This window comes from Macaca fascicularis, chromosome 9 (assembly GCF_037993035.2).
Source record: "Macaca fascicularis isolate 582-1 chromosome 9, T2T-MFA8v1.1".
NCBI lineage: Eukaryota > Metazoa > Chordata > Mammalia > Primates > Cercopithecidae > Macaca > Macaca fascicularis.
In genome coordinates this window covers 139,618,654-139,690,742 of record NC_088383.1, presented here as the reverse complement: position 1 = coordinate 139,690,742, position 72,089 = coordinate 139,618,654, and positions in this window count along the sequence as shown.

Below are 72,089 nucleotides of genomic sequence, written 5' to 3'. Positions count from 1 at the left end.
CCCACCACTGTCTCCAGCCGGATCGCACAGCTGCCCCCTCCTGCTTCCCCAAGTGCCTGGCAGCTGCCCAGGCTGCCCTGAGGTGCTGTGCCGTGCTGGGCTGGGTGGTACCCAATTGTTCCAGGAGTGGAACGGTGGGGAGTGCGGGCTCTGAGTCGGTCAGCTCCAGCTTAGACTCATGCCTCCCTCTTGCTGGTTGAGGATAGTGACATTTAATTGACCATGTGCCCTTGGGAAAGTTACATCACCTTTCCATGCCTCAATATCCCCACCCCTTGAAGACTCTATCCCATTCCTTGGCTCAGGCTCATTCGTTGTGGCTAAAGAAACCCCAAAAGAGGCCCCCGCGGTGGCACAAGGTGCTTCTGTGATTCTCAGGTCCTCTGGGCACGCGAGGCACTGTGTGCCCTGAGCAGGGTCCCTGTCTGGTGTCCTGCTTTGCCACGTCCGCTTTAGTAGCCTGTCCTATGGGTTGGCTGGGAGTCAGTGCACTTGTGCAGACTCGTCCACGGTGAGAGGGGATCCCCCTTCTGCCAGGCTGGGCGGTCCCAGGTCAGGAAAAGGGAGCAGGAGCAGTGACCCCCACTTGCCATTTTGGGTACCCCCACCCTGCAGAAGCCCACCCTGCTCTTCTCCAGTGGTCCCACCTTCCCAGCCACACTACCATTTCCCCCTCCCCTCCTTACACAAACGGCTTGCCATAGAGGAAGCCCTGTGCAGGACGATAGAATCAATGTTTGCCACAAGTCAGCACCATCCAGTGAAGGAAGCAGACCTTGTATCTGCTCGGACCACATTCTCTTCACTCTCACCCTTGTCCTTCTGTCCATGCAGGTTCAGTAGAGAGGAATCCATCACGTTTGATTGCAGTGGGCTTCCTGTATAACTGTCTCCCTAATCAGTCGGTGAAGGTGGGACTGGCAGGTTGGCCTGCCTGGATGCTTCGTAAGTAAGTGACCAATAACATATATTAAAAGAAGGAAGGGAACCAGAGCCAGACAAAAGTTAAAGCAGAAAAGCAGGTTTCATTCAGGAACTACTGCAGTGGGGGCAGTGAGACCTGGGTGTGGATTGGGCTGCATTCTAAACACAGCAAGAACAAGTGGGGTTTATAGCCTAGGAGCTCGGGCAGAAGGGGTGGTGCCCGGAAAATCTCCAAGAGGGGGCCTCAGGGGTGGGAGAATTCTTGCCAACCCGGCCAAACAGGATTCTTGCCAAGGGCAGGCCAGGATGAGCAGACACTGAGATTGGGGGAAGGACCCTTGCCAAGGGCAGGCCAGGGTGAGCAGACACTGAGAGTGGGGGAAGGACCCTTGCCAAAGGCGGGCCAGGGTGAGCAGACACTGAGAGTGGGGGAAGGACCCTTGCCAAAGGCGGGCCAGGGTGAGCAGACACTGAGAGTGGGGGAAGGACCCTTGCCAAGGGCAGGCCAGGGTGAGCAGACACTGAGAGGTGGAGATAAGGATTTGATCAGGTATGAAGGGTGGAAGCTTCTCTCTAAACCGACTTAGCGGGGTTCTTGCTGGAACTAGACAAATCAGGTCCAGCAAGGATGAGGACCAAGGTCACAGCCTAGTCAAAAGAGGAGCCTGACTAAAGTCTGATCAAGGAAAAAGAAAAAGGTAGGGGAAGAAAGAGAGAAGAAGAAAAAAGGAAGAAGAAGAGGGAAGAAAAGCACTGTGGATAGGATTAGTGAATTGACAGGTTCGCTGGTTGATGGATTCATTCAAAGATGGATTAATTAATGAGCGGTTTAGTTAATTGACATACAGCAATCAGTACAGTGCATGCCACTTGGAAGGAACACATGGTTTGGTGGATGGATAAAAAAAGAGTGAGCGAATTAATGAACAATAAACTAACAAGAACATGTCATGTCTGCCTTACAAGTAGCAGATTCAAAAATAAAATAATTAAAAGGCAACAAAAATTAAATACCTTGTAGTTAATTTATAAATTAGTCAGTAAAATCTGACTTTTTAAAGAAGTACCATCACTTTGACACCAATTGTATTTACACAGGGTCATAAGTGCTTAAGGATGGTCCTTGCAATGATATTTTCCCTGACTCTGATTCAGAAAGATTTTGAGCCTCTCTCAAATGCAAACAACACGAATCATCCAGAAAAGCATCAGGTGCAGATGTGCTGCATCCCAGTGGTGTCGGAGGCCAGGTCCTTGTTCCATGTCAGTTTCCATGAGGAAATTGACTCATTTTTTAAAAATCTACATGTTTATTTTTGGAAGACAGAAGGGAAGGGAAGCCAGCGCCTCTCTTCCTTGCTCTGATAATGCACTTAGCATTATCAGCCTGCAAGCAGCAAAGAGCCCTCCCCTTTCTTTACAGAAGAGGGCTAGAAATGGCCATTCCATGCACGGAAGGAAGCCCAGTGTCGTTAGTCGGAGGGAGGCAGGTGAGGTACCACTCCCCGTGAGAAGGGTAGGTGTGTGAGAAAGTGGCATTCTCATACTCAACTGCAGGTGCAACCACTCTGGAAAACAGCTTAGAATTTCTTATAAAAATCAAGCAAACAGCTACCACTCAACCCAGCAATTCCGCCCTAAGGTATTTACACAGAGAGATGAAAACATAGGTGCACACACAGGCTTGTGCAGGAATATTAATGGCAGATTTCTTTACAATAGCCTCAATCTGCAAACCAAGAAAACATCCATCGAGGAGCGGAAAACACCAGCTAGGGTGTATTTTACAACAACTCATCTATGGAATGAAGAAAACAACCACAACATGCGCATAGCAACACAGGCTGCTCTTGCAAACACTCCGCTGCCCGCGCATAGCAACACAAACCCTCTCCCAGACACTCTGCTGCAAGCACACAGCAACACAAACACTCTCACAAACACCCCACTGCATGCACACAGCAACACAGGCTGCTCTCACAACCACTCCGCTTCATGCGCATAGCAACACAAACCGTCTCACAAACACCCCACTGCATGCACATAGCAACACAAACACTCCGTTGCAAGCACACAGCAACACAGGCTGCCCTCACAAACACTCTGCTGGGTGAAAGAAACAGGAAAACACAAACACTCAGATGCACAGAATGCATCTATGCCGCTGATTCTACAGCAGGCAAGTCCAGGCAGCAGGGACAGGAAGAGAGCAGCGGTCACTCAGGACAGGGGGTGAAGGTGAGATTCCAGGGCACTGACTACAAAGCAGCAAGTAATGCTCTGGAGTAAACACTTGTCAAAACTCATCAAATTGTCGCTGATCATGAGTGTGTTTCATTGTATGGAAGTCCTGCAGCACTAAGGTGATTTTGAAAGCAGACTGTTGAGAGCTCAGCGGTGGCTTTGGGAACTCCCTCCACGCCCTACCACCCTACATCCAGCGACTTCACATCTGTTCAGGGAAGCCCCTCCCTGCAGAGTGCCGCTGCCCCACGGCAGGAACCATGCATCCCAGCCTGTGGCTGTCCAGCCCCAGAAGCCTGTTGCAACTGGTCCAGCGTCTGGCTGCCTGGCCAGCTAGGGCTGGAGCTCAGAGCCTGCCCGGCGCTGGCTTCACAGAGAACACTGCCCGTTCTCCCCCTTCCCTTCCGAGCAAGGCATGCTCCCAACAGAAATTTGTGCTCACCCCATGAGCTCTTTTCTTTTTCTGTTTTGGTGTGTTTGTGTGTCTGTGTGTTCATCTGGATAGATAAGCCGAATGTGAATCGGCTTTGCGTGTAAATAGAAGTGCAAACCCTTGCCCAGCAGAGGAGGAGGTAGTTTGCCTGGTTCCCTGCCCAGACCCTCACAGCCCCTCTATGGACTGACCTCCATCCTCATCAACCCCCAAACACACTTCAAAGGGCTTCTCTAACTGGGTTACAGAGGGCCTCCTCTGAGAGCTGCCCTGGACACGAGCACTGTTTCCCCTGCAGTGGCGCCCACACTCCACTTTCCCAGAAGACCAGCGCAGCCACGTTTCAGCCAAAAGCAAACCAAAGGGAGAGCAGGCTCTTATGCTGGTGTGTTTTCAAGGTCATGAAAATCCCACTGTTTGACCAGGATTTCTTTGTGATTTCAACTCTGACTCCAGGGCTTTGAAACATGGGTCTTCAGACTCTGGAGGTCCTCGGGAGACACATGTTCCCTCCGCTCCTCTGTCCCCTCCCTCCCAGGCACCACTTGCTGAGCTGAGGCTTGAGGTCCTGCCCAGGAGGAGCACAGCCTCCCTTATACTCTGAAGGCTCCTTGGCCCCATCCCTGCCTGTGGCAAACTCACCTCGCCACCAGCAACCACTCTTGGCTGTGTGGCCCCATGCTGGCTGTGCAGCCTCTCACGGTCAGCAAAAGAATGGTCCCACTGAGCCTCAGTGAATCCATGCAAATGTGATTTTAAATCATGGGCTGGCACACCTTTTCACCTTTTCTACATATTGGGCACAACGTACACTGCTCCAGGGACAGGTGGACTAAAATCTCAGAAATCACCACTAAAGACCTTATCCATGTAGCCACAAAACATTTGTACCCCCAAAACTACGGAAACTTTTTTTTTTTAATTAAAAATGGCTCTGACTTTGAAGTCACTATTTTGATCCAAGAGTTTCCCCACCACTGGTGTGTGAGGCAGGTTGTTCTTAGAAAATCACTTTCAGGACCACCGTCCTCCCTAACGGAGCCATGTGTGCATGATGGGGATGTGGGGGGTCTCGTGGCATTAGGCAGAAGTCATGGTCCCCTCTGTACTTGAAACCCCCCAAACACTGTCCATCCTCGTATTTTCAAACGTGATGTATTTACTTCTGTCTGTACCCCAGGCATGTTTGAGAGAACTGTATTTGTGAGAAGAAAAGCTAATTGGTGTTGTCTTGGGAAGAACTGCCCTGCCGCCCTGGCATGCCTGGGAAGGTGGCAGGTGCTGCAGGCAGCGGCTCCAGGCCCAGAGAGTCCAGGTGCGTGGCTCCTGCTTTAGCACAGACCTGGCAGGAGGAGTCCACAGGTATTTGGGATTACTCTAATTTAGGCAACTGGTGTATTTGCTGCTTGGAGAATAAACCATTAGCTGATTCTAACTGCTTAACATGGCCGGGCGCGGTGGCTCACGTCTGTAATCCCAGCACTTTGGGAGGCCGAGGCGGGTGGATCATGAGGTCAGGAGTTCGAGACCATCCTGGCTAACACGGTGAAACCCCGTCTCTACTAAAATTACAAAAAATTAGCCGGGCGTGGTGGCGTGCGCCTGTAGTAGCTACTTGGGAAGCTGAGGCAGGAGAATGGCGTGAACCCGGGAGGCGGAGCGGAGCTTGCAGTGAGCCGAGATTGTGCCACTGCACTCCAGCCTGGGCGACAGAGCGAGACTCCGTCTCAAAAAAAAAAAAAAAAAAAAAAAAAAATTGCTTAACATTTGGAAAGTTAAACCTTTTCTAGGGGTTTGATGTGAAAGTTAGGCACTTTTCTCTGGAGACCACAGAAGTGTCCTGGCCTGTGCCTGCTGCTGTCAGGTGGCCCAGGATCGCAGGCTTCGGTAAGCATCAAGGAATCTGCACAGTCTCCACTGATGTCCAGCAAAACACCGCCCCAGTGGGAGGTCACAGTCCAAATCTGATTTAGTGGCGAAATACAGCAAATATCAGTGGGAACCAAGAGTGAGATCCCAGGCCCAGAACGATCTGAGATGGGGCCGGCCTGTGCCCTGACAGGTGGGCCAGGGTCGGACAGCGGGGTCCATCCTTTGACCTCATCTACGGCTCCTTCACCTTCAGAAGAAATGGCCTCTGAACGTGAAACTGTTTGAAAACACTCGGGTGTCTCCACAGCAGTCCCTGTAAAGCACCTACGATTCTTCATTCTGAAGTAGGCACATTTTTCAGTTCAGCTGTATTTTCAGCTCAACCACAGAATGCTCTAAGGGCCAGATAGGAAAATCTTCCTCAGGGGAATTATTTAGGTTTCCACAATAATTCCGAGCCACTTTTGATCAGCCTTTAGCCGGGGCAACTTTCCCAGGCTCTCATGGGGGAGCCACAGATGGGCCTCGGGAAACTGACAAGAACAGCAGCCACCACTACCCTGCATGTTGTGCGTCTCTTTAGACACATCAGCTGATTCTCACCACCATTGCCAGGCCCAATGCATGCAGACAGGAGCAGAATCTCTCCCTGGCCTCAAGGAGCTTGCAGTCTTCGATCAGCCAGGAAGGGCCTCATCTGAGGGGAGGAAGTGGGAATGGGCACGACAAGGAGGCACTGCCTGGGCAGCAGCATCAGTGAAACTCCCCACACAGCACAGGAAGTACAGCACTTATGAAGAGAAACCACCCTCATTGGATTCAAACTCATCCCCCGACACTGGGCCAAAAGGAGCTTTGGGAAAATCACCCCTGCTGGCATTATTCTGAAGGCCAGACAGAATTCTGGAAAATTCTTCCAAAACCAGCAGTGGTCACAAGTTTCCCACAGAACCCCCACCACAACTCCCCCCATAAGACAGCACAACCCAGGAGAGTGCCTCAGGTGCCGACCACCAGCACCCCAGCTTGGACAGCCTTGCTCTTCGGTCAGTTGGACTCAATCCTGTTCCAATCCCAGGAGCTGCAGAGGTGTAGACAGGGATGCCCAGGGCTCCTGTCCAGTCACTGCAGGAACAGAGAGCTCAGGGTGCAGCTCCCACATCCTGCCATCAAGCAATCCCCTTCTAAGAACTGCCCCTGGGACCAGAGAGACGGGAGAGAAGACAGTATGCTTGGTCTAAGTATTCCTAACTGTCTGGCAATTGAAAACTCTCCCAGCACTGACACTTTCCATATGGGGTCTTAAAGTGACTGCAGCCTTTTGGGGGAGCCACCGAGAGGCTTCATGTCTGTTATTTGCCAGATATATGATCTTGGTCAACTTATTTAACCTCACTGTGCCTCAGTTCCCTAGTTTGTAAAGTGAGCCAATCATACACTAGCAGAAACCTCTTGGATGGTGCCGCCCTTTCCATTGGGCGGGACATTCACTGAGAAGGGACGTCCCCATGGGAACTACATTTCCCAGCTGCCCTTGCAGTTCAGTGCACTCATGTGACTGAGCTCTAGCCAATGAAACCTGAGAGAAAGCCATGTGTTCCAGTTGTGGCCTGACCCAAGCAAAGCTTATCTGGAGCTCTCCTCCATGCAATTTCGCCTTTTCAGACTGTCTGGAAAGGAAAGGATTCTCATGGCAATCTTAGAAACCATGTGTGTTGAAGAAGGCATATGTCCATCAGCCTGGGTCCCTGAGTGATTGAATGGTGAGCATGCCCAGCCACCAGCTCATCTGCCCACTGCTCTTAGCCAGAAATCAACTTCTACTACCCTTGAGCCATTTCCTATTTTGGAGTCTATTTGTTTCTCTAGTTAGTATTACATGACAGATAATACTCCATAGCGTTTCTGGGAAGAATAAATTTATGCAAAGAAGATATAACAGAGCCTACAACACAACAACTGGCTGCTGCTGTTATTATTCCCTGGTCTCACCCCAGCCCAGTCCTACAGTCCCTGCTTCCCCGTCTCCACCCCAGCCCAGCCCTACAGTCCCTGCTTCCCCGTCTCCACCCCAGCCCAGCCCTACAGTCCCTGCTTCCCCATCTCCACCCCAGCCCAGCCCTACAGTCCCTGCTTCCCCGTCTCCACCCCAGCCCAGCCCTACAGTCCCTGCTTCCCCGTCTCCACCCCAGCCCAGCCCTACAGTCCCTGCTTCCCCGTCTCCACCCCAGCCCAGCCCTACAGTCCCTGCTTCCCCGGCCTCCACCCCAGCCCAGCCCTACCGTCCCTGCTTCCCCATCTCCACCCCAGCCCTACAGTCCCTGCTTTCCCGGTCTCCACCCCAGCCCAGCCCTACAGCCCCTGCTTCCCCGTCTCCACCCCAGCCCAGCCCTGCAGCCCCTGCTTCCATGTTTGTGGTCACTGTTTACAAGCACATCTGAAGCTCAGTCCACTGGAGAGAATTAGACGAGCCCCTCTCCGGACAGAGAGGGTCGGAATACACGGGAGCGTTTGCAGCAAAGTAGAAAAGCTTTCCCAGAGGACGTCCTTGGAGTGATCTTTAGAAATGAGAGAAGAGACAGCGTATCTTACTCCATTTTCTGTCCCAATAAGTGAATATATGAGACTAGGTTATTTATAAAGAAAAGATCTGTATTTCTTATAGTTCGGGAGGCTGGAAAGTCCAGTGTCCAGGGACCACCCCTGGTGAAGCCCTTCTTGCTGGTGAGAACTCTCTGCAGAGTCCAGAGGCTGTGCAGGGTATCGAATGGTGAGGGTCTCCTGAGAGATGGCCAAACTGGCTTCTATAATAGACCCACCATCATGATAACTAACCCACTTCTTCCATAACCCATCAGTCCATGAATGGATTAATTCATTCATAAAGGTACAGCTTTCCCAAAGGTTCCTCCTCTCAACACAGCTCCACTTGAGAAATGAACTGTTGGGGGATATAGTCAAATCATAGCATTCCACCCCAGCTCCCTCAAACTCATATCCTTCTCACACATAAAATACTTTCATTCCAAGCTAATAGCCCCAGAGTCTTAACTTGTTCCATCGGCAACTCAAAAGTCCAAAGTTCCAAGTCTTATCTAAATCAGATATGGGTTAGATTCAAGGCATGATTTGCCTTGAGGCAAATTCCTTTCAGCTGTGAGCCTGTGAAATCAAATATGTTATCGACTTCCAAAATACAGTTACAGACAGGCACAAGGAAGATGTTCCCATTCCAATTCCATATGACATCTTCAACTCTAGAAGGATCTTTCAGTCCTTTTACTGTCTCCTGGACATACTGGGGTGGAGGTTGGTCCCCCAAGACTTTGGGCAGCCATACCCCCATTGCTTTGCTGGACTCAGCCCACACTTCAGCTCTTCCAGGCTGACACTGTACACTAATAGCTCTACTGCTCTGGGGTCTAGGTGGTGACTCCACTCACACAGCCCCACTAGACACTGCCCTGGTGGAGACTCCCTGCAGCAGCTCCAGTTGTGCCCACATTTTCACTTGGCATTTTGCCCTGGCGGGGGCTCTGTGCTAACCCACTCCTGCAGCAAGCCTCTGCCTGGGCCCCGGGCTGTCCAAGGCATCAACTGAAATCTGGGTGGAGGAAGCCGTGTCTTCACAGCTCTTGCACTCTGCGTGTCTGCAGAATCAGCACCCCACGCACAACACCAAGCCTTGTGCTTTATACCTTCCAGATCGATGGACTGAGCCATACCTGGAGTCACTTAAGCCACAGCTATGGTGGTCTGGGAATGCTGCACCAGAATGTGGGGAACGGAGACCCTGGGTGGCTCTGGGCTGTGACACTGTGCAGGGCACCCCAGGTCCATCCCTGGAAACCACGCTCCCCTCCTAGAGAAGGACAAAGGGCGAAAAACCCCACAGGCATTTCAGACGGCTTCCAGGCTAACCTCCTGTGTCAGTCCCCACAGCAGGCTCTCAGCCATGCCTTCAGTCTCCTCTCCTGGGCATGCTTGTACACTCTTTCCATGGCCAGGCTGAGAGTGTTCCAAATCCTTTTGCTTTGCTTTGCTTCCTTTTTAATTACCAATTCTGTCTTTAAATCATCTCTTCCCTCTCTTATTTTATGGTGAGCAGTTAAAAGTCTTGAGACTTAACTGCTGTTTCGTGGTAGGTTCTGGGCCTACTCGTGACCGTTGCCTCTTTCTTCTTCCCATGGCTCCTCTGCACTGCGTTGCCATGCGGCAGCTTGAATGCCCTGCTGCTCAGCTGCTTCTTCTCTCTGCTCCCCTCCTTCATCGCTCCTCAGTTCCATGTTCCGTAACCTCCCAGGACTGGGATGCAATTCAGTCAGTCCTCGCTGTTTTGTAACAAGGATGGCATTTGCTCCAGTTTTCAATACCTTGCTCCTCATTTCTCTCTGAGCCCTCCTCAGAATGGCATTTATTGTTCACATTTTTATCAGCAATATGGTCATGATCACATAAGTAATCTCAAAGCAGTTCCAGACTTTCTCTAGTCTTCTCTTCCTCTGAGCCTTCACTAGAGGCCCCTTAGTGTCCTATTTGTAGAAAGACAGGCTTTTCCCGGCCCCCTCCTTCAAATTCTTCCAGCCTCTACCCATTAGTCAGTACTAAAGCCACTTCTGTGTGTTAGGTGTCTGTGGAGCAGCACCTTACTTCTTGATACCAGGTTTCTGTCTTAGTCTGTTTCTATTGCTATAAATGAATATCTGAGACTCAGTAATTTATAAAGAAAAAAATGTATTTGTTACATTGCTGGAGGCTGGAGAGTCCAAGATCCAGGGGCTGCATTTGGTGAGGGTCCTTCTTGCTAGCAGGAACTCTGCAGTGGCCTGGGGTGATGCAGAGCATCACAGGACAAGGGGGCTCATGAGAAATGCTCCAACTGAATTTAGTAACAGACCCATCTTCGTGAAAACTAATCCGCCACCTCCATAACCCACCAACCCATGAATGGATGAATTCCTTCATGAGGGCAGAGCACTCCTGACCCATGCATCTCTCAAATGCCCCACCTCTCAACACTGCTGCAATGGGGACACGAACTTCTGGGGGACACCTTCAAAACATGGCAGGGGGTTGGAAGTTTCTGACTTGGGAATACCCTTGCTCTGGTGGGGGAAGAGTAATCAGAACAAAAAGGGAAAATGGTTCCCTGGGGGCCCCACAAAGGTGCCTGGGGGTGCTGGGCTTCCAGATGTGATGGAAGATGCTTCCGTCATGTCCAAGCCCAACTCCAAGGCAGAAGTGCCTTAGGGGCCAGGGTGTTTTCCATGGCTAGGATGCCATGGTTAGGGTGGCCTGGGAACGCTGTAGCAGAATGTGGAGAGCTGAGTCCCCATGTGGGCGGTGGGGACATTTCCCCGACGTTTTAATTTCCTGAACTGCACGGGACTCATGGGAAGTGGTATGACCCTTCTCCAAATCACTGCACTTCCCATCAGCCCAGCAGGACAGGGAACGCGAGGCGGCTGGGTTGGTGTGGGCGGCGGGCGATCCACATGTCAGTGACATCTGTGTGTGGAAGGCTTGTGCTCTACTAACATGCTGCTGGGCGCCCCGCCTTGAGGTAAAGCCCCCAACTATGTCTGGTCTGTGAGATGGATGCCCCACGGGAGAAAAAAGAGAAGAGATGCAAGGCAGAGAAAAGAGAGCAGGAAGAGAAAAAAGGATGAGGGAGAGACTGCGACAGAGATGGAGACAGAGGGAGGAGCCGTCCTTAGCTGTGGCTGACTCACAGCTGATGGCTCACATGGCTTAGCGCCGTGGATGAGACCTTGGTACTGCCTCTCAGGGGCTCCGTCATAGCCATTTAGTTACTCAGCTTCTCTACGTCTCCAGTGTAAGATGGGGATAATAATAATCACAGGACACAATGAGATGATGGGTGCCAATTGCTCTGTCTGAAATATGGTAATTAATGATTCGAGAAACTATCCCTACATCAGTAGCTTAACCACTGACAAGGAGAAAAAAAAATAGAGTCTTTTGTTTTGACATAGTTTTCAGATTTCCTCAGCTACCAAGAAGCAAGCTACAGCCAACCATGACCTAAATAGCAAGCAACTGGAGGCCGATAAGAAAGTTGTGAAGGTGTCAAAATTAATAAGCCAGTTGATGCAGGTGGATGAGGGGGGACCAGGCTGGGAAGAGATGGCATGACTGGGGCGCATCGCAGACCCTGACACTCCAAAGTGCTCCACGTGGCTTTTCTTTGTATTTTCTCTTTCTTGAAAAAGTAGTGTGAATTTGTTTGTACTGCTGTAAACAAACACACACAAAAAAACTGCAACTGATATTGTACAATCTCTGTAGTGGATGACAAATACCTCCCTGGTAGGAGGCTGAAGGAAGCAGTGCTTCCCAGTCTCCAGGGACAGCATCTGAAGTCTGGCCGGGTCCACCGATGAGGCGTGGCTTAGCTCCATTTCATTCCCCTCTGGGGCCAAGCAGAGACCTCAGCTACCACAGGGGACTTAGGAACCCATGACCTTGATCCTGCCTCGAAGCTCATGGCCACAGACACTCTGTTCCACTCAGTCCTCTTCGGGGGGCTGCTTGTTTCCACCCCCTTCCCCCACCAAGTCCCACCAGCCCCTCTCCCTCTGGCCACTGAGCCGTCTCAGGAGTGCTGCAGCTCTTTAGGACCAGGCTCCTCTGCTTGGGTAAGCACACCTATCAGAATGGTTTGGTCAGGAAGGCAGAATTACTCCAGGTATTCCAAGCACAGAGGCTTACATGGCCATCGGGAAGGCCAGAGGAACAAATGGCTGGGAAGCCCCTACCAGAGAAGGTGAGCTCCTGCAGCTCACCCCACGGTGAGTCCCTACTGTCCTGGCCTGGAGTCCCCAGGCTCAGTTCCCCCACCACAGCAAAGCGGGCAATTTGTAGAGCTCTCGAGGAAACTCTCAAGTTCCTCTGGCTTGCCATTGCCCTTTGCCAACTGTGCACACATCTGCTTGATGAAATCATGGTTTCTTCCCTTCCACACTCAACTAACGTGCTTGGCTCCTGCTGGCAGGCTCTAACCAGCACCGTTCAGAGTAGAGGTTCTAGGAAAGTCAGAGGATGACATAGACAAGGACACACATGGGAACATGTGAAGGCGCAGGCCACACACTTCACGGAAGCGGAGGCTTCAACTTGACAGCAGAGTCTGATTAAACTTGATGAGGAAGGGGTGGTGAGCCACAGAGAAACGCTGGTCTCTAGGAGCCCCCTAGGCTACTGTGCCACAGCAGCTCATTTCTCCTCTTTTAGGTGAATTTGGTTATTATTTCCTCAAAACCTGATTAATATGAAAGGTGAGAGTGCAGACACCTGCAGGGGGAGGATACCCCAAACAAAAACTGGTGAGTGCTTAAAAAATAGGCAGTTTCTAAGGACAACAAAATGCAATTACAAAATATATAATGCAAAGGGCACTACTTTATAATAGATGGGCAGCACTTAAAACTCAATAAATATTTCATCAGAGCTTCATCCTACCGGAGAAATGGGTAAGGAATTATGCAGCACAATGGCGCGTGCCGCAGCAAGGGGCCTTTCTTCATCGGCATTGGCAGCAGGAAGAGAGGCCTCCCGGGCCGTTGGATGAATCCCTGGGACTCTGCCAGTGGCCTCCATGGAGATGGAGATAGAGCTGTGCCTGGAAATCGCTCTGCTGAGAAAGACAATTTGGAGCAGAAGTGGCCAGTCCAGTTTCTATTTCCTTTCAGCCCTGATTCTGCACAAATATTCTCTTTCTGGCCTCTCAAAAATGTATCCCCTTGGGGAAAGACCGCATTCCAGAAGCCCTGCATTCTCAGCCTTCTTTAGAATCTGTTGATGAGCAACGTCTATGTCAGAACAGACTCAGCGCTCACAGGTTAGACCATGGTCCCAAGAGGGCACCCTGAAAGTCTACATGTACGGAACCCTTCTCATAGCCACATATGCTTTCCTAGGAGTTCCATAAGCCCAGCTTCCGAAGCACCCTCATCCGCTGCAGGACATGTATCCAGCATCCAGCAATGGGACCGGCACTGCAGAAAACATCAGGCACACAGGTGAGCTGCTCTTCCTGCCCTCAAGGAGTTTGCAGTTTGCTGGGAATTTATAAAAGCACACAGGAAGGCACGTGAAGACCTTCTCAAACAAGACAGAACAAGGTGCAGAAAGCAGTAGATTTTGTGACTGAACAAGCCCACAGCTCTAACAGCCCCCTGGGCACAGCTGTCAGAGTGGCAGACCCGGAGGTGCACGACCCAGATTCCCCTGCAAAGAAGAGCTTGCTGCCTAGCTGCTGGTGTCAATAGATGACCTGCAGTTGCCGGTCATCTACCCCCAGGATCTGCCTCAGCTACCGGGAGCCACCTCAAAAACGGCCACGTTCTGTAAGGGTAGCCACACCAGTTAATGAGGAACGGGTATAAAGGCCAAGCCATTCTTGCCCTAAATGGGACAACTCCAGTAGGGTCTACGGAGGCATCACAGAACGTACTTACAACTCTTCCTGTCCAAACTCCATGCGGCAAGTGTTGATCCCAAAGAGCCTTCCCAGTGATGATTCTGCAAAGTCATTCCGTCCTGGAGTAGGCGTCTCAGGGATCCCAGCTGGTGACCATCCACTCAGCCTCCATCCACGTTTTCTGCCTCCCAGCTGTCTCTGCCTTGTGGTAAAGATCTGACCTTCACCGGAGCCATCCCCAGATGCTGCCTCCTCTCTCCCCAACCCCACCTTGTCCCCTAGAGCCCTGTTTGCTGTAACACCCAAGGCCCTGCCCTACTTCTCATTTGCTTTGGAAGTTGATGACCCCTCTTTTATATAAAATGTACCAAACCCTCTATGATTTCCCTGCTGTGGTCCTTGCTCCTTCCACCCGATGGTCAGTATCCCTGCAGTTGATTCCTCTGCTCATCTGCTTTGTGAGTGACAGCCTTCTGGACTCAGTCCTGTGTTGCAGGAGTGCCTTTAGGATTTCACTGATCACATCTAAGCAAGAGACTCCCCAGTGTCTCCAGGCCCTCACTGCTCTCCTGAAGTATCCAATGCTATGACTTGGTTGGTTCCTGCAGCCTTGATCCCTTCAGGCAGTAAAGAACTTGCTGTGATAAAGGAGTTTGATCCTCCAACAATAGCACCCACCACATGGCATGTGTGGCATCACACTAAGGCTGTCCATATTCAAACAAGCAAATCTTTGGAATTCTATGTTTCAAAACCTGAAAAACAAGAAAATATTTAACTTGAAAGAAATTAGGCCAGATGCAGTGGTTCACACTTGTAATCCTAGCACTTTGGGAGCCTGAGGCGGGTGGATTACAAGGTCAGGAGATCGAGACCATCCTGGCTAACATGGTGAAACCCTGTCTCTATTAAAAACACAAAAATTAGCCAGGCATGGTGGTGCATGCCTGTAATCCCAGCTACTTGGGAGGCTGAGGCAGGAGAATCCCTTGAACCTGGGAGGCGGAGCTTGCAGTGAGCCGAGATCATGCCACTGCACTCCAGCCTGGGCGACAGAGTGAGACTCTGTCTCAAAAAAAAAAAAAAAGAGAAAAAGAAATTACTCTCTGCTGATAACGTTTCAGCCACCATGATACCTTGGAGATGAAGAGGTTCTTGGATGGAGACTCCCACTCCAGCATCAGTTAAGCTTGCAAAAACTTGGTCTGACCCTGATCTCTGTGTTTACCCTTAGAGTCGAGCTCAAGATATGCTGACTTTAAAAGCATATATTTACAGTCTTGAAGGTACTCTAAAATGTTCACGGTCCCTACTTTGACCTCTGCTTCTCTCGTGCTATTTAAGATACATGGCACGAGAAGCAGCTGAGCTTCTTAACAATATGGTCAGATAGATATTTGATCTAGGGTGAGCATAAAGAATCAAATTATGCAGGTGATGAAAGCTCCCTGGGAATCATTTTGAGTAGCTGATAGGACCCTAGGCAAGTAGTCGTTCTGATGGCTCACCAATGCACTCATCAAAGCCCGGGCTTCTTTTCCATTGAGCCAGGTAATTAGATCAGCATAGACAACAATATCTGCATTGTATATTCAGAGCTGGTGATGATCTGGACAACAATATCTGCATTGTCTATTCAAAGCTGGTGATGATCTGGAGAAGCAGAATAATTGAATAGTTGATAATTGGCCATGATTACGTCTACTGATTTCTTCCAGGAAGTTTTATCTGACATGGTTGTTTTTAAATATGAAATGAAATGAAAGCTCCGTTTCCACCAGAAAAGGAAAGTTTAAGTTACAAACCAGATAAAAATATCCTCCCGTAGGAACAAAGTCATTCTGTAAAGCGAAGTCGGGATAATTGTGCTAAGCAGTCATCATCAGAAGCAGAAGCCATTAAGTGTTATTGAAACTTAGGGTATCCCCTCTAGCAACAAGAGTCCATAGTCTGATGAATGTCAAGTACTAATCCAGCACTAATGTGATTTAATTTTATGAATTGTTTGCATAAATATTAGAAAACATCTTGAGAGAAACATACTGTATTATACATCTGTGTACATGGTGGATGCATGCAAATGATCTAGCCCAGCTCCTGAATAATTCATTTCAGTCATTTTATTTACATAGGAAAATGATCCTTGATTTGCTTGGCAGATTTTAAGCCACAGTTTCTATTGGTAAACTGAGCCCCTAGTGTGCAGCCAAAAGGCCCAGGGCAGTGGGAGGTACTCTGTAGAGCAGACAGCGGCCTTTATCTCATTGAATCCTCTGATTCTTTAGAAAGCAAGTATATTTGATCTGGTCCATTTTAAAAAGACTTAGCTCTGTAATGGTACTTGCCAATCTGCTTTCAAAAGAAACATTCCCCCTTTCTATGCCTCTTTCATCCTATTTATGAATGCCCTCTTCTTGCTCTCTGTCTTTAAAAAAATGCTTTTCATTCTTTTATTTTTGTCTCTGTCTTGAGAAAACAAGAGAATGGGGAGATGAACTGAGGAAAAATCTTTGGAGGAGGCATGACAGATGCTGAGGAGATTTAGGGCTCCCCTCCCCTCCTCAGCAGCCACTTGGAGAACCTGGGGGTGAGAATATGCAAGGGAAGATGAGTCTGAAGGCTCTGATACTTGTCAGTGATGTGGTGACCACAGGGAATGAACTCCTTGAGGCTGCTTAGTAGAAAACCACTCTCCAAACTCTTAGCTCCAGCTCCCTTCCTTCAATAAACTCCTTAGACCAGGGTGTCTCTCATTTGATGAACTTTAGCTCTCGTTTCCCATCACAGCTGCCCAGGTCCTGGTGACTCCCTCTCCAGTACTCTTCTCTGAGTCTCTGGAGTACAGGATTCCAGAAGTAATTCCCCACACCTTCGATATTGTTGGATGAAGGAAGAAGACAGGGACTTCTGGGGCTACATATCCCTGAGGATAACCTCGGTATATATATCCCATTGAATACCACCACCATCTTTCCCGCCTTCTGCTCTTCATTCTACAGTCACAAGACTGTGTTCCTCAGGCAGAGGGAGGACACCTCTGTGGGGCAGGCATGTGGTTGCCCGAGGTGGGCAGATTCCCAAGGTGATGCGAGACCTCAGTCACATTTATTCTCTTCGGCCCTTTCTCCCTCCCCAGACCTCGGGTCTCCCTCCTTCTCCATTCTGCTCCTCTGCCTGCTCCTCCTTCTCCATTCCCTCCTCCTACTCCTAGGGAGCAGTGTCTGGACATGGGAGTTGGTGTCCTGCCAGAGGGGAACTGAGGAAGGGGCTGTACCAGAATCCTCTTCCTCTGGTTGGGTCTCACTCGCGGATGGGTAGTGAGACCTCTTTATGTGGTGAGCAGGGTGACTGTGTCCTCAGGACCTCCGCCCCCGTCTTGTCCATTTCCTCATCTCCAGCGTTTGCTCTCAAGCACCCTCTCCTTGCCCTCTTAGACCTGTTCTCAGTAACGCACAGGGAGTGGTAAGTGCCAATAAGTCCTTCATTCAGAAAAAAGAATCCATTCCAAGAGCACAAATCGTCAGCAGTGGGCACCGTCCCCTGCCCCAAATGCCTTGGCCACTTCCACATTCCCACAACGAAGGGCCAAGGCAGCGTATGTGGCAGCTCAGCCAGTGGGCTGCTGGAGCCGGAAGTGCTTTTACTGTACTTCCGGGGCATCCCAGAACAGCACCCAGAAAGACGGGGAGTGAACGCCCCAGCTCCCAGCGTTGATGTGCTCTGTGGGACCTACAGGGCCTCCATCGCCCACTGCAGGACTGGACCAGTTTCCCTCAGTGAGACTTTGCCGGATACTGCGCCCCCATTTCACTCTCCCTCCCCGGTTCCACCTCCCAGCTCCTCTTTATTTTGGAACACCTAGTAGCCTCCCACTCCCACTGAATCCTTGTTTCAGGTTCTTTTTCTAGAGAACCCAAACCAAAACATATGCATACAATGGAAATTCCCCTTCTCTTCCCATGCCTAGACCCACGGTCCTCCCCAGAGGCAGCTCCTCGATGTATTACTTGTTTTAGGAGCGCACTGATCTGGTAACACAGAGCATAGACATTGGCTCCAGTTTCCTCATCTGTAAAATGAGATGATAGGGTATACATAATAGGATGACTTCCTTATGAGGGGCGAAGTAGTTAATATTTGCAAAATGCTTAAGGTGGTGCATGTAGACAGACAGCACTAAGGAAAGTTCGTTAACTACCTTCACACATACTCGCATCTGTAAACTTCTGCCCTCCAATTTCAAGTTTGACTTATTGCTGGATCAAGGAGTCCATTTTCACTGAATCCCTGTGCCGTCTCAGCTACCTGAGGCTTGGATGAATGGGAGGTACAGGGAGCTACTAGAATCTTGTACCACAAACCTGGCAGGACCTTGATTGCTGGGCGATCAGGACACCGTTCTTTTTGGAGCTCAGCCAGTTCGTAAGGCTTCGTCTAAGCCTGGGGCAGGTGAGAGGCTCTAGTGGACACCAGGAGACCAAGGGCTGGCTCTCAAAGTCTCAATCCTTCCAGAGTGAGTTCTCAGGGAGCGTGCCCCACATCCCAAGAACAAAAAAGCAGCTGGAAGTTTGCTTTGCCATGGGAGCGCCACTCAGCCAGGCCTGTACAGAAGGGTCTAGACTGTGTCATTCATCATACCATGTCCAGCAAGGCTAAGGTTTGGCCATTCCCAAGAAAGATGTACTCAGTACCAGAGACCATTGCTTTGCAGTTACAAAGAGTGAGGGACTTTGGCCTGAAATTTTTCCTGGAATCTGATGTCAAAGTTCATCACTCTTACAGCAAGAACAGTGATAGCAGCCAGAAAACATATCAGTTTCTTGATAAAACAATTAGGGAAAACAGCTAGACAGCAGCTGATCAGTTCATCAATTAACCCATTCCAAGACCAAGAACCAAATAAGATTCAATAAATTATATTGATTATTTTGGCTTGATCTATATGACTATGAGAATTAAGTCTGGGATTTCAGACTCATTAAATCCTTCCTCTCAAGAGTTTTTAAGACTGTTTTAAGGAACGCTTTTTCTGCATTTGGCTCCTATTGTTGAAATTTTATGTTCTTTAAGATTTGTAGAATTTTAATAATGTATAGGAGGCTGTTAATTCCACTTCTTATGTCTTTAACTTTTTTTTTTTTTTTTTTTTGAGACAGAGTCTTGCTCTGTCACCCAGGCTGGAGTGCAGCAGCACTATCTCGGCTCACTGCAACCTCCACCTCCTGGGTTCAAGTGATTCTCCTGCCTCAGCCTCCTGAGTAGCTGGGATTACAGACACACACCACCATGCCCAGCTAATTTGTGTGTGTGTGTGTGTGTGTGTGTGTGTGTGTGTGTGTGTTTAGTAGAGACAGGGTTTCACTATGTTGGTCAGGCTGGTCTTGAACTCCTGACCTCGTGATCCACCCGCCTTGGCCTCCTGAAGTGCTGGGATTAGAGGCGTGAGCCACTGCACCGATCGTCTTTAACTTCTTTTTACCGAGATGACTGTGTGAAATCTCTTACTGGACTGTGTTTTTATTTCTGCCCCTTTAATGATTTCCAGAAAATCTTTAGATTTCACAAGCAAAAAGAGAAAGCCTTTATCGGGAGTCAATAGACCCTGAAAAATAAATCGCTCTCTGAAATGTGAGGTATCAACAAAGCATAATTTTACTTTCAACACATTGACCTGAAATCTTTCTGTGACCAAAATAATCCCAGGTGAGATTTAAGTATTTGTGGAAACTAATTAGCTCTCTCTTTCCATAGCAACTTCCCACAGATTGGGTGGCAGGTCTCAAAGAATACACCTGATCTTACCCTATAAGTAATGACAGAATTCAATTGCATAATGAAAGGAGAAATCCATTAGTATTTATAGACCCCCAGAATCATCTTTATTTTTCTCTTAATATGACTTTACATCTTTAATCAACACTTCCTTAAAGCATGAGAGGTAGAATTTCTTGAAGATACTGATGTGTGCAGTAGTTAATATCTTAATTTAGACCCACCCACTCAATCCAATGCATGTTTGAAAAAAAAGAATAGATACAAATAATTACCAGTTAATACAAAAGCATGAAAAGCAAGAATCTTGTACTTATTAGCTCTATTGAAGACCCACGGGGGAACCAATAATTGCTTAATTTGTAGGGTTTCCCTCAGGTGCCCATGGATCTGCTTTAGAACAATACCTATGAGCTCACCTTGCAGTCCCTTGCCCCTTCTGACCTGAACTAGGTGTCAGATGAGATGGCAGGGGTCCTGCCCTCCATAGTTCTGAAGGCCTGTGGCGCCTTATGCTGGCTGCAGGCCTCTGCATCTGTCATTCTCCACCTGCACATCCAGATAGTCTACCTCTCCTACCTGCACAGAAGAGAATCCTTTAAATAGTACCGTACCCAAAAAAAAGTTGGTTTCCACATCTTTAGATAAAAACTTTGTGTCTTCATTCACTTAGCAAATATGTAAGGAGCATGCCAGTGATGTATTGGGAGAATGGTTTCTAGGAGTAAAAAACGATGTATTTGTAGTGTTTGTCAATTTCTGGTGTAAATATTCTTAGCATGCCCATTTCACCTACAAACAGAACATCACTGGATACAGAGTTGGGGAAAGATGCATAGAATTGATTCTCATGAGCTGGCGCAAACCTGCTCCAGCACCCCACTGAAAATACCTGTTCTTTTGTGGACATGATGTAAGATAATGATGCTACCAAGATACATGACAGCATGTGCCCGCTTCTCAGGAGCTCATAATGCAGCCAGAAACACAGAGTGTGTGTGAAAACCTTTCTTCTGCAGTATGACATTATCCAAGTTTATTACAGAGGCATTCTCTCATGAATGTTATGGAAAGTATAACTAGAGATACGCAGGCGAGCATGGTCTTAGTCTGTTTCTGCTTCTTTAAAAAAACAAAAAATACCTGAGACTGGATCATTTCTAAGAAACAAAAATCTATTTTATCACAGTTCGAGAGGATAGAGAGTCAAAAATCAAGGCACCTGCAGGATCAGTGCCTGGTGAGAACCTGGTGTCTGTTTTCAAGATGGTGCCTTGAATGTGTGTCCTTGCAGGGTGGAAGGAATGAAAAGGCAAAAGGAATGAAGAGGTGAACTTGACCCCAAGCTTTTTATACAGCACTCATCCTCTCCATGAGGGAAGAGCTCTCATGGCCTAATCACCTCCCGAAAGCCCACCTCTTAATACCACTGTATTGAGGATTAAGTCTCAACACAGATTTTGGAGGGGACACAAACATTGAAACCACAGCAGGAGAGGAAGGAAGAAGCCATGAGTGTGTGCTGCCGTACTCAGGTTCCCAGAAGAAATACTGAAATTGTTCATCTCAAGAAATGTATAGGCCGGGCATGGTGGCTCATACCTGTAATCCCAGCACTTTGGGAGGCCAAGGCAGGCAGATCGTGAGGTCAGGAGTTCAAGACCAGCCTGATCAACATGGTGAAACCCTGTCTCTACTAAAAAAAAAACATACACACACACACAAATTAGCCGGGCATGGTGGCGCGTGCCTGTAATCCCAGCTGCTCGGGAGGCTGAGGCAGGAGAATCGCTGGAACCCAGGAGGCGGAGGTTGCAGTGAGCCGAGATAGTGCCACTGCACTCCAGCCTGCATGACAGAGCAAGACTCTGTCTCAAAAAAAAAAAAAAAAAAAAAAAAAAAAAAAAAAAAAAAGAAAGGAAAAGAAAAGAAAAAGAAAGAAGAGAAAAAAGAAATGTACAAGAAATTAGGAAAACGTTCATAATTTGCAGATAATCACTTGATATATAAAAATAAAATGCGTAAATTCTAAACTAGGACCAAAAAGTTTAGTATACCCAAATAAATGTAATAAAAGATGGGAGAAATATGGGAAATAGAACACATGAATGAGGATGGAAGAAATAAGACAAAACAATATCCATATTCAATGTAAAAGGCTTGAATTTCTTTGTCATAAGTCAGACATCAGATTGAATTTAGAAAATAGCTGTAAGAAACAAATTTAGCAAAAAAAAAGGAGAAAAAATGGTTATAGCAACATAGAAAAATATTTTTAAAAAATATAAACTCATGAAAATCAATGCAGTAATATTAATATAGACAAAACATAACTCCAGGTAAAATCATAGTCAGTGACAAGGGCTTTGCACCGTCACAGGAGAACTAGAACTAGGTGTTATAATCACGAACATATGCACAAAATATGTGCCCTGTGTTTCTGTAGATGAGACTTAGTTGATCATGAATTTGTAGTTGCTATTTCTATTATTTATCAGAAAACAAGGGCTATCAAAAAGGCCTGGAAGTGGTGATGGGTTCAACTTTGGACATGTGAAGTTTGGGGCCACTGGGATTCTCAGGGTCACGTGACAGAGCTGATCAGAGATGAGGCATTCACCTTCAGGAACATGTTTGGAATATTATCCTTTCCCTGCAAAGATCCAAAGACAATTTTTTACTAAAATATTCTGATCATCACAAGCAAGAGATTTGCACATAGAATGAAAGTACATTAGAGTGGTAATGATAGAGAGGCATTTTTCTGACAAAGGATGGGATGGATGGAATAATAGAGTCAGAAAAACAGAAAGAACAGGGAAAATGTCTTGAAAGTACTTAAAACCTTGCTTGACTCTTAATGAAAGTTGCTATATAGGCTATCGGTGATGGGTAAATATTCACCATGTATCTTTTGAGGCATAAAGCGTTTTGCTTCCCAAGCATTGCCTATATAAAGACTTAAATGGCTGTGCCCTCCTGTAGCTTGAGATATTGCTTCTGTCTATCACAGTGGAAACCTGTCCAACAGAATCTCTTATCTGTCAACCAGATGAAGCTGGAGCCTTTCCTGGCTGCTCTGATAATCAGCATTAGAGGGAAGGGGTGGCAGTCTCCACTGCAGAATGATTTGTGTCGATTGCCGGGTTTTAATGAGGAGTGGAAAGCATTGTGCATCTTCAACAGTGTGTATGCTAAATCACTGGCTTTCACAATCTCCCTAGAAAAGCCATTTGTTCTGTAATTATGTAACACCCATATATATGTCACAGAAAGGCAGTGAGTTTACTATTTTAAATTAAATTTTAGTAGTGCTAGGAATCTCCGCAAGCCAAGCCGGAAAACAGTCTACCCCATCATGTCTTCATTCTCTTCGGGTATCTCACAGCAAAGAAACTCTTTTTTGTTTGAGACAGAGTCTTGCCATGTCACCCAGGCTGGAGTGCAGTGGCACGATCTTGGCTCACGGAAACCTCTGCCTCCCTGGTTCTAGTGATTCTCATGCCTCAGCCTCTTCAGTAGCTGGAATTATAGGCATCCACCACCACGGCCCAGCTCATTTACTTTTTTGTTGTTTTGGGTTTTTTTGTTTTTTTTTTTTTCCATATTTTTAGTAGAGATGGAATTTCACAAGGTTGGCCAGGCTGGTCTCAAACTCCTGACTTCAAGTGATGCTCCCTTCTCAGCCTCCCAAAATGCTGGAATTACAGGCATGAGCCACTGTGCCCAGCCAAAACTCTCTTTTAATGTAAAAGTTTTGTTTTGCTTTTTTTTCCTAAAAAGTGAAAATTGTTTTAAAGCAGAGAAGAGCACCATTTAATATGGCGAGATTTCAGAAGTGGGCACCGCGTTTCGCACTTTTCAAGCTTCCCACAGTCACAAGCTGAATGGCTCCTCTCCCCACTCTCCAGCAAGAAGCAAGGAAGTGTTTCCTTTTTCCCTGTCATCCTGGAAGGCAGAAGTGTAGGGCAAAACCCTGGGCTTGAGCATCGTGCAAAATCAGGCACAGTGGCTGCCCTCGCTGTGAGCCATTCACTACATTATTAGTACTGTCAGGTACTTAGCCAAAACGTTCATTACTTCATCCATACCTAATGTGTTTCCTCAAAAAACATGCTCCCGGAAAAAGTGATTTGTTTTTATTGAGTGCTATCTGCAACGAATATCCTCCTCTTCCCCCTTAGCCTGCATATCTGACTCAAGACAGCTTCTGTCCCACAGAGGTGAGGGATGGGGTGGGAAATCTGGGGAACTCTGGATTTCTTGAGATCCAACTAGGAGAATTCTGGGTCTTCTAACAGAGAGCATTTAATAGAGGAAATTGTTGCATGAGCAATGGACTAATTGAAAGAGGAGGCTGGGGCAAAACAGAGAATAATAGCATGACAGGAAGCTCCTCACCAAACTTGGGAGGGCCTGTGTCAGCGGATACCGCAAGCCAGAGCCTTTGGGTGGGAACCGCCAGAGGAGTCACCCGGCAGGAACTGGGACCCTGGCAAGAGAGATTGTCCAGCAGAGCTGGAGCCACAAAGGAGACACCACCATTTCCAAAAGTGTCTCACAGAGCGAAGTGGCAAGGAAATGCCCGTGCTCTCCGCTTTGCTGCCCTCCCACCTTCCTGTAGTGCTTCCATTTCCCAAGCCAGCCTGGAAGCAAGAAGGCAGGGGAGCCTGCACGTGGCACTTTCTGCTCTGCAGAGTGAGGAGATCAAAGCCAATGTGAGGGGCTGCGTTCATGTTCTCAGCTGCCCTCCTCCCCCTGCTTCCATGCCTTTTGTCTCATGACCTTGAAATCACTCTTACTAAATGGGCAGTTTCTATTTCCACACCACGAATCTGGGCCCAGATATGTGACTTGCATTGGCCCAAAGAGTGAGACAGAATGACCATGTGTGAGTCTGGACCGAGGCCTCAAGCAGCCTTGAATGTTTCCACTTTTGCGTTTCTGCCATCACCAGAAGCAGCACATGTCAGGGCTGGCCCTCCAGACCCTAGGGGGATAATGAGAGACATATGGAGCGAAGCTTCTCCAGCCAAGCCTAGCCCAGAGCAGAGGCCACAGCTGACCCTTGGATTAATGAACAAGGCAGCCCATTCACAGATGATGTGCAAATCCAGCCAAGATCATTTAAGTTTATCTTAGATCTGCTAGTTCCCAGCCAACCTGCAGATGTATGGGTTATAATAATAAAGTGTGATTTTAATACGTGAGGTTTGGGGGTAGATTTTAATGCAGCAAGGGTAAACCGATAAAGATAAGATGCATATGAAAGCAAACCATCCGTTGACTACACTAACATATCACATAACTATAAAACCAGAGAAAACCTATAAGGGTTTCTGAGACCTAGCACAAGGATCTTCTTGGTTGCCTCAGAACATCCTGCTTTACATCCGCTAACACTAAATTTAGTGAGCCAGGTGGTCCTGCTTCCCATAGGAATGTGACTGCTGTGGCTGATACAGGACACAGGCATGTCCCCAAGCCCTGAGTGATGGGCCGGCCGTGACAGCAGGCTGCCTTGGTAGTGCCACCCCAAAAACAAGGGCTGCTCAGATGAGGTCACTTGAGCAGGGCCCAAACTCATGGACATGAACTCCTGGGAGAGCAAAGAGCACAAGTGGCACTCCAGAGAGAGGAAATGGCCTCAGCACAGGCACCTGGGCAGGAGGGCAGGAGCATCAGGCGTTTGAGTTGCCTTGAATCTACAAGTGTGGCAAGAACTCCAGGTGCCTGTGGGGATCCATGAGGATGAGACTGTAAGTCTGGGCTGGAGACATAGGAAAGGGCCATGGACAGCAGAGGGACCAGGACCCTGGCCAAGGTGAGCCACAGGGAGGGTTTGACCCCAAGATGCATGTAAAATTAGGCAAAAATTGTGTACCATTACAATTACTCTTGAAAATCTCTAAAATCCCAGTTTTTGTGTGTGTATTAGCTACATACCCCTGTGTAATAAATTATCCCTAAGACTTAGTGGTTTAAAACAATGAGTATTAATTATCTTGCAGGTGTCTTCTGAGGGGAGTCAGGAATTTGGGTGTGGTTTAGTGGGGGTGACTGTGGCTCAAGTTTCCTCTTGGGGTTGCATCAGGGTGTCTGCTGGGACCGTGGTCCCGTCTGAAGGCTCCGTGCAGGGAGGACCTGTTTTGATGCTTATTCCCACGGTGAGGCAGAATTCAGTTTTCCCCAGGAGTTTTAACTGGCGCCTCAGTGTCTGTCTGTCTTTTGGAAACATGCCTTCCTTGGTCCCTTCCCCTATGGTTCCCTCCAAAGGGCAGTTTACAACATGGCAGCTGGCTTCCCCCAGAGCAAAGGAGTGAGGTCAATGTCTTCATAAGATATTCTCAGAAGTGAATACCCACTGCTTCTGCCATATTATATTGGTCATAAATGATTCACTATATCCAGTGCACTACCAAGGGGAGGGGACTCCAAAGGGTACAAATACCAGAGGCAGGGGTCGTTGGGGTCATCTTAGAGGCTGTCTACCACATCCTGATTAGCCATATGAGGTGGTGGCAGGCTGCTTACTCTGGGACAGGCGCATGGGCACTGAGACTGACTGGAGAGTGTCAGGCGCCCATGCTCACTGGATGTTGTGAGTGGTTCTGTCTCTCACCTGAGTATATATTAATGTTATGCTGAAGATGTGTGGTTTAATATATTTAAATTAAATATGCATAAAACATGGCACTGGTCTAATTTTTGATATATGCGTGTGTGTATGTGTGTGTGTGTGTATGTGTGTGCGTGTACATATGAAATAAATAATTCCAGAGGACTGACAGTGAGTTAGAGGAGGAAGGTGAGGAATGAATGGGCACAAGAAACCAGTTCAGAAGAAATGGTCCAGATGGGGAACAGAAAACATCTTTGGACAGACATAGATGGAGGGAAGTATTTGAAAGGCATTTAAGATTTCAAAAGGTCAGCATTGGTGATGGACCAGTTTGATCCAGAGAGAAGAAGACATAGGGTTAAGATTTCTCCTACATTAAATAGGATTTCTCATGTATTCAACCTAGGTCATGCTAACACATCAAAGCCGGTGTCTGGGGTTAGGAGGGTGCAATTCACAGGAGAAGGGCAGATACCCTTTGTCTTAAGTCCAGGATTCCCCTGGGATTTCTGCACCACAGCCTCGGCCGTGCTTCCCGGTGTGCATGGTGCAGAGCTCAGGGGACAGAAGCAGCACCGCTGCACTGGGCAGAGGTGAGGGGCTGGAAGGTCAGGCCCCTGACCATCCTAGAAACACATTTCCCATTGCCTGGTAAAATTTAGGGTACAGGTTGCCACTTGATTTCTTTCAACGCAGGGATCCCTCTCTGAGAAGAGGAGGTTTTATGTATACGTGCTTTTTATGATGTTATGTTTTGAAGTGTGCTATTCCAAGGGCTTGGAGCAAGGAAAGAGGAATAGTGGGTGAGTGGAGGGAGCTGGCTGGGTGTCTGGACAACACGGTAGGGTCCCTTCAACCTTTCCTATGTGTCTGCATTTCCTGGCCCTCCATGCTGGGCACGGCCACCTGCTTTGTGCCTCAGCTACCCAGGGACGCCTCCTTCCCTACCTGCCTCCTCAGCCTTCCACTGGAAAGATGCGGAAAGATGCTCATTTGCCACTCAAGATTTAACAAGTCTGACGGTTGTTTTCCTTCTAATATCAAGAGGTTCACATTGCCAGGTACTCTGGTTCATACTAAGAGTTATTCCTCCCTGGAGAGGCATTCTCTGATCTTGTTAAAGATGGGATTGTGACAGTATCTATAATTAAGAATAGTTAGATGCAAATGTGGGAAGACGTGTTTGAAAACCTCTGGATGATAATCTCCATTTAATCATTAAGTTAAATTGAATGTGACTGAACACTCAATCTTGCCTCATGCAGCCGCCTTTGTGGCAGCCGTAGAGCTCTCTGTGCATTGGACACTCCGTTGGTGGTGGATTCTGTCAGAGTGGGTTTGTAGGGGTTGTTCCCAGAGCACCGATTTTAACAGCGGCTTTTCCTTTTACACCTGCATACAGTGTTCATTGACTCTCATTCCCGACGTATTTTGCATGCCTCCCAGTGGACATTAGGAGAAATACAGACAGGACTCCATAATCCACATGGGCCCAGGAGGCTTGGCAGAGGCCAGTTGTTGGAATCATCAGAATTGCATGAACCTTGCATTTCAGTCAAACGCATCGCCAGGGACAGTGTAGTTACTGCAAGATCTCGACACAGGAGTGGCTGGAGTTAGTAAGTGGCCATGGCATGAGCTGCTTCCTTCTATTTAATACTTTTAAACTTTGAAGTATCAGTATTTTTATGGATACCTAGACTGCTTCCAAAGTAATCTGGAAACACAACTCTGAGGTTATAAAATAAAAAAGCAGTCAACATAAATAAAAAGATGAGAGACCACTTCCAGTCCTTGAGTGGGGCAGCTGGGCGTGAAGGGAGGCACAGATTGAGCCTGATGGGAAATCCTAGGCCAAGTCCTACTGCTGTGACCAGAGGCAGCAATTAACCCTGAGCTTCCTAACAGCCAAGGGACAGGGAACACAAACCAGGTCACATGGCCCTCAGGCCTGATGAAGAGGAGAGATTGCCACCAAGAGAGTCACCTTCCTGGTACTGAACATGGAGGGGAATTTTCCTGAATGTTCACCACAGCAGCCTTATGACGAAGACATGTTCAATAATAAGGTTAGTTTTTATGTTTTATTATTTTTTATTTCTTTATTTTTTAGTTTTTTGAGACAGGGTCACCCAGGCTGAGGTGCAGGACCACAATCACAGCTCACCGTAGTCTCAACCTCCTGGGCTCAAGTGATCCTCCCACCTCAGCCTCCAGAGTAGCTGGGATTACAGGTGCACACCACCACGCCAGGCTAATTTTTGTATTTTTTGTGCTTTTTGTAGAGATAGAGTATAGCCATGTTCCCAAGGCTGCTCTCAAATTCTTGAGCTCAAGCTATCCACCCACCTTGGCTTTCCAAAGGGAAAGGATTGCAGGCGTGAGCCACTGCACTGGACTGAAGCTAGAAAGTTAGCAGCAGGATTTAGCTGAGGATTTCACATCAGGCTCAATCTGCACCTCCCCCTGCATTCAGCTGCCCCACCCAAGGATTAGACCCAAGGATCTTTTTTTTTAATCTTTGATTCCTAAAAACTACAGATGAAATTCTGAAAACAATGCATTAAGCTTCAAGAATATTTGTCTGGGCTGCTATTTAATAATATGTTGACATCAGTCAGGAGTAATTCACTTTGGTTCCCTTGGCCCTTTTCCCTGGACATCCTAACCCTCAAGATAATCTAAAATTTTCCCTCTTTCCTTCTTGTTCATTCTTCACCTAGGCCAATTTCCATGGCCTCTACACCAGCCAGTGAATCTCAAGGTCACCCAGGAGGAGTTGCTCTGGCAGATTGAAGATGACTGCATTCTCTTTTACACTCACTCCAATGTTAAGTTTTTGTTTCTGGTCCCTCCACTGGAATCTGGGTGGGATCTGGAATTGCTGTGACCAGCAGAATACAATGATAGAGATAAGCCTGTGCCTTGAGAAATGGCGGCTTTCATTTGCCATCTCTAGGATGTTTATTCTGGGGGAAGCCCCCTGGCCGTGTTAAATGTCTGACTACACTAAGCTGCCATGATCTCAGGAAGCTCAATCAGCCTCAGGAGAGGCCTTGTGGCTGTGCCAGTCAGCACGAGCAGTTCCAGCCATCCCAGCCCAGGAACCAGACACATCTTGGACATTCCAACTCCAACCACACCACTTGGGGAAGTATCAGAGCCAAAGATATGTGAGCTCAGTGGAGCAGACTCAGCTGGCTCCAGCCCATCAAACCACTCCAGCTGAGGATCCAGGCTGTGCTCTATCCAAATTCTGGAAATGCAGAAGCGTAAGCCTTTAAAACGTTGGTTACTTCATACCATCATATTTTGTTTGTTTGTTTTTGTCTGTCTTATGCACAGATAACTAACAGAGGGTTTGCACATTGGAATGTATATCCTCATCCATTCTTCCATCCAATTGTTACTTGGAGCTATCCAAGGACACCCCACCTCCAGGCCCCTGCATTATCCAGCTGGCACTAGGAGAATTTTTAAAAAAACAAATATGGAGAGAGATCAAGAGAGAGAGATGACAGAAAGAGAGAGAAAAAGAAGGCAGGTGACAGAGAGGAGAAGAAAAAAGAGAGAGCTGAGGAAAGAAGGGAAAGAGAGAAGGAGTAGAGAGAGATGGACTAGATGGATAACAGATAGAAAAATAGATATTTGGTGAATGAATGGATAAATGGGAGAAAAACTAAGCATTGGTGCCTTAGCAATGTGAAAAGAGGTGCCCTGTCTCAGATGGGCCAACCAGGCCAAGCACCTGGAATTCAGGAAAGGAGACTTGTCCAAATGTCATACTGGTTTATGTCTACAAGAAAAAAGGGCCCAGTTGGTCCAAATTAGTATTTTAAAAAAGAAAGCATTTGTTTTCCTTCCACTACCATGGACCAGCAGAATTCACCACACTCAGGAGAGGGTTTCTAATTCACTGGCAGAGGCGATTTATAGCAGACTTCATAAAGCAAAGCACCCTTGTTTGATGGTTGAAGAAGAATGAAATAAAATAAAATTGCTTGCTGTCTCTCCACAAGACCATCCCTGAGGCTAACTGGGCTTCCTCACAGCATGGTGGCTTAGTGTGGTCAGACATTTAACACAGGCAGCTGGTTTCCCCCAGGGGGAGTGTCCAAGAGACAGCGAGTGAAAGCTGCCATTTCTTAAGGCTCAGGCTTGTCCCTTTCATTGCATTCTACTAGTCACAGCCATTGCAGATCCCAACCAGATTCAAGGGAAGGGCCCAAGGACCTCCCTCTCATGGAGTTAGTGTCAAAGTGTTTCTGCTGCCAGCCCCACTCTCTAAAGAAGAGAATGTGAGGCTTGGCCTGGAAGGCTGATGCCAGAGCAGAGTCAGGGATCCTCCCTGGATCTTCTTCCATCACTGAGTGACAGCCAGAGCCATGGGAGAGATCTTTCATGATGGAAATAAAATTTTCCTTTTTATTGGTATATCTGCTGCAAATAATTTTATATTCATTCTTGTCACACCAAGTAAACTTCCAAAACGTGTTCCGGGCTGCCACAGCCTGTTATGCAGAGTGGCACAAGCTACATGACATGTTATCAAGCTGCAAGTCTTGGAACTTTGAATAAATTAAATAGTAACAGCCTTCATAAATTGTATAAGTTCCAGGGACTGTGCCTGAGATCTCGAGCCAAGTATTGACAGACATTCTACTTCGGAGAGAGCACAATCATCCTGGAATTCCTTTAGTCGTGTGTCAATTGACAATGAAGACTTTCCGTGAAAGCTGCGTTAAGTCGAGCATATGAAGAGAGGTGGTAAGGCCTGATTGTGAACAGAGAAGAATGTGCCTGAGGTCACCCTGGCATGAAAAGTTGCAGCCCAGTGACAACTTTGCAAGAAACTTGCACTGACACTCCCAAGTCACCTGAGCAGATGGCAGTGGGTGTTCATTCTCACCCTTTATGGCTGAAGTCAAAAGAGAGACGAAAATGAAATGATGGGTGCAGACATGAAGACTCGTCCTGCCCCCAGGTCAGAGGTCCCAAGTTTCTTGGAATGAGGCATTGTTAATATCATGTTTGCTTTCCATTTGCTCCCACATGACAGTGATCTTGCCATCTTGCAGAGGGAGCAAGGGAGTCACAGACCCCTGAAGGCATGAATCCCTATTCAGAGTCATGTTTCCACTGGTGGAAGTAGGTAGGAACCCAGGTCTCTGTAGCCTCCTGAGAAAGCTGAGCCGCTCACCTTCTCATGGAGCCTCCTCAGCCTGATAGCCAAGGTTCCTGATCTGACCACACTCATGTTTCCAGACTCAGGTTCTGTTGCTTCTTCTCACAGGCTACTTGCTTCTGCCAAGCTAATCTCTTGCCAATTCCCCAACCCCAAAGCCCACTGCTTGGGCTGAAGCTATGTCTGCAATCCTGAAAGATGCTGAGAGCCCTTGGCCTGTGTTTGGACTCCATGCTCCGACCCGTCTCAAGTCTGTTCAACCCATTCCCTTAGCTAGTGAGCCACTGCCTCCACACTCAAGCCCCTGAATTACTGCTTTGTTTGTTTGTTTGTTTGTTTGTTTGTTTGTTTGTTTGTTTTTGAGATGGAGTCTTGCTCTTGTCACCCAGGCCGGAGTGCAATGGTGTCATCTCGGCTCACTGCAACCTCCACCTCCTGCGTTCAAGCGATTCTCCTGCCTCAGCCTCCCGGGTAACTGGGACTACAGGCACGCACCACTACACCTGGCTGCTTTTTGTATTTTTAGCAGAGACGGGGTTTCACCATCTTGGCAAGGCTGGTCGCAAACTCCTGACCCTCAGTGATCTTCCCACCTTGGCCTGGGATTGCAGGCATGAGCCACTGCACCCTCTCTGCCCCTCTGAGGTAGGCCCTTTGGGGACTGGAGCCATGCCTCACTCTCTGCCCCCGGGGGACCAGGTCCCTGTCTCAGTCCTGTCTCTGCTCCTGAGGGAACAGGGCCCTGTTTCAGTGCCTTCTCTGCCCCGCTCAGGTGTGCATGGTGGAGGAGCTCAAGAATTGCTGAACCAAGAGGTGGAACCCAAATGGCTTATGTGGCTCAGTTCTTAGGTGTTTGGAATGGAAACTTATCTGTACCTACCACCTCTCTCTTGCTGTGTTCCCCAAGGGGTCCCCACTGAGTATCCAGGGAGCTTCAGCAGACTGATCAGGTCCCTAAGAATAGGCCTGAGCAGCAGGTCTTGGCTGGCGTCAGAGCAAAAGCCAGGTCATTGGGGGATCGTGCTCCACTGGGGAAGGCTGGGAGCACCTGGCCAGCTCAGGCAGGGGGATACAGGGACCACAACTCACTGTAGCACAAGCAAGAGCAGGATGGATGCGAAGTCTCTGGGGTCCCCCCAGGTGACAGAAGCTGATGTTGGGGGCCTGTGTCTCCCAAATGGCCCTCAGGGGCCATGTACCGGAGCACAGAGGGGTGGGGTACTCCGTGAGGCCTCATTGGCCTGAACATCCTCGTATTTGACTTGGGAGAGGTAGATTCTTTGTGGGAAAGGGCACTTGGTCCCAATGTCTGACTCTGCCACCTAGCAGCTCCATAAAATTTGAAAAACACATCGTTTCCCTCTCAGAGTCCACTTGACCGCAGGTGGGGCTGCTTTGAGATCCAGTACAGTAATATATGCCACAGTGTTTCCCATTTGCTTTAATAATTTGCCTATTATGATTCTCAATTTGGCTTTATTGATTTACATTGAGAAGTAGAGAGAGAATAAGGAGAAGGTTGATTAGATATTCAAGAATAGGAAACACACATGTAGGATATTAAGATCATCTAATTAAGGGAACTCAGTTTTATCTTTCTCCGCTATTTCTCCAAAGACCCCTGCCCTACTGAGAAGCTGGCCCCCTGGCCCCTGTTTCTGTTCCCATGGTGATGTCTACCTGCCAGCCAACTACAGACTGCTGTACAGACAGTGACTCTGGAGAGGGCATGAGTACCTGCCCAAGGTGGATTAACTGAAGGACCTTCCCTCCATCCATATTCTTCTGTACTGGAGGTGATGATAGAACTAGGTCACATTCATCTCAGTGTTAGCTAAACTCCATTGGATTCATCATTACTGTCCTGCCTCCATTTGTCCACCTGTCATTCATTCCTAACTGGCCCCCATCAATCGTGTGCCCTCATCACTCCATGGAAACAGTCATTGTAAAAATCACAGGGACGGTGACATCTCCAAGTGGTTTTCTTCTGTGTCCCTTGTACTTGGCCTCTCAGCAGCACTCTGCATTGCTGACCTTCTATGTGGAGACTCTTCCTGGGATGGCGTAACTCAGCCCATCTTCCTACAAACCTCGGGTGCTCCCTCTGCATTTGCAGACCCTCCCTGCTCCAACAGGCCACCAAATATCAAAGGCTCCTTCTCTCTATTTATAGCCTCCTTCTCTCTATCAAGGCTCCTTCTCTCTATTTATAGCCTCTCTAGAAAATCTTGTCTATTTCCATGATTTTAATTGCCGCCTGCAGTCAATCAAATGCACCATAGTACATTTCTATCTTCACTCAGACTTTGTGCTCCAAACCTGTATCCGTCAAACAGCCATTGGACATCTCATAGCTGTTTAATCTCAACATATTAAAAAATTAACTCACAATCTTCTCCTCCAACCCTGGTATGCCACAGCATTTTCTTTTCTAGGAAGTATCTCCACCATACACTCAACTGGACAAACTAGAACTCTAAATTCCATCGCAAACTCCTCTCTCTCCTTTATCCAACCACCAAAGGTAATCCTGAACCAAGCCCTGGAGAGATTACTTTCTGTGTTAGTCTTTTCTTGTGTCACCATAAAGAAATGCCTGAGAGTGGGTAATTTGTAAATAAAAGAGGTTTGCCTGGCTCACCGTTCTGCAGGCTATAGAAGCCTGGCTCCTGCATCCACTTCTAGTGAGGCTTCACGAAGCCTCCAGTCATGGTGGAAGGTGAAAGGGAAGCAAGTGCCTCGCATGGTGAAAAAGGGAGCAAGAGAGAGATAAGGGGGAGGTCCCAGACTCTTACAACCAGGTCTCATGTGAAATCACCCAGAGAGAACTCACTCATCACCAAGGGGATGGTGCTAAACCACTCATGAAGGATCTGCTCCCGTGATCCAGTCACATCCCCCCAGGCCCCACCTCCAACACTGGGATTCACATTTCAACATGAGCTTTGGGGAGGACACACAACCAAGCCTTATCACCTCATAAGTCTGTCTCTGCCAGATCGTCACTGTTGATTTTGTCCAAGCTACCACCGTATCCTGCCCCGTGAGAGCTGTCCTCTTCTATCAGATCTCTCCCTCTAACCCAACAGAGAGATCTTTTAAAAACCGGCTAGCCCCAGTCCCTCATCCCAGTGCTCTGGGAGGCCAAAGCAAGAGGATCACTTGAGGCCAGGAGTTCAAGACCAGCCTGAGCACCATAGTACAAAAAGTTTTAATGTAAAAATATACAAAAAAATTTAAGAAGGAAAAAATAGCTGGGCCCAGTGGCTCATGCCTGTCATCCCAGTTTCTTGGGAGGTTAAGATGGAAGGATCGCTGGAGCCCAGGAGTTTGAGGCTACAGTGAGCTATGATTGATTGCACCACTGCGTTCCAACCAGGGTGACAGAGCAAGACCCTGAATCTAAATAAATAAATAATAAATTAAAAAGTCAAAACTGATGATGTTTCCTTCTTGCCTAAAATCCTTCCCATTTTACAGACCTTAAGATGACTTCCCATTGTTAGAATAAAGACCAGAATTTTTAACTTTTCCGTGAGTCCCTGCACAGACTCCACCATCCGCATCAATTCTCATGCCTTCTTGAGGAGGTTCTTAGGGCCAACCACACAATCTTATAGTGTGAAGAGCACAGCCCTGAACACATGAGATCTGTTTTGGTCATGTTTTAACCCTATGCCTAGCATTACATCTGGTCCAAAATTAGTGTTCAAACAATATTTATGAATACATGAGTTAGTAATTGTTTTGGACATTTCACCATCTCTGGATATCCCCAGCCAAGAATGCACTGAACCTGAAAACTCCAACCAGGCCAGGCTCACACCAGACACCCCAGGGCAGGCACTCAAAAGGCAGCTGCAGTGGTGCCTCTGCAGAGAGCTTCCCGCTTTGCCAGGACCAGTGTTGATGAGTCATTGCTCACTGTGCCGCATAAAACCTCCCCTGAGAGGCTGCTGGAGTACCCAGCTTTCATTCCCTCCAGTACCAATCACACATGGCTCCGGTTTAGACCGTGAAATGTGTCTGTCTTCATGAGCGCCATAAATCGCGCTCTTTGCCTCTGGTCCTCAGGATGAATGTAGATGTCTTGTTATTGCCCAGTGTGCCACCATGCTTTGTTTCTCTTTATTTCCATTTAAGTTCAGCTGGATGGTTTGTCTCACCTCAAGTCTGAAATTGTGCGTTTTCAATTGAAATGTGTTTATGAAAAGGACAGAGAACAGTTTGACTGTAAATTTATGGCTTAGCATAAGTATTGGTTGGTTAAATGAAGTCTACAATTGTTTTCAGAGGAACAGTGACAAAAAAACAAGCCACAGCTGTTTTCATGAAAGGGTTTTGGGGTCTAGGGCTGTGAATGGGACACAGAGTGATTGAAAAGGGCAGATTCAGTGGATTATGAACAGGGAGGAAAGCGAGTAGAGTCTGGGGAGACCTGGAAGTCAGTCCACATAGCAGGTGAAAGATCCCCGGCCACCCCAAAAGCCACCAAGCTCTGAGCCTGAGGACGTGGAGGTTTGACGGTGCATGAGTTCCAGATGGAGAGCTGAGACTCCTTCCATCCTAAATGGTGGGATGGGATAACCCAACAGTTAGGCATCCTGGGGGCAGGTGTCACAAAGAGCACCAAGTTGAATGCAAGTCTCTGCAAGCACCTGCTCCCTTTCACTCCTCTTCCCAGCAGGGAGTGCATTGGGAGGAGAGGGTAGAGAAGACAGGGTGGGAGCTGGGCCAAGATGGGCAGGATGGGGCTGGGAATCCCAGCTTCCGACCACAGATCTACAATCCACATGCACCATGCCAGGGCATCTGTGGAGAGTTGAGGTAGCTCAAGGGCACAGAGGTCATCTTCAAATTGTACTCTGATCTCTCGTTCCTTTGTGCATTCTTGCTAATAAAATATGAGACATATATCAAACAGCAGAAACAAGTGCCTGTGCTCACAGTCTCCACTGCTCGATTACAGCCAGTTCTCCTAATGAACATGTTAGTACAACCATATATTAAAGACCTGGCACTTTTTATGAGTGGTAATAGAGCACTTTGCCTCTCATCTGAAGACTTTATTTGCCCTGAAAAGCGCGATCGGACTTGTTCTGATTTCTCTTGCAGTAGCTTCCTGGCTATGCGAGCCCGGTCAGAGCCCAGCAGTAGGGCACCTTGAATCAATTAAGGGTGTTTACTAACTGGTGACAAGAAAACAGCCCCAAGATCAAGAAGGCATTCTCAGAGAGACTCATCAGCTCTCCTTCCACAGAAAAAAGGATGTGAAGTCATTATTGCTAAGGATATAAAAATCTTCAAATGCCATTCTAATATGATATTTTGACAGATATTTGTTTCCATGAAAAGTAATGAATTTCACAAGAGAAACAGATTGGAAAATGATTAAATGGACACAGTGTTTCAGAGTGAAGCTCCTGGGACCACGTTCCCTGAATGATGATGTTGTCCGTTGCAATATATGGTTCAAGCAGAAGCTCCTGGTGCTGTCTTGCCCCATCCAGACCCTTGAAGCCTATCCTGGTGGGAGATTTCTCCCTTGCCAGTGAGCCCAGGGGCAGAATATAGAGGGGCTGCTGCAACATTAGGAAGAGAAGCAAGAGAAGAGTGTAAGAAAAGAGTGTGGTTGAGATTTCTCAGAGCAGGAGAAGTTTCCATTTTTTTCTTTATTGAATTGCAATTACCATATTGATCCTTGATGTTATCACAGTCATCAGTAATCCATTACCCTTTATCTAGCACTTTTAGAATTTTCAGAGTTTTCATATATTATGCTTCTTCTAAGTGACAAAAGCAGAGATAAAATTCTGCATTGGACTGGAAGTTTCTCTTGGTTCAAAGAGGGCGTTTTTATAGGGTCTTCTCACTTGGGCCTCTAGTTACAAGGTCTTTCATTACATTTTAGTTTGCAGAAGGCTTATCGAAAGGCAAAGTGGCACTTAAAAAATGAAAACCTCAACAGAATATTTTAGGTGTGGTTTCTGATTTTAGCTTCCCACATCTTCATAGAGCAGCAGTACAAACCATTTTGCACTTTGCCAATTTAGCCACTCTTGGGGCAGCAAGGTTCCAAAATGTGAAGTATAATGCACACTTCCCACATCAGTTACTAGAAAAAGTTGCACTCCAGAGCCAATGTGACAGCTCCCAGGTGAACAGCATGGTGCTTTCAGTGAGCCTGAGCTGGGTCCCATCACTGGATGTTGTAAGAGTTTGGTTCATAACTTGATTACGAATGCTACCCAATGTGCAGAATAAGGTCACATGATGTATTATGAAACCATTTCAAGAACACAGAGAAAGGGCTGGGGGACACATGGGTTTATGGGCATGGACACAGTCATGCCTGTGAATATGCACAGATGCTTGGCAGAGCTCACACTGGGGGAGTGAATACTTCAGGTCTGAGCTCTTTGGGATGGGTTCTGCTGGAGAATCTCCAGCAGATGAGATCTTGGTATTAACATACTCTCTAACATATCTCTTTCTCAACTTAAAGGCAAAATTGTTCACACACTAAATTGAACCAACAACTAAAGAGCAACCCTCTCGCATTGGTAGAATGTCACTAAAAATCTGAGTTTAATTAATTAATCTCCACTGTCATTAGAAATATGTTTGAGAAAGAATGTCTCAACTGTATTGATCATGGCTTCCCCACCTTGGGTTTGGAGGACTGACTTCCTCCTTACCTGCCCAGCAGGGCTTTTCCAGTTTTCAGTGTCCATGATACATCTTACTCAGGGTGCCCAAGAAGCTTCCAAAAATTAAGACACTGATGAGTTGTCAAGAGAACGAGGCACTCACCTTGTGTAAGATCTAACTTTTTAAAAAATATTAAAATTCAGAAGTATTGTCAGATGCATATTGTTTATGCATACATAAATTTATCTATAATTTTGCCAAGTAAGCTAAATAAAATGTAAACTATAAATTGGTGATGTGTGGCCTTCTGTAAGCAAAGTAAACAGTAGTAGATGTGATCATAAAATTAGACCCAGATTCTTATTGGCCATCATAAAACTTGGATGAAACACTAAAGCCAGCAACTTACTTTACAAAATAGCAAAACTCCTCTGGGTAGACAGCCTGTGCTTATTCTCAGAGGTTGCACTAGTTGTCAAAACCCATAACTTAAATCCAGTACAGTAAAGGGAAAATGGGCAGTCCCTGAAGAAAGCAGTAACTTTCCAGGGCTTTGGATCATTTTGTTTAATACCCAAAAGCTAGGTCCGATGCATAGTTCACACATTAGCAGCTGCCCAATACTTGTTGGGAGTCTGAGTATTACAAGTTGTATTAATCACTCTTCTGTGATTTTGCAATTTTCCTTAGACTGTGATATGAAGATGAAATGAGAATGGGAGATGAAACATGGAATTTTAGAGTAAAGTGGATCTATGAGACCATTTATTTTCATTCCTTCTCAACTGAGATTGTTGAATATCGAAGAACCGACTTGCCAGGGTGATGGGGAGTATCCTGTTTTATTGATCTTTCCACCACACTCTGCTGCTTTCCTGCTAGAGAATGTTTTGGTATCTTATAACAATCTATTGCTAGCAGCTGGACAGTCTGAAATAAATGCTAGTTCATATATATGCTTCCACTCCTTCGTCAGTACATAGTAAAAAATGTATTACAATCCTTCCTCAATCTCAATTTTGCCTTCCACTCTTTTATTCAAAAATATTTCTCGTGCACCAAATATTTGCAGACATTATGCTGAAATGTTTCCTGGTCCCATAGAGCACATGATTTACCAGTGAATGAATGGACACATTTTGCCTATCCCATTAACAAAGACTGATGGAATGATGGCACCCAGGATGTGAGCATGTGAAGAAATGGGCAAACTTAGTCACTGATAGGAGGAGTAAAAATTAAGTATAATATTTTTGGTGGACAAATTGAAAAAAATACAAAAAACTGTTATGTCCTTTGGTCCAGAAATTTTACTTCTAAGAATTTGTGCCAAGTAAATAATTAGAAATACATTTGATAAATTATATTTAAGGATTTTCAACATAGTACAATTTACATTAACGAAAAATAGAAAAATTATCTGAACATTAAGCAGTAGCAGAATGTGTAAGTAGATTATGGTATGTCTATACAATAGAATTCTATAAACCCATTAAATCATATCATATGAGACCACTGCTTGGCATATAATAACTTCACAATGCTTTACATCTAGAAATTCATCTTTATGATATTGAGTCTTCCTATCCATGCACATGGTATATCTCTCTATTTACATAGATTTTCTTTAATGACTTTTTAAATAAATTTTCATAATTTTTACACATATTTTTATATTTATCCCTTGATATTTTCACAGATATATTTTGTAAGTGTTTGTTGCTAGCATTAGAAATGTAATTTAATTCAGCAGATTGATAAAACAGCCACCATGGCTCTCTTTTGGTTAGTATTTTTCTTGTATATATTTTTTCTAATCTACAAAAGCATATATCTTATCATAATCATTTTTATTTTTTCAAAAGATAACTAATAATGATGGTCACAAAAATAAGCTGAAAATTCTCACCCCAAAATGTTAAAAACACATACTCCTGGGCAGTGTCACCAAAAGAAATTCTGTTTACTTAATTATTTTAGTGCTTGTAATTTAAAAAAAAAATCCAGTTTTCTGCTCTGAATGCATATTAATTTTGTAATTTGAATAAATACAGTATGACATTTTTATTCAAAAGTAGTATTTTTCTCAACCTCCTCTATGTACTCCCCCATTCTATAAACTATTAGAGCATATAAACATGTTTTCTTCTGCAGATCCCAAATATTTGCACATTAGACTACATATCCAGAGATAGCATTTCTATTCTTTCATTGTAATTCCTCAGTTACAGCTCAATAAACACTGCTTCACTCAACCTCGCTTCCTGTAACTCCAAAAAAAAACCAGGCTCTGAAGCTGGAGATATTATATATGCACAGATATTGAGTCTGAACCCCAGAAAAGAAGGTCACCATCTGTAGAGCCCTGAAAGGAAAGATTTACCTTGTAAAGTAAAATGAAAAATTCAGACCCAGGATGAAAACTTGCCATTAGTAAAGGTGCATTTCTTTCCTGTTCAAGAGAGCAGTTGACGCAAGCATGGATGGGATGGAACACATGAAGAGGTTCATAGACCAGGACCTTCAAAGATGAAGATGCTCACACCCTCATCCTCCACACAGCAGATGTTTGAGATCATCAAAGCAGATGGAGGTTCCATGTAGCCCAGTAGACTGTTGACTCCAATCTCCCTATCAGAAAACCATGTCTCTTTCAAAGAGGAGGAGGAGGCAGAAAGGGACGAGAAAAACTGGAATGTGGTGCTAACATTGGCACTTCTGAGGAAGTGACACAAAAATGTACTGATATGGTTTGGCTGTGTCCCCACCCAAATTTCAACTTGAATTGTATCTCCCAGAATTCTCCCATGTTGTGGGAGAGATCCAGGGGGAGGTAATTGAATCACAGGGGCCAGTCTTTCCTGTGCTATTCTCATGATCGTGAATAAGTCTCACGAGATCTGATGGGTTTATCAGGGGTTTCCACTTTTGCTTCTTCCTCATTTTTATCTTGCCACCACCATGTAAGAAGTGCCTTTCACCTCCTACCATGACTGTGAGGTCTCCCCAGCTATGTGGAACTGTAAGTTCAGTTAAACCTCTTTTTGTTCCCAGTTTCGGGTATGTCTTTATCAGCATCATGAAAACAAACTAATACAATAAATTAGTACCAATAGACTGGGGCAATGCTGAAAAGATACTCAAAAATGTGGAAGCAACCTGGGAACTGGGTAACAGGGAGAGCTTGGAACAGTTTGGAGGGCTCAGAAGAAGACAGGAAAATGTGGGAAAGTTTGGAACTTCCTAGAGACTCGTTGAATGGCTTTGACAAAATTGCTGGTAGGCATATGAACAATAAGGCCCAGGCTGAGGTGGTCTCAGATGGAGATGAGGAACTTGTTGGGAACTGGAGCAAAGGTGACTCTTGTTATGTTTTAGTGAAGAGACTGGTGGCATTTTGCCCCTGCCCTAGAGATATGTGGAACTTTGAATTTGAAAGAGATGATTTAGGGTATCTGGTGATAGAAATTTCTAAGCAGTAAAGTATTCAAAAGGTGACTTGGGTGCTGTTAAAAGCATTCCATTTTAAAAGGGAAGCAGAGCATAAAAGTTCAGAAAATTCGCAGCCTGACAATGCAGTAGAAAGGAAAAAAACATTTTTTCAGGAGAAATTCAAGCCAGCTACAGAAATTTGCATAAGTAGCAAGGAACCTGATGTGAATCCCCAAGACTATGGGGAAAATGTCTCCAGGCCATGTCAGAGACCTTCACACAGCCTCTCCCATTACAGGCCTGGAGACCTGGGAGGAAAAAACGTTTTCTTGGGCAAAGCCCATGGTCACCATGCCGTGCGTAGCCTAAGGACTTGGTGCCCTGTGTCCCAGCCACTCCAGCCATGGCTGAAAGGGGTTAACATAGAGCTCAGGCTCTGGCTTCAAAGGGTGAAAGCCTCAAGCCTTGGCAGTTTCCATGTGATGTTGACCCAGCAGGTGCACAGAAGTCAATAATTAAGGTTTGGGAACCTCCACCTAGATTTCAGAAGTTGTATGGAAATGCCTGGATGCCCAGGCAAAAGTTTGCTGCAGGGGCAGGGCCCTCATGGAAAACATCTCCTAGGGAAATACAGAAGGGAAATATGGGGTTGGAGCCCCCACACAGAGTCCCTACTGGAGCACTGCCTCGTGGAGCTATGAGAAGAGGGCCACCATCCTCCAGACCCCAGAATGGTAGGTCCACCAACAGCTTGCACTGTGCACCTGGAAAAGCCACAGACACTCAACGCCAGCCCATGAAAACAGCTGGAAGGGACACTGTACCCTGCAAAGCCAGAGAGGTAGAACTGCCCAAGACCATAGAACCCACCTCTTGCATCAGCATGACTTGGATGTGAGACTTGGAGTTAAAAAAGATCATATTGGAGCTTTAAAATTTGGCTGTCCCCCTGGATTTCAGACTTTCATGGGCCCTGTAACCCTTTTGTTTTAGCCAATCTCTCCCATTGGGAATGGCTGTATTTACCCAATACCTGTACCTCCACTGCATCTAGGAAGCAACTAGCTTGCTTTTGATTTTATAGGCTCATAGGCAGAAGGGACTTGCCTTGTCTCAGATGAGACTTTGGACTGTGGACTTCTGGGTTAATGCTGAAATGAATTAACACTTCAGGGTACTGTTGGGAAGGCATGATTGGATTTGAAATGTGAGGACATGATATTTGGAGGGGCTAGGAGGAGAACTATATGGTTTGGCTGTGTCCTCATCCAAATCTCAACTTGAATTGTATCTCCCAGAATTCCCCCATGTTGTGGGAGGGATCCAGGGGGAAGTAATTGAATCATGGGGGCTGGTCTTTCCTGTGCTACTCTCATGATAGTAAGTCTCACAAGATCTGATGGGTTTATCAGGGTTTTCTGCTTTTGTTTTTTCCTCATTTTTCTCTTGCTGCCACCATGTAAGAAGTGCATTTCACCTCCCGCCATGATTCTCAGGCCTCCCCAGCTATGCGGAACTATAAGTTCAATTAAACCTCTTTTTGCTCCTGGTTTCAGGTATGTCTTTATCAGCAGTGTGAAAACGAACTAATACAGGTACTTGTAAAAACATGAAATACCAGAGGGCCCACCACAGAAGCCTGTGTTTTTCATCTCTGAATTCTCTGGCTTGACTCCTTAGTCTATGGTTAACTGGGTAGTGGCTGCCTCTGGAGGGGAAGTGTATTAGTCAGCTCAGACAACCATCCCAAAATACCATGGCTTAAACAACAGAAACGTATTTCTCCCTGTTCTGGAGACCGGAAAGTCTACAATCCAGGCACCTGCAAGTATAGTTTTTGGTGAGGGCTCTCTTCTTGCTGTATCCTCATATCGTGGAGCAAGGGAGATCTGGGGTCTCTTTCTTCTCTCATGAGGACACTAATCCCATCATGAGGCTTCACCTTCATGACCTAATTTCCTGCCTCATCTCCAAATACCATTACATTGAGGGCTTCAAAACATGAATTTTGGAGGAACACAAACATTCAGCCCATAGCAGAAAGCAAGCATCAGTGTGCATGCCCAGACCTCTCACCCTGCTCCCAAATAACCACCTAGAGCTAGTGAGGACAGTTCTACTTTTGCTCCCAGGAACACCTGAAATACGGAAACAGGTGCTAGACAATTTGACTCCATGTTCAGATCTCACTCCTGAAGATAAGCATGGATGTCCTATTTCATTTCCCATTCCAGATGATGTCCAGCTATGCCAATTCGTAAATCCTTAGCAATTAGATACAGAGACCAGGGGACAGTATTTATTCCCAAAACATAAGTTAATGACTTAGAGATTATTTTAATCAGCATATCCTCCATATGTAAATTCTTTTTCATTAGGAAATTTTTAGAATTAAATCTATTTTGCCATGCAGGAAAGTCTGAGGAGGTCTAACTCTAAAAGTGTCTCTTTTTCCTTCTTGTTCTGGTCAGAGAGCCCTGCCTTGCTCGGGGTCAAACCAGCATCTTGCTGGAATCTGCTCCTGTGCTGGTTTTTGCTGGAATACATGAAGTGGCTTCAATTTTTCCCAAGTTGAATTCTTCTTTCCTGCAAATCTGAGAGAAGATTACAAAATTTCCAGCTCTTTTTATGGCTATCTTTGGTAAACTTGAATCCAGAACCTGTCATATAATAAAATGTAGAACATGTTTTTGTTGCTAGTTGCAGACATTATTTAGGGGAAAGAAAGCAAATAGTGCACAGAACATGAGAAAAAAGGAAAGAAAATGATTGGGTTTTGGCTTATCTAGATGACAGTTTGTGCTTGTTATCTAGATGCCACAACCTATGAACTTCAACTAAGCTGAGAGAAATCACCCTTCAGGAGTTTCAGCTTTCATGTGTTTTTTTCTCCCATTGACATCCACGACCTTTTGAGGCCTGTGCTGTTTGGGGATGTCTGACCTCTGCCATAGCCTTCTTCTCTCCAAAAGCTGCCTTTTCTGAGTGCTCAATTCCCCAGGGCTTCAGTTAACCTTCATTGCATTCGGTGACACTGAGGTCTGAGCCTGCCACACTGTACAAACCATTGCATGCCTACTCCTTTCTCCACCCATGCCCCAGCATGAATCTGACCCAGCATCACTCAGCAAGGTCTAAAAACCAGCTGCCTCCACAAGGACCTCATGCACCACAGCCACACCCAAAGGCTTTCTCCAGGTGTGCATCATTGGTCCCCAAATGCTAGACTTGTGGAAGCATCTTATTGGTGCCATGTTGGGAGCCAAGAGGGTGGAGGTTCAGTGTGGATGTAGTGCCTGAATCTCACACTCATCCCTCATTGCCTACAGGAGTCTGATCTATAAAATATAAATGGGCAGAACTAAGCAAACTGTTGGGGAGTGGTGTTTGGGTAGGGAGTTCTGGCCCAGAGAGCTTATGGAATGGAAGAAGTGACAGATTTTCTGGAACCAAGACAGCCATGTCTTTGAGTGACAGGGAGAGAACCAGGGGGAGGGTTTGTGTGGGAGAAGCCATCTTCGAAATCTTCCACCATCAGGAACACACAGGTGGAATGTGGGTTCACCCCTTCCTTATTCTGATTAGTCTCCTTCCTCCCAGGAGAGGGAACGTGAGTGCTGGTGGAGCGACCAGCAGGGCTGCCATACCCGGTCCTTCCTGGGGAGGAAGGGTTGACACAGCCCAAGGTGGTTGCCTGTGGGAATTCCACCAATGTTTCAGTGTTGACCACCATGTCAGAACTGGAGTTCCATATTCATCATTTTGTTAGAGTGTCATATTCTTTGCTATTGTTTGAAAGAATGATTCTGATCACAGTAAATGTATTTTGTGTGTGTGTGATTCTTATTGTTTTTATAAATGGAGGCATAATTTTATCAAATGCCTTTTTTAGTTTCAGTAATCTAATTTGGTGATTTTTATTCTGATATGATGAATTTCACCCTACTGATAGAATAAATTATGTTCATGGATTTTCAATTATTGAATCAATCAACTCTTTATTTAAAAAATAGCTTGCTTAATGGTGTTCTATTACCTTTACAATGCATGGCTGTCCTTTTTCTCTGGATTCTGGAAGAGTCCCTTAACTTTCCTTCTACATTTCTGGTGCAATTCTCCACTGCAGGGGGCTCTGTTCCTTTCTGCTGCTTTTATTTCTGCAATTGTATCTTGGATTTTGCTGCTGTCTTTCTGACTTCTGCAAACTCCAGTTACCTCCCTACCTTGCTCACACTTTCCTCTCCTTTTCTCTCTCCTTATGCCTGTTGCATTCTGCCTCTGTTCTTTCATACCTCTTCAAGCTAAGAGTTTCAAATATGTAATATGTAATTTTCAAAGATATGCCTTTCCCCCTAGTCTTCAGACCAATGCTCCTTTTCCTTGTATCTTAGTATGTTTTGAGTTCATGATGTGTTGCTATGGTTGTTTCCAGGTCTCTGGTGCACAGAACCCCAGAAACTCAACAACAGCCTGAAGACGGTGCATCTGGAGTGGTTTCAGCCCCCAAGGCTGGTCCCATGGATCCAGGCAACCCCTTCCATTGTACAACAATTATAGCCATGCAACCCTTCACACCAGTGAGATAATACAACCTTGCATTTGTGGAGTGCTGTGTCTTCTCTTACATAAATGGTATCAATGTCATTTTTGTCTTTTCCTGTATATCCATGATATTTAAATAACTCATAGGTTTAAAAGGTCATTTTGTTACAAACTATCCCCAAATATCAACAGCCTAAATCAGTAAGGGTTTGCTTCTCACTGATGCTGCACCCTCACTGAAAGTTGGGGAAAGAGGAGTTGTTTGCTGAGGCTGGGTCTCCATCCAGGATCCAGCTGATGGAGCACCCCTGTCTCAAGCAGAGGTCACAGAGCCCAGCCTGGCCATCACTAGCCCAGCAACTGCACAGGAGGCTGCTGCTTATAATCCCCGGCCTGGACAGGCAGCTCTGCCCTGTTGTGGGAAGTCAGGGATCCCAAACGGAGGGACTGCCTGAAGCCATGGCAGAAGAATATAAATTGTGAAGATTTCATGGACATTTATCCCTTCCCCAATCAATATTCTTGTGATTTCCTATGTCTGTCTTTAATCTCTTAATCCCATCATCTTCATAAGCTGAGGATGAATGTCACCTCAGGAACCTGTGATGATTGCGTTAACTGCACAAATTGTTTGTATAGCATGTGTGTTTGAACAATATAAAATCTGGGCACCTTAAGAACAGGATAACAGTGATTCTCAGGGAACAAGGGAGATAACCTTAAAGTCTGGCTGCCTGTGGGCCGGGCAGGACAGAGCCATATTTCTCTTATTACCAAAAATGGGTAAGATAAATATCGCTGAATTCTTTCCCCAGTGAGAAATATTAATAATTAACAGCCCTGGGAAAAGAATGCATTCCCAGGGCGGGGCCTCTAAAATGGCCGCTCTGGGAGTGTCTGCCTTTATGCAGATGTAGATAGGGATGAAACACGCCCTAGTCTCCTGCAGCTCCCCTAGGCTTGCTAGGACTGGGAAATTCCAGCCTGGCAAATTCTAGTCAGACCAGTTCTCTGCTCTTGAACCTTGTTTATCAATGACAATGCATGCACAGTTGGACGTGGAAGATGATTCTAGTTTCACCCTGACCTTGTGATCTCACCCTGACCTCCTGCCTTGTGATCTTTTGTTGCCCTTGAAGCATGTGATCTCTGTGACCCACACCGTATTCATGCACTCCCTCCCCTTTTGAAAATCACTAATAAAAACTTGCTGGTTTTATGGCTCAGGGAGCATCATGGAACCTGCCAACATGTGACGTCTCCCCCGGACACCCAGCTTTAAATTTTCTCTCTTTTGTACTCTTTCCCTTTATTTCTCAGACCAGTCGATGCTTAGGGAAATGGAAAATAACCCGTGTTGAATATTGGGGGTGGGGTTTCCCCTGATACTGCCCTGTGCCCAGAAGGAAGAGGAGGGGAAACATGGAAACATCGGAAGAGCACACTAAGGACTCCAGGGTTCTTGAGTGAGCTAGAGGCTGAGCACCAGCCTGCCCAGGCTCCTACCTATAGACCCAGGGTTGCCAAACATGATTTCTGGATGGACACATGTCCAGGGGACCAAGTTCTGCTCACTTAGGACACACCTGTAAACCTGGCCTTGCCAAGTGTGATTTCTGGGTGGGTACACACCCAGGGAACCACATTCTACTCACCAGGACATGGCTGTAAACCCAGCATTGCCAAGCTTGATTTCTGCATGGGCACACATCCAGGGCGCCATGCTCTGCTCACTCGGGACATGCCTGTAAACCCTGCATTGCCAAGTGTGATTTCTGGATGGACACACATTCAGGGGGCCACACTCTGCTCACTCAGGATTCCCTGCTCCTCCAGGAATGCTCCTCTTCCCCTCTTTTCAGCATGTGGCCACACAAATCATTCACGAATGTAAAAGCTCCTGATTTGCTTCCCTCATGGGCTGCCCCTTCTTGGTCTCCACCATCAGCAGGATGGTCCAGAGAGCTCCACCCTGGGCATCTTACCACCCCGAAGCTCTCCTAAGGACCCTGAGCACCTCCTCCAGATCCACAGGGTCCATGTGGTCATTTCCTTTCAGACCCATGCCTGTGGCACTGCCTCTACCACTGGATGTAGGTGACCCATGACCCCACGGGTCCACCCTGCCATCTGCACCCCAACTCTGCAGCTCCCAATCTGGGCTGCTCTTGCCATGGGTTCTCAGGTGCTGCAGCTGCACCCCTGGACATCTCATGGATGCCCATGCCTCCCCTCCTCATTGCTGCTCTTCCTGCAGTGGCTCTGGAATCACCCACTTGTCTCAACTCCATTTCCAATGCCACCCCATGTTCCTGATGACCCGCCGAAATGTTTTACCTAAATTGCTATGACAGCGGACAAATTAATCACCAGGCATCGAGTCCAATCCATGCTCTACACGGCAACCGGAAAAATCTTTTAAAATGCTAATCTGATCACATTGCTGCCCAGCTGGAAGCCCCATGACTTCCGATTACCCTTGGGCTGAAGTCAAATCCCCAATCTGGCCTCCCAGGCTGGGCTTACCGGCATTCCTCCCTCCGTTGCTGCAACCCTGTCTGCCTCTGCTTCCTGGACAGGACAGCCACATGGGCACACAGCACAGGACCTTGTGTTTGGCTTAATGCTTTGCTGTCACCATCTTAAAATTCCCAATAATTTTTAAACAATGGGCTCTGTCTTTTCCTTTCCCATTGAGCTCCATAAATTATGCAGTGAGACTTGTTCTTGGAGAGGCCTTTCGACAACATGGGACTTTGTGCAAGCCAGTCCCTCTGTCGGGAATGTTCTTCTCTTCCCTCCTCCCCACCAGCCTTCAGGTCCCGGGATTTACTTCCCAAGAAAACCTTCCTAATTCCCCAGGCTTACAGAGACCACAGATATTTCTTTGTAACCCTCATCATAATTGTAACCAGGGTCGGTCTCTCCCTAACCTGTAAGTTCCCAAGGGTGGGACACCATCTGTTCATGAATGCAGTGTGGCCATGTGGCATGACCAGGAAGGAGACTGACTCAGGAGACACGTGGCCCAGGCTCAGCTCTGACCTCTTCTGCTTCCTTGCTGTGTAATTCTGGGGAAGTTAATTAAGCTATCTGTGCTTTAGTTTCCCAATGGGCTAATAATAACACCCAGCTAAATTTGCATTTTAGATAAACAACAAATATTTAGTCATACGTGTGTCCCTTAAAATCTTGAGACTTACTTATACAGAAAAATAATGCATTGTTTATGTGAAATCCAAACTGTGAAGGGTTACTGTGCAGATGAGACGTGCCCTGCAGGTAGGCATTGGGTTGCATTCTCCGTGTGCCTCTGGAGGACCAAGCCCCATTCTGTTCACTGTTATTATCAGGAGCCCAGAGTCAGGCCCTGGAATTTGCTCAGTAAGTAAGCAATTGCTGAATAGATGAGTGATGACTTCAGTGAGAATTAAATGCTGTGAAATACATAAGACACTGAGTTCAGTGCCTGTTACACAGTGAACATTAGATAAATATTGGCCATTATTATTTTATTGTTAGAATAAAGTTTCGTGGTAAAGGAGTGTTTGTCGGGAAAGCTGTTCTGTAATGAGGCCCAAATCACCCGGCCAGATGTAGAAGTGTTTCTTGGAGTTAATTTTTGTTGAACGTTTGCCTCAAGAGAATGTGGAATATATTTTTCAAATTCATTACAGGAAGTAGGTTTGCAACTAGACGACCACCCTGGACGCTCAGGCCCGGCTCCCCTCTCCTCCCAGCCTCTAGCGCTGGCAGTCCTGACGGTTATCTGCAGGGTTTCCACCAGCCTCTGAGAACATACCACGTTGCCCTCCTGGACCAACAGCCTGGGAACCTCCAAGAGGCAAGGCGTGGGCTTGGGAGCCCCTTGCTCTTTCTTCCCACCCTCAACCCAAGCCCCAGGAGCCTCACCAGTCTCTCATCTCCAGATTTAGTGAGCAGAAGTGCAGGGCACTGGGTGAAAGTCAAATTTCAAATAAATAACCATTTTTATTTAGTGTGAGTACACCCCATGCAATACATGGGATATACTTATACTAAAAATGATTCATTGTCTATCTAAAATTCAAATTGAATTGGGTGCCCTTGTCTATCTAGCAGCCCTATGCTCGTGTCCCCACCCACCCCAAAGCTTCCAGGCCTGCATCTATTTCCCCCCAACCCATGTGAGGCCAGCAGGAGGCCTGGCTCATCTGTTGTCCTCACTGCCACTGTCTTCATGCTCAGACCCCTCTCCCATCATGCTGGGGCGCCCCCCTCCTAAGCTGACTGCAGGGAAGTCGGTCTGAGTCTGGGTTCTGAGGACGGGGAGATGGAAGATGATGGGCCTGGCAGCCGCAGAGGCACTTCATCTGCTTTCCTGTCTTGGATGTCGTTTATTTTCTGTTCAGGAAAGTTCTCCCACGACTGGAACATTCATCTGTCTCATTGTCCAAAGAGCCATCTGCTCTTCCAAAAAATCTCCCTTCCTGGAGCCGTGGGTCCTGGCCACCTCCTCTCCCCGCTGCATCGCAGCTCTCCAAGTCGCACACACATGACAATCCTGCTGACAATTTCTTCACCATTAGATTATAAGCCTGTGACTTTTCCTTCCTTTTCACAAGAATGATGGACTCTCCTTGAGTTTTGTTTTCGCTCACACAGGAGTTTCTTCTTTCTATCCCTTTTCCCCACTCCCCAGACGGTCTCACCAATATGACAAGATTATAACAGGACTCCAGGAAGTCGCAGTGCTGCCTTCACGAATCTTATAAATTGAGAGACTTTTTCTCAATACTGAGCCATCAGGGCTAGATTTCTGTTCACTAATAATATGATTTCAGAATATTTAAAGGATCTCTTATCCTTGTGAATCTTTGACTTTAGAGTTACAAATTAGCATAACATGTTCTTAAATTAGAGATTATCGGTGAATAACTACATCTGAATCCTAATCAAATTTTTCATGTCAGCGAGGTGGTTCACATCAAAGTGGAAAAGGGCTTTTAGCTCCTCATAATGAATCTTGCTTTTTGCCTCTAAGTGCAATCACTCCGAGGCTACAGATAATTTAATTACCACGATAGGCGCTGTGTGCTTTAACCTGCCTTTTAAAGCAAAGCAACGAAGAAGAGAAAAACTGTGGCTAGAAGGGAGGCAACACCCTGCCTCATGGGACGGGCTGAGGAAGCGCTCCCCTTACCTCTCAGTTTCTCTCGTCGATTCGTTCACATTTTTGCGGGCTACTGTGTGCCAGGTAGGGAGGGAGGGGTAAACAGGAAAGACGTGATTTTTGTTCTTGAGAAATTTACATGAGGTCCCTTAGTCATAAGCCATGCTGATCCTTTCCTATCACCCAGAAGGAAAGATAACCACATGCCAATAGTCCAAAATAAAGTCAGGTCAAACTGAAAATTATTTAAAGTCATTGTGTGTACAAAAGAACAGTCCATGAACCGAGGAGACCTCTCGCCAAAACTGCAAGAGGAAGCTCAGAGGTGTGGCCTGATGCGCTGCTTTAGAAAGAAAAAAACGAGTACCTGTGACCTCTAGGTACCTGTGACCCTGAGCGCCTCTGCCCCCCAAGTCTCTGTTATCCCCGAGCACCTGTGACCCTGAGCCCCTCTGCCCCCCAAGTCTCTGTGACCCCCGAGCACCTGTGCCCTCTGAGCCCCCACGCTGCAGGCTCTTCTCACAGCTACCCAGCACCTTGGCTACAGGTGCAGCCCTGGAATTCAGGGGAGGTTTGCTGCCCAGTGGATGTCCCTCAGCCGCCAATGAAGTGCTCCTCCTCTCTTTCTCCAGGTAGACAGTCCTGGGGGCTTCTCAGAAGTCTCCAGGAACAACAGAATTTGCCTGTGGTGGGGACCCAGGTGCTGCCTGTGGAGATGCTCTCCTGCTTCCTGGGATCCCCAGGGAACTCCCTGCTCCAAGCCCCAGTCTGCTTGCAGGGAGCCAAGCCAAGACAATACAGAGGCAGAGCCATGCCCAGCAGGGTTCTCAGAAGAGTTGAAATGTGACCCCTGTGCAAGCGCTTCTGACCAAGCAGCAGAGCCCGGCTGGGAGACAGGGCAGTGGAGCACGGTGTTCCAGAGTTGTCTTTGTAGAAGCCTCCGTGCCTCTGGAGGGTGGCGAGGACACGCCACTTCCTCGCTCTGGGTCCACTCTGCCTCCACACAGAAGCTTGCCCTGGAGACCTGCTGATGGGGACCTTGATCAGAAGGACAGGAAGCCCTGTGTCGCTCCCCTTCACACCGAGGAGAGAGAAAAACCCTGTGCCGCTCTCCTTCACACAAAGGAAAGAGAAAAGGCGATTTAGCCACCAGGGAGACATTTATAAACCCGCCTCACCCAGGGCAAGCCCACCCCTGTGGTTTTCTACTGGGCGGACTTTCCGCTATAAAAGGTAAACATCCCCCCACCTGTGTCTTTCCCCCCAGGAGGGGCTGACCCTAGGGCAGGATGGAGACAGGCAGGCGAGGAGGGAGGTCCCAGAGAGGGGAAGAAGCTGCTTCCTTTCCCTGGGCTTCCTGTGAGTTGAGCCCCGCAGCAAGACCACCATGGCCACATGGGAAGGGACCCTGGGAAGGCTCTGGCTGGGGATGAAGCAGTGAAGGAAAGGGGCCCCACCCCAACCTGCATGTCCCCAGGCGGCCTGGGAGAGCAGTAGCAGCCTGAGAGAGGCCCTGGAGGCACTGCAGATGGGGAGATGGGGCCAGAGGAGTGGGGTGCAGGTGGGGAGTTGGCTCCACAGGAGGTGTGGTGCAGGTGGGGAGATGGGGCCAGAGGAGTGGGGTGCAGGTGGGGAGTTGGCTCCACAGGAGGTGTGGTGCAGGTGGGGAGATGGGGCTAGAGGTGTGGGGTGCAGGTGGGGAGACGGGGCCAGAGAAAGTGGCTTTGCAGGGGCAGGGCGTGGACGTTGTGGTGGGGAGCTTGACTCAAAGACCCTAGCAGAGAGGTGCAAAGGCTCAGCAGGTGCCTGTGAGACAAATAATGGATGATGTCAGGAGGAGGAAGCCCTTTTGTCAACTTGGCAGTGGAGCTCTGCATTGTCACTGTTATTAGGAAATCGAGGACACGAGCTCTCTTGCTAAGCTCAGGGGTGGAGGGAGCCGTGCACAGCAGGCTCCATTTAGGCTGAGGCTGTTCTCTGGTTTCTCACTGGGCGCAGAGGAGGGGTCATCAGGACTTAGTGGAACTTGAATGCTTGTCAGCTGGAACCAGCCCCACCTGAGCCCAGCCCAGACATCATGGCCCTCCCTGCAGACATGTTTGAGGTCTGAGGTCCTGCTTCAGGTCAAGTCGCTCCTGTTGGCCCCAGGGCTCTGCCCCCTCTGCAGGGGTGTCCTCCAAGGAAGCTCCAGGTGTGGGGGATTTGTCTCCTGGGCCTCCTTCTCCCTGGGAATGATGAGCTATTTGAGCCCAGGTCACCACAGGAGCCCAGAGCTGAAGTGAGGGAATCCTAGCGCCCAAATGTCTGCCACGCACTCAGGTAAGCAGGTAGGGGAAAGCCCTTTGCCAAATGACAAATGACAATGACCAACACCCTTCCCCAAGTCGTCCTTCCCGGCGCTGCAGGACATCATTGTCAGGAACTAGAAGAGCCTACAGAAAAGTCTGGGCTTAAAATCTGGGACTGCAGCAAATCCCAGACGCAACTCGCTCCCTACCAAGACAGTCTGGAACCGCCTGACTGTTGTCCCTCTCTTAGGAATGACTTCCCAGCGGGGCCTGGTGGCCTGGTGTGCAGTGCATCTCTTCCTGGAGGGAAGCCTTGGGCTGTCTCAGTGGAAACCTTTTCCCAGCCAAGATGTAACCAGAAGTTCACATGTGCTAATACCCTGGCCAATGCCCCTAAACCTGCGATCTGGGGCCACTGTGGGCGTTTTCCTGGACCCCTCTGAGGGGCCCTGCAAGTTCTTCAAGGAGAACAGGGCCTCCCACCTCAGAGTGAGGGGTCTGTTCTCAGTTGTCAAGGAAAACAGTTTCCACAGAAAAGACTGAAGCGCCTTCAACTGGCTACCCTGCCGGCGGTCACTGATGTTGCCTCCATGTTCCTGCTGCTCTCCTTCCCCTTCCCTGCACAGCCCGGCCTCCAGCTGACTGCTTCTGCATCCACTGCCCGCGTGCTGGCTTTCCTCACCTCGCACTGCCGGGGTCCCCCACCATCCTTTCGTGGGGTTCTCAGGAGTCCTCAGGGCCAAGAGACGCTTGCTCAGGCCCCTGTAGACAAGCAATGAGCTGGCCCGGAGCAGTGGCTCAAGCCTGTAATCCCAGCACTTTGGGAGGCCGAGACGGGTGGATCACGAGGTCAGGAGATCGAGACCATCCTGGCTAACACAGTGAAACCCCATCTCTACTAAAAAATACAAAAAAAAAAAACTAGCCGGGCGAGGTGGCGGGCGCCTGTAGTCCGAGCTACTCGGGAGTCTGAGGCAGGAGAATGGCGTAAACCCGGGAGGCGGAGCTTGCAGTGAGCTGAGATCCGGCCACTGCACTCCAGCCTGGGCGACAGAGCGAGACTCCCTCTCAAAAAAAAAAAAAAGACAAGCAATGAGCTGTTCTGTTCAGGCTGACACATCCCCGGCCCTCAGCTCACACCTCGTGCAAAAAGGATCCATGCACATTTCCAGCCTCCTTAAACCACAGGAGACTGGCTGAGTAGAAATAGCACTGTGTATTTTGCCTATTTTTCTTTTGCAAATTTATGATGACACTCTTTTATTTATTTATTTTTGTTTTATTTTTTTTTTTTTGAGACAGAGTCTCACTCTGTTGCCCAGGCTGGAGTCCAGTGGCACTATCTCAGCTTACTTCAACCTCACCCCCTGGGTTCAAGAAATTCTCCTGCCTCAGCCTCCTGAGTAGGTAGGATTACTGCTGTGCTCCACCATGCCCAGATTTTTTTTTTTTTTTTCAGTAGAGACAGGGTTTCACCGTGTTGGCCAAGCTGGTCTTGAACTCCTGACCTCAAATGATCCACCTATCTTGGCCTCCCAAAGTGGGGGGATTACAGGTGTGAGCCATCATGCCCAGCCTATGATGACACCTTAAAATGAAAGTCCTATTTTCATGGTAGGTACTAGACCCTATACCTTCCCTACCATGCACAGTGATACCAGACAGTAGCGTCAAACTCTCAGCCCATTATTTGCAAAACCACATTTTATTACTTAAAAAGGGAAAGAGGGTGGGTGTCCTCAGTCCTCCCTCCATACTCTGACCAAGGTCTGCTGGCCGCCTGGGCCCAGCCTCTGAAGAGGGCCCCGACCAGTGTCTCTGAAGCACTTGCTCTTCCTTCGCCCTTATTTTGAAATTACCAAGTGTCAGGGACACCCTCATCTCAAGATGCGGGAGGGGCCTGGAGTTCATTTCGTCACAAGCAAAGGTGCACAGCCTCCTCCACCACTGTCTGCAACTCTTCACTCTCAGGCAAGCCCCATCAACAAACGCTCTGTCTCTCACACACAGGTGGTCCGCTCCTACACACGCATCGTCTCTCTGTTTCTCTCACACCCGTGCTCACGCACGTCCATTTTGGTGGCTTCCTGGAGCTTCCATAGCCGTCATCTGAAGGACAGCAAAGACAGCAACCCAACCCGACATGCCTTCCTCCCTGACTGCACAGCAGAGGCCCTGGCCGGGGCTGAGCAAGACGCACTCCTGGGAGCCACTCGGCCTCTGCAGTCAGGACCTAAACCCTAAGCTGAGCAGCAGGAGGTGGCCCTGACTGCGGCCCGGAGACAGAGGCTCCTGACGGTTGTGGGGATGAAGGTGGAGCATGATGGGCTCCTGATGGTCGTGGGGATCTAAGACAGAGCATGATGGAGAAGGGTGGGACACTTAAGGGACCCTGTGGGGCAGGCTGTCCTTCCTATTAGCGTCATCCTCTCAGTGTAAAGCAGGCATTGAACGAGGCCACCATGAAGGGTGCCTTGTGGATCCATGCAGCTCTGGCCTTAGTAGGTGACTCTGGCTATTTATCAAATGGTATTTTGTTCACATCATTATTTAAAGGCAACATGTGTGTACATGCAAGTGTACATGCACACACCCTTCTACTGCGCCTAACCCAGAGGAGGGACTCAACAACTCTTACTTGGTTGACATCACATGAAATAACTGAGGCTGATTCTAGAATAAAATAGACTTTCTGCTGAGAAACACCATTGATTCCCCCTTCCTTTGGCAATGGGGATGAGTCACCGACGGCCACACCATGTTCTTCTGAAGTCACTGCCCTGCATCTGTGCGTTACACGAAATCAATGGCTCTCCTGCATGGCCAGGTTGTTCAATTAAATCCACATCTCTCTCTGAAGTATGGCAGCTCTCGGCCAAAGCAATACTGATATTCAACAGCCTCATCTTGGATTGGGAAAAACAGGTCTTGGAGCCCAGCAGCACGGTGTGCATGCTCCCCTCCGGGTGCCCGCTGGAGGCCTCTGAAAGTCATTCAGCCAGGAGAGCACGGGGCCTAAGAAGTCCAACCTGTCACTCTTGCCACTTGATAGATGAAAACAAGGGGTAAATTTAGGATGCACTGGTATCTCTCAACAGCCCCAGGAAGGACGTTAAGTCCACACTCTAGAGGGGCTTAGGGGGTGTTGAGGATTAGGGTGTGACGGGAGAGAGAATGCCCAGTCTGGGTCGCATTCCGCTGCCACAGATCACGAGTGCATGAAATTCTCTCTACGCGAATGTATTCCGGTTTTCAAGGCTTCATTTCCTGGGAGCCTTGAGAAAATGAATCTTGCCAATTTCGACATAACTTTTTCCTTTTTCACTTAAAATCTGCTCTCTTCAGGATGTGGACAGAAATGATGCCGAATTCTGCCCATTTTCACCCTTTCTTCCTGGCAACAGCCCGGGCTCCAGGCACTCCTGTGGACTGTTCTGGCATCAGAGGAACAGTACTTGATCTGTGGTCGGGCAGGGACCCCTTCCCACCTCAGGGACCCCACCTCCAGCCCCTCCCCTGCAGCATCAGCTGTGTGTCCTCTTCCTCCAGACCCAGGGCTCTGACTCCCAGACCCAGGATCTGAACACGGTGGCAGAAACCATGTCCAGGGCCTGCTTGTGTGACATTCATGTCGTTAGGGCTTTGGGACTATTTAGTGCTTAACGGATTCCAATTCCTTTCATCCCAGAGAACAGGCACTTTTCAGGATAACATGAATTGAATTCATTTTGTCTGAGAATGCCTCCCCCTAGAACCCACAGAGAAGACCCCACAGGGTGCAAAACCAGGAGTGGGTGCTTCTGCGGACAGCGTGTCAGCTACATGGTGACCGCACCACAGGAGGGGGCCACAGGCTGCTCTCCACCACTCCTTCGCTCTGTCCCTGGGTCAGCTGGGGCCCTTGAAGCGGGTCTCACAGGGGTATTGGTAAGGGAGTAAGGAGGCTCCCAGAATCCGCCAGCCTGGTGCCCCACAGAGACCAGCAGATCTGGGACCTCGGCCACCCTAGGCCTGAATGGGCAGGAGGAGGGAGCAAGTTCTATCCCAGAGAGGCCACCAGGAGGAAGGAGCTGGGAGGAAGCACCTGTTCTCACTCTGCCCAACTTCACCTCCCACACGTTGACTGACAGAGAACAAGGGAGCCCCTGAGAGCTTGCTTGCCGACCTGGAGCTACTGTCCTATAATTCCTGTGATCACTCCCACAGCTACATTGCTCCCCACAAGAAAGAGCTCGTCCCATAACAAATGACAGACGCAAAACCTTGATGAAGGGAGCTGCGGATGGGTTGGAGCACTCTCTACTGGGCGACAGCTGCTTTCCCCTTGGACTCACCACCAGATCCCCCAACCTGAACAGAAGCCCCAGCTTTTGACCTCTAGTCACCTGCCCTGATCCACACAGCACCCAGGCTGGATGTGGAGCTCCCACCGTTTGCTGTAACGGAATCCTCCTCATTCTCCCCTCCCTGCGCACACATGTGCACATGTATGTGTGTGAATTCCCTGGACACCCACACAGTTATGTGTTTATAGGTACCCCCAAAACTATACAACTGTGCGCACACACACACACATGCATACATATGTGAACATACACATGCTTGCACACATACACATGCACACAAATAGTCATGCCTATACATTTCCATGCACATAAGCACATACATAGGCACACACTCATGCACACATGCACATACACACATATATACACACATGTATTTGTACACATACAACCTACACTGGCAGTGTTATAGGGAAATACACAGGCTCTGGAGCCACAGGAGCCAAGGGTGATCAGGCAAGTGAGCTCAGGCCAAGTTTAAACCCTGACAGTCCTCAGTTTCAGGAATATAAGGAGATGACACCAGCACCAGCTTGCAGAAAGGGAATTAAAAGAGGAATGTTTGGGAGAACCTGGGGCAGGTGCACAAGAATTGTATTTTTATATGCATATGTTCGTGTCTGTACGCACACAAAGTCTTGAAAAATGAAAAGCCCAAGGGGAGCTCTTGGATGGCCGTCCAAAGGCCACCGTGCCTCAGTGCAATTCACCTCACTGCAGCCACCGTAAGCGCTTCCAGTCTGAGGTCTGGACGCAGACAACATTGATTTTCTGATGGATGGGCAAAGACAACACATTTGATCAATAACAATGGAGCTCCATGGCCAAGAGGGAAAACACAACAATTAGCCCAGTGCCGCCGTCTGAGAAGGGCTGGGAAGTGAATGTTAAGACTGTCATTGGCATGGACCACAGGCAGCAGAGGAGAAAGAGCCTATTCTTCCCAGGCAATTCAGACACCCATCTGTGCTCCAGCAGCCACCTGAGCCCCTGGAGCCCATCTGCAGGCCATAAAGAGGATGGCCTTGGGGACTGAACAGGAGGGTGTGCAACTGACTCAGAGAATCCAAGATGCAACATGAGGGCTGTGGTTCTTGACAAGATTCCAAAGCACACAGGTGGAGACCGCCATTGTCCTTGGAGCAGCCAGCCCCAGGGGCAGGAGTGGCCCTGTGGGGCCGAGACAGCTGCTGCTGTCTCAAGGACTGGCCCAAGGAGATTGGCCAATGTTCCCTAGGCAGCAACGACAGAGGGCACTGACTCCCGGCCAGCTCTCCTGCTGATCCCCAGGAGGTTAGGATGGCCACTTCTGCAGGCTTTTGTTTACAGTTTTGGCTGAATATATTTTAATCACTTTTATTGAGGCAAGATCTACATACAATTAAATTCACCAAGTTTGTGCAACTTGATGAGTTTGGACAAATGTACACAGTAGTTTAGCCACCACCACAATCAAGATATAGAACAACTCCATCTTTTTTTCTGTTTTGTTTTTTGAGACAGAGTCTCACTCTGTTGCCCAGGCTAGAGTGCAGTGATGCAATATCAGTTCACTGCAACCTCCACCTCCTGGGTTCAAGCAATTCTCCTGCCTCAGCCTCCCAAGTAGCTGGGATTACAAGCATGTGCCACCATGCCTAATTTTTGTATTTTTAGTAGCGATGAGGTTTCACTATGTTGGCCAGGCTGGTCTTGAACTCCTGACATCAAGTGATCCACTCACCTTGGCCTCCCAAAATGCTGGGATTACAGGTGTGAGCCACTGTGCCCAGCCAAAACAGCTCCATCTCTACAGAGCATTCTTCCTATCCCTGTCCATCAACCGCTCCCCTGACCCCACTCCTAGGTAACCATTGCTCTGTCTTCTGTTGCTAGAATTTTGGCTTTTCCAGAAGTTCATGTAACTGGAATAATTCAGTAAATAGTCTTCGTGCCTATGGTTTTTTTCACTCAGCCTCCTAACATTACTGAGATCCATTCCTGTTGTAGCCGCAGTTGTTCTCTTTGTTGCTGAATGGTATTACCATTGTCTAGCTAGGCCACCGTTTGTGATTAAAATGCAATTATTAGAATACATGCAATTACTCCAGCACCATTCACTGGAAATGCCATTCTTTCCCCTTTTAATTTCCTTCTCAGCTTTGTTGAAAATCAGTTAACCACGGGTGTGTGGGTCCATTTCTGGACGCTACATTTGTCCTTTTGATGTCCGTGTCCATCTGTGTACCGGAACCACAATCTTTTCTTTGTACTTTTAGTCAGTAACTATAAAAGCAGTTGGATGATTTCATTTTGTTTGGCTTTTTCAAAAACTTTTAAATAAATTCTTCGTTTCTTTATAAACTTAGGAAATGAAACTTGTAGAGATTGTAATTGGGCTTCTATGAATCGACAGATCAATTTGAGAAGAATTGGCATGTTGACAATATTGAGCTTTCTGTTACACGAGCACGTTATCTTTCTCCATTTATTTAGGTCTTCCTTAATTTCTCACAGGAGTATTTTGCAGTTCTTGTCCTACAAATCTTGCATATACAGCATGTTGTTGGATACACTCTTACGTATTTCATACGGGGGGATATGTGGCTATATATGTGGATGTTTAATGTAAACATCTTTTTATTCACTTTTGTTTTTCACTTTTTGGATTCTCTAGTAAATAGCATATCTAAAAGCCTAATTTTATTTATAAAACATAAAAAGTATAATTCATTGTTTTGTACATGAGTCTAGTATCCTGTGACCTTATTAAACTTACTCATTAATTTTAGTAGCTTTTTGGTAGATGCATTAGGATATTAAATAAAAACAATCAAATACTCTGTGATAAAAGAGAGTTTTAGTCCTTGGTTTCCAATCTATATGACTCTTATCTTTTAATTTCTTTATCTTGTCTTATTGCACTGGTGATTTGGAGGGGGATTAAGTATGACATTAGTTCTAAGTTTTTATACATACTGTTAATTGGGTCAAGGAAGTTTGCTTCTATTTCTAATTTTCTGAGAATATTTTTATAAATGGATATTGAATTTTGTCAAAGGTTTTTCTGTATCTATTGAGATGATTATATGGTTTTCGTTTCTATTGTGTTATTACAGTGAATTGCCTTGATTGATGTTTCAATATTAAACCATCCTTACATTCATAGAATAAAATTCACTTGATCAGGCTAAAATAATCTTTTGACATAGTACTTGATTCAACTTGCTATTATTTGGTTGAGAACTTTTGCGAATATCTTCATGAGAAATATTGTTTGTGTTTTCATTTATAATATATTCTGATTTGGGTGTCAGGGTAACGTCAGCCTCATAAATTGAGTTGGGATGTATTCCTTCTTCTATTTTTTTCTTATTTCTCTTGTGAATTTTTCTTTGACTTGCACACACACAAAAAATGTTTAATTTTTAAAATTTTGAAAATCGTATTGATTTCTTATATCACTTGCTTGTGTTCAGAAAATATGCTCTTTACTTTTTCAACCCTCTCAGATTTGTTGAGGCCTTAGGATCCAGCATGTGGCGCAGCTTCAGTGCTGCGTTGGAGCCGGCTCACCTAGGTTGGTGGGTGCCAACTGTGCCCACTGCTCCCCAACTCCTCACCGAGCGACTCTGCACTGGTCACTTGAAATTGGCCATCATGGAAATATATGCAACACCAAGATGGACAAGCGCTCTGCATCGGCACCTCGGACGGCAGGTTATTTAAAGAGCTGGTTGTTAAGTGGTTCTCAGCACACCATGATTTATCTGTTCGAATGTTTCACATTCCTTGATTAGTTCTGTATCTATGTGTACATACGTTAAGATAAGCCTGAGTCTATGAGATGTTCCCAGCGCTCCTCCATCACCACAGGGCTCTCCCAGGCTTTCCTCCTGACTTATTTGTAAACTTAGCTCCCATTATCTACAATTTATTTACTTATTTATTCAACCCTAGTATGCATGTGGGCTGCTTTAGAACTGCTAAACTGTGTCCATGTGAGAAACAAGTTTACCAACAGTGCTTATGCACAGTTATGGGCTTGGGTGTTTTTTGTTGTTGTTTGTTTGTTTGTTTTCTTTAGCCTTCTAGTATTCAGTTAAAACACAGTTTTCCAAATTAGGGAGGTTATTTTCCCCTCGCCGTGCTCAGTGTGGACGTGTCACACATTTGTGATAATGTAACCAAGCAGCTTAACTTCAAAATGCATTTTAAACATTTTTGTTCCTTTCTCTCGAGTTTCAGGATATAACCTTGAGGCAAACTGCAGAAGCCTTTTTTTCTTAGGCTTAAAATAGAGTCGGCATCCCTCCCTTTCTCGCCGTATATACTCCCTTCACATCTATCTAATGGTATGTTAGTATCAACTGTGTGTCTTCTTAGACGTTCCGGGGGCTAATCTTGAGACAGACCAAGCCTGGAGCTGCAAGTTTCAGAGATGCCTTCAAGGCGGCTGGTGAACAGCCCGGCCATTGCTGAGATGACGCCAGCCTGCACTCCTGGTGGACTGGGACCCACGATAGCCACCAAAATGAGGCACACTGACATTGTACTCAGCCCAATTCCTCATGCCTTCCTTATCAAGTTTTTCCTTTTTTAAAACCCCTGCCTTTCCCCTAAAAATCGAAGCAGTTACTTTGGATGGGAATCCGGCTGCTTCTTCTGTGCTAGTTTTAGTTAATAAATTTGCTTTCTTTCCACCAGACCTCGCTCTTGTTACTTGGACTCAGCATGTGGCAGCCATCCAGACCTGCTTTGTTAGGTTACAATAACGTTAGATATATTTGCCACAGTCTGCATTCCATCCTGGGATCAATATCCAGGTTAGTTTTTCTAAATTTGCCTACAGCAAAGTTCACTCTTTGTGTATACGATGATATGGGTTTTGAAATGCACATAGGATACTTACCATTTTCGATGTTCTTCATTCTTTTTGGAGGATCCAGTTTTCTATCTAGTGACATTTCCCTTCAGACTGAATAAGTTGTGTCAGCATTTCTTACAGCAAAGTCTCCTGGAAGCAAATTCTTTTAATTGTCCTTTATCAAAAATGGTTTTATTTTAATACTTGAAGAATGCTTTTACTAAATACAGAATTCTGAATATTGTTTATACCTAGAACACTAAATAGAGTTTTTTATTTGTTTATTTATTTATTTGCTTTCAGCACTTTATAGATGCTCTATTTTCTTCTCTCCCTAAGTGGTTTCTGACAAGGCACCAACCCTTAATTGCATCATAGTTGTGACTGAGGTGTCGTTTTTCTCTTGCTACTTTCAAGATGTGCCTGTTTTATTTGCCTTTCAACAGTTTGATAGGGATGTGCGTGGGTGTCTTTGTGGTGTTCTTTCCTGATGTGCAGTTAGCATCTTCCTGTTTTATATCAGGTATAGAATATTTTTGAACACTCTATCTTCAAACGTTTCTTTTCTCCGCTTCTAGAAATCCAATTATATGCATTTGAGCCTGTTGATATAATCTAGCAAACCACTCAGGTCTTATCTAAAATACTAAAAGAAGAAAAAATGTTTTATTTGCTTTTTTCCCTTGGATAATTCTATTAATACCTTCAAATTCAATTACTCCTTTATCTGTCATATTCATTTGGTTTTACACCCATCTCCTGAATATTTTCTCTCAAAAATTAAATTTTTCAGTACTGGAATTTTCATGTTTATTGTATCTATTTCTTTAATGAGACTTTCTATTTCTCTGTAGATCTTCTTCAATTAGAAATATGACTAATTTGAGAGATAAAAACATCAGTGGGGGCAGGTGTTTCAGGGAGAGGGCACAGTTTTGTATCTTACTTCAGGAACCGTATTCAATTATCACTGTGAAGGGCAGAGAAAAATCTCCTACTACTTCCCACAGGAGAAGGGGAAAATATCCATGAGCTATGCACAGAGCCCCTGCTCCCCTAGCAAGTCCAGCCCACAAGGGAAGCAATTTCACTATAACCTGAATGTGGTTCCCCAGAGCCTAATCCTAACTGAACCGGGGAGGAGAAATATCCCTGAGTCTCACTAAAGGACTGAGATCTAATCATAGGACTACAGGATAGCTCTCCCCTACACCTTACCGCCACATCAGCAGGGTGACTGTAATGACGGGACCACAGCTAAAGGAAGTGCAAGACCCATGCCCTATTGAAAGAGTTTCCAGGGAAGCCCAAAGACAATAGGAGAGACAAGAGTAAGGCCACTGGAGGAAACAACAGCCTCTGACATCTACAGCTACAGCAAACAATAACCACAGCCTCACTGCCAACTACATACAAAGGCTCACACTGAAGTCCGATCTCCCTCGTAGGAAGAGTGGACAGCATGCAGGAACAGATGAGTAACAGATGGGTAATGTAAGCAGAGAGACAGAAACTCTAAGGAGGAATCCAAAGGAAATGCTGGAAATAGAGAAAACACTGTAACAGAAATGAAGATGCCTGTGATGGCCCATCAGCAGACTGGACATAGCTGAGGAAAGAATCAGTGAGTTTGAAGATAGATCAACGGAAACTTACAGAACTGAAATGCAAAAAGAAAAAAGAAGGAAAAAGAGGAGAGAGAATTCGTAATAACTGTAAGATAATTACAAAATGTATAACATTTGTATAATAAGAACACTAGGAGAACAAAGAGAGAAAAGAACAAAAGAAATATTTTAAGTAATAATAACTGATAATTTATCAACAGGTAAATTTATTAATCTACAGAACCAAGAAGCTCAGAAACACCAACCAGAATAAATAGCAAAATATGTATATCTTGGTATATCATATTCAAACTTCAGAAAATCAGAGATGAAGAACAAAATCTTGAAAGACATCAGAGGGGAAAAACAATCTTACCTGTAGAGGAGCATCGGACTTCTCTTCAGAAACCACGTGAACAAGAAGAGTGTGGAATGAAATGTTTAAACTGCTGACAAAAATCACCAACACAGAATTCTGAAACCAGCGACTTTATTTCTTCAAACTTGAAGGAGACACAAAGACTTTCTCAGGCAAACAAAAATTCAGGGAATTTGTTGCCAGTAGACCTACTTCGCGGGAAATATTAAAAGAAGTTCTTCAAAGAGTAGGAAAATAACACAGGCCAGAAACTCAGATCTACACAAAGAAATTTAGAGCATTGGCTGACACAGTGGCTCACGCCTGTAATCCCAGCATTTTGGGAGGCCAAGGTGGGCAGATCACCTGAGGTCAGGAGTTTGAGACCAGCCTGACCAACATGGAGAAACCTAGTCTCTACTAAAAATACAAAATTAGCCAGGCGTGGTGACACATACCTGTAATCCCAGCTACTCGGGAGGCTGAGGCAGGAGAATTGCTTGAACTCAGGAGGATGAGGTTGCAGTGAGCCGAGATTGCGCCATTGCACTCCAGCCTGGGCAACAAGAGTGAAACTCTGTCTCAAAAAAAAAAAAAAAGGAAGTCAAAGTGTTAGAGAAGAAATAAAATGCAGGCAAAAATAAAATACATCTTGTTTTCCTTTAGGATAATTATAACAACCTCTTTAAAATACAGTTTTAACATTTTTGTCATCTGAGTTCTTGCTAAATTATTTATCTTTTCTTCCCTCTTCAGAATGTATTTTATTTTCTTGTTTTTTCATATGTCATTTAACTTTAGACTATATTTTAGGAATTGTGAGCATTGAAGGGTTGGGATTCCAGATTCTGTTATTTTCTCAGAAAACCTGTGTTCTCTTTGTCTTGGCAAGTAATTTTCTCGGCTGAGTTTGAGCTTCAAACTCTCTATCTTGGGACAGCTTCATTCAGATAGTTTGCTTTTAGTTGAGCTGCATGAGTCTGCTCTGCACATGTGTGTTTCAGGCTGCTATGGTTTGGATTTGTGTCCTTGCCCAAATCTCATTTCGAACTGTAATCACAATATCGGAAGAGGGGCCTGGTAGGAGGTGATTGGATCAAGGGGATGGATTTCCCCTCACTGTTCTCAAGACAGTGAGTTCTCCTTAAGTGAATTCTCACAAGATATGGTTGTTTCAAAGTGTATAGCACTTCTCCTTTCTCTCTCTTCCTCCTGCTCCAGCCACGTGAAGACATGCCCGCTTCCCCTTCACCCTCTGCCATGACTGTAAGTTTCCTGAGGCCTCCACAGCCATGCTTCCTGCACAACCTGCAGAACTGTCAGCTAATTAAACCTCTTTTCTTTATAAATTATCCAGTCTCAGGTAGTTCTTTATAGCAATGGAAGAACAGACGAACACACAGATCAATCAGAGATGTCGGTAGAGAGGGTCGAGTATCCCTTCTCTGCCTCTTCAACAATTTCTCTGCTCTCTGCAGTGTCTACAGTGTCTCAGATTGACTTTCTGGTTTTCCTAGGAAAAACCTATAGGTTTTTCAATGTGAGACTCTGCTGCCACTGTGCACGCTAGGCAGACTGCATTTAGCATAGGCTAAGCCTCATAGATTCATAATCCATGTTTCCACCCCTTAAGTAAGGAGTCCTCCCCTACTACTTTTAGTAAAGCTTAGCTACTTCTGCTTACTTTCTAGCACAGAACATTTGAGTAGAAATGTTTCTTTGTATTGCATTCTGGGTTTATAGTTGTTTCCTGAAGAAAGATATTATCTGCTAGAGCTTTAGTCCCTCATACTCAAAAGCAAAAGATCACTTTCATTTTTGAAAGATGTATTCATTCGTTATAAAATTCTCATTTGAGAATACTTTACTTTTAGTACTTTAAAGATGTCATTCCATTTTCTTCTGGCTTGCACTTTTTTCTGATGCAAAGTATGCAGCCATTCTTATCTTTATGACTAATATAGTTTGGAATTTTCTCTCCACCGAATCTAATGTTGAACTTTGATCCCCAGCGCTGGAGGAAGTGTAAGTGTAAGGTGTTTGGGTCATGGGAGCAGTTGCCTCATCCATGACTCGGTGCTGTCTCCGTGGTAATAAAGGAGTTCCCATTCTATGGGTCAACCTCGAGATCTGATTTGCTAAAAAGAGTTGGCACCTTCCTCTTTTCTCTTTTTCTTCTTCTCACCATGTGATGCCTGCTCCCCTACACTTTCCACCATGAGTGGAAGCTTCCTAAGGCCTCACCACAAGCAGATGCCAGCACCATGCTTCTTGTACAATCTGCAGAACCATGAGCCAAGTTAATCTCTTCTCATTATAAATTATAAAACCGCAGGTATCCCTTTGTAGCAAGACAAAGGGATTAAGACAATGACTTGTAAATAATTATGTAATATGTTTCTGTGTTCCTCTTATGTAAACTGCTTTTAAGATTTTCCTTTTGTAGCAATTTGATTAATATGTGACCCAGTGTTGTTTCCCTCATATTTCTTCTCTGGAAGTTTGTTCATCTTCTTGAATCTATCAGTTTATAGTTTTTAACAAATTTCAAAAATTTTTAATATTCTTCAACTAATTTTTCTACACCCCCATCTCTGTTCTCTGTGTGTAGGACAATTACATTTGTTTTGGACCACTTGATATTCTCTCACAAGTCCTGACACTCTGTTCATTTTTTCCATCTTTCCTGTGCGCTTTATTTTGTTTAGGTTTTATTGTTATATCTTCAAGTTTACTTATCTGTGTGTGTGTGTGTGTGTGTGTGTGTGTGTGTGTTCACAGTGCAATCTGCTAACTTTCTCTTTCACATTGTGTATTTTTGTTCTCCAGAAGCTCAATTTGGATTTTTTTCTTCATATTACATTTCTTTTGCCATCATGCTCATGTTTTCCTATACATCTTGAACAAATGTGTGTGTGTTCTGTCTTAATGCTTTTATCTGCAAATTCCACAATCTCTGTTATTACTGGGTATGTTTCTATTAACTGAGTTTTCTCCTGGTTATGGGTTTTATTATTATGCTTATTTAGTATAAATGTTCTTCGTTGGATGCCAGGCATTATAAACGTTAATGCTATTGGGTGCTGTATCGCTTCAGGGAATGTAGAACCTTGGTCTAGCGCTCTGTGATATCGCCTACAATCAGCTTATTCTTTTGAAGTCCACTTGTCAGTGTTTTTTTTGGCAGACAATCCATGGCAGCCTCTCATCTAGGGCTAGCTTACTCTAACTTCCAAAGCAGCATCCTTCCACAATCTCTGCCCAACACCCACGCATTACTCTAACTTTGCTGGTGGCCATATAAAATTTACTGTACGTGTGTGAACTCTAGGAATCTTTTGTACTTCTGTTTTCTAGTGGTTCCTTTCCCAGCCCTGTGGAGATTTAGCCACACACAGTCACAGATTAATATTGAGGCAAAGATTTGAGAGGACCCCCTGTAGATCTCTGGAATTCTCCCTGCAGCTCCCTTATCTCTGGTAGTCTGCATTGCAAATTCTGACTGCCTTGGCCTCTTAAAGCTACAGTCTCTGTCTGCTCAAATCAGCAAAATTGCTGGGCTCGGTTTGATATTCCCTTTTCTGTGCTGCGGCCTGGAAATTTCTTCCAAGCAGTAAGCTGTATAATTGTATGGCTGGCTTAGTTTGTTTCTGGTCTTTCAGGTATTATTTTGTTCCTGTGCTGACTATTGTTTAAGGTTGGAAATGGTTGTTTCATGTATCTTATTTCATTTTCTAGTTATTCAAGCCAGCAGGTTGCTGGGTGGAAGCAGCATTTCTCAGCAGGTTGTTTTTCACAGTGGAATAGATTAGCAATTCTCCAAATGCTTTCTGTATTGCAACATGGTAAATACCATGATGATGACGTTGGGTGCTAGGTTTCTCACTATTGGCAAAGGGAGAGAGAAATATGAAATGTAGCAAGGCTGGGAAGAATTCCATTATGCTGGATGGGAATCAGAGTTATAAGCATGAACTCATGGTTTATAGACACAGACACAAATATAAGTAGAAAGATAGGCAGGTATGCATGTTTCTTATTTTGTTTGCTTAGAGACATGAAATTAATGACACCATTAGCAATGAGCCCACTGGGTTCTAAACACTGTTTCTCACTAAAATAATAAGTCACTTAGATAAGTGACTAATTCTTAGGCTGAGTCAGGAAAATAAGTTAAGCCTGCAACATATTTTTGTGCAAGAAAATAAGGATATGATCAAAAAGTGTTGGGAGCATGTCCAAGCACAGAGAAACCAGGATAAAAGGCTTTTAACTGACCACACATGAGACAATTTGAGCATCACAATTAATAAGGATACTAAAGGATTTTAACCCATTTGATAAAAAAATAAATTAAAGCAGATAAATAATCGGTTAACATTATGTCAGTACTTTATAGATTAATAAAATAAGGAGATACTAATAAAGTAAATGTGGCAAAATATTTTTAAAAGATGAATCTGAGCAAAGAGTAGATGACAGTTCTTTGTGCTATTCTTGCAAACTTTCATAAATTTGAAATCATTTCAAAATAGGAAATTAAGAACATTTAGATCATTAACACGAAGTCCTAGTAACGAAGACTTTTAAAGGGAGGAAGTCACATTCTTGACTTCCAGTAATTATGCTACAGTTTTGCAGCTGGGCTTAAAACTCCCTGTGCCTTCCATTCATCATGGAACAGATGTCAGCTCTCTCCTTAACAGGCAGTCCCTGGTCCTAACAGTGCTAGTAATGAATGGGGGCCTGGGTGTGTATGATCTGACCTTTCGAAAGAGGGATTTGACTCAGAGTTCACATAGTAAGAGCCTTCTGCACAGCATTGAAATGTGCAAGTCATATTAAACTGATATATCCGTAGAAATCCACCATGATCTCTAAAATTTTTATGAGAGGTTATGCAGCATGTTTCTGTGACAAACGAATTTTTAAAATCTTAAATGGCATAACTGGTTCTTTGTAAGGGCATCTTACTATTGAATTTCTAGGTTTTCTCCTTGAAAATCTTTCCACTTTTCTTTTCCTAGGCTTGCGAGTATTTATGAGGTTTTATAAACTAACCAGTATATCAGTCACAACACTTCTACTGCACTTTCCCTCATTCCAAGTCTTATTTATATATAGGATGATTTTTATCCATTGCCAAAGGACTTGTAAATACAGCTTTTCGATATTTCCCAACTCCAGTCGAACTTGTTGTATGTGAAGGAAACCACAGTCCACGGAAAGGATGATATCTACTTTGATTATGGATCTTCTGTGAAAACTCAGCATTTCATTTATAAAGAGTCAGGCAAGTCAGATTCAAGTGTTCACATTTGCAAGTAAAACACAGCACTTTGGGTACCATTCACCTGTCTCCAGGAAAATACCACCTGCCTGGCTTTGGGGCATGGGAGAGGGCTGGGAAATTAGAGAACCCGGCAGCTTTTGAAACACCAGCCTGGACTTGGGAGAAGCAGATAATTTCCTGGCTGTCTGGAGGAAACCTGATCCTTCCAGAAAGTCCATGAATGGAATGAGGGCAGAACCAGATGGAGCCTGGTTATGTGGCTGACGCCTGGTGAACGCTCAGAGCCCCGGCTTCATAACTGAAGCAGCCGGAGTGGAATAAGGTTGAGATAGGGAGAGATCCAAGGGGAGTGGGAGTGATGCCTTGGGAGTGGCAAGTCTTCATTCCATGGAACTCACTGGTTGCATTGTAGACTATTTAACGTCCTTAACCTCTGGTCTCTAAATGCCAGTAGAGTCCTGGGGCTGTGACAACAAGAACACCCTTACTCATCTCCCATACTCTCCTGGGAGTGTTACTGCAGCAATGAAGAGCGGTCACTTGAGCAATTTGGAGCTATAGTGACCTGACCCATCTACATCTAAAGCAGAGGCTTTCCTCCCTTCTGATGCTAATTGCACACATGGTCACTCTAGGGTTGCTTCAATCAGTTGCTTGTTATGGTCCATTAGGAGAGGAGGTAAGATTTCTTAAGGACTTTGTAATTAGCATTATATTGAAAAACACTGAATAGATTTTCCCTGGGGTGTCCAGACTCTACATGGACCGAGAATATAGGCAGGTGATCAGTGGGGTTTAGGGGTATGGCCCTTCACCAGGACATAAAGCCCATTCTCGGCCCATCTTGTGAGCTGTGCCAAGTCAGAGATAAGCAGCTCCACACACAGTTGTGTCTTTCCACAAAGTCAGACTTTTACTGACACTATTTCAACCACAAAAGGCATTAGCCATAAGGAGTTCCCTAGGAGGTAATTCTCAGTATTTCCTGTTCACTAAGTAGTTAGAACCACAGGCACACAGGCTCAAACCAACGCATGAGTCATTCAACACTACAAACCATACATGATAGTCAACTTCATCAATATATAAATATTCTAGATTAAACATTCCACAAACAAAGTAAAATTAACATCAAGAGGAAAAAGATAGGAAAAAAGGTTAACAAACCAGTCCAGGGAGAGTGACAAAGAGGAAAACAGCCTTCTGGTCTGGGCCAGGAGGTCCATCAGTCTTGCAAGGAAGAGTCTTTGATACGACAGAGCCTTCGGCAGCAGATGCCAGCATTGATCGCGAGTGACAGCAAGACGGTGTCAGGTAAGACAGCTGCTTCGAGCTGCCGAAACCTTGCTCTTTTATGGTTACAGAGTCTTCTGGTGGGGACTGATGGTGGAAGAGTGTGCTGCTTTTTCATATCCTTATCTGGCTGGGTACAGTCTTTATTTTTTATTGGTTTATTAAGCAAAACATCTTGTCCTTGTTGGCAAAATGCCCTATGAAATGTACAATGGAATCTGTTTCTAAGATGGAGTTACTTATGTCAAGGGTGCCCAGGAACACCCAGACCTATGATAAAGGCCCCATTGGCTCTGAGCACTAGGCAAGGAGTGGCCCCTGGAGAGACAAAAGCAGCTCTGCTGCAGGAAGACCTTAAGCTACAAGAGGATCAAGAAGAAAAAGACGGAAGAACTAGGAGTGAACAGAGCAGTAGGTGCACACAAAGCTGAGACTGTGGGAAATCAGAAACCTTATCAGGACATTGAGGGAAGAGGTAAAAAGCTATAATCTCACAAAAGGATTCCCTAGAAAAATCCCAAATCCCCCACATTACCACACATTCCAGGGAATTTAGGGCAACTGCATTTAAAATTCATCGAGTGATAAAGGATCTCACATGGACACATTCCGATCTAGAAGGAAGGTTAGACAACATGTGTCTCTTACCATGGCATAAATTGGAAATAAAATCCTAAGCCCCACAATGAACCAAACAAATCCCCTCTTGGCCAAGGGAACCCCATAGAAACTTGAAAAGCTGAATTCCTGGCCATGCCTTGACAGGAAGGGAGGTCATTCTACCTT